A 72089-nucleotide genomic window follows, 5' to 3' on the forward strand; every position below is an offset into this window, starting at 1 on the left:
GGTCTCTGACTATTACATCATTTACTCTACCTATCTCATTGCACAACACGAGATCCAGGAGAGCATTTTCTCTTGTGGGTTCCTTAACATGCTGCTCAAGAAAGCTATTGCGGATGCATTCTATGAAGTCCTCTTTCAGACTCCCATGACCAACTTGATTTTCCCAATCTATGTGGAAGTTAGTCCCCCATGACGACTGCCGTATCATTATTACATGCCTCACTTATCTCTCTGTTTATTTCCTGTGCCACTAAACTATTGTTATATACATATATATATATATAAATATTAGCGGATTAAAAAGGTCTTCCAAAAACAAAGTGTCTGCTAATTCAAAGTCAAGCAGAAGCCATCAAAGCCTTATCATTGTTCAGCTGAAAGCCATAAAACTAGAGGGGTGTTCCATAGAAATACTGCAGACAATGAATGTTTGCTGGAAAAACACTTGTGTAAACATAAAGTCAATTTCTGTGGGTACAAGTCAGAGACCACTATCCCCAGAATGTTCTCTAGACACAACATTTGATTGGCCCAAGTTCACCAGTCCTCATGATTTCCTTCTCATTAAAAATGAAGAAGTGCTCATTGAGGATGTTGCCCACCTCCCTTTGCTCCACATAGTTAACTATGTTGATTCCTGAGGAGTGACATTTTTTCTCTGGTTTCTATTTCTCCCCTATGTACATAAAATCTTGAGATTAGCCTAAATGTTATCTGCCAGAGCTATCTCCACCTTACTTTTTGCCCCACTGATTTCATTTTTTTCCTTGCTCCACAGTTCCCGAAACGCCTCCAGCTATACACTTGAGCCCAGTTGCTTATGCACAGTTTCTTTCAATAAACTGTACTTACAGATAAAACATGATCCATTTATTTTGGATGCTCATCTGCTTGCTGTTGTTTTCAAATTATAGGTGTAATACACTCTCATAATGTAACTCCCTACCATGTTGCTGGACTGTGAAGACCTAAATATAATTTTCAAACGGATTGAGAGAAAGTAATCTGACATAAAAATAATCAGCATGGGATACTGAAACCTCTTTTCATGATCAAAGGAGTTTCAATTATAAGTTAATGAAACAGAAAATTGCAGCATGGTGGCTACTCCACAATGATTACAAGTTATTATTTGGCCCTGTGCCTTAGCTGACATTTTAAGTGGAAAAACTATTCCTGCTTGCTATCTCAAGTCCAGCATTTCATTGAAATTTTAAATATATTTACAATATGAAGTGGATAATTGGATTTTCATTAAAATTCCTTGTCTTGCACAACTCCAGCAGGTGGTATGGTCGCTGTTTTTGAATGACCTTTACAGTCGAAAGATGAAGGAGAATATCCAGAAGTCTACAGTGGGACAAATAAGTACATTTGAGAAGCCCAAATGCTGCAGATGCTGGAATCTTAAGTTACAACATAGACCAGCAGCAATAGAAATTCTCCAAGACATTGGTATCTTCAAAACAATAATGTGTTTAAGATTTTAAAAGGGACAGACAGAGTAAACGTGGATAGGCTTTTTCAATTAAGAAAGGGGGAGATTCAAACTAGAGGACATGGTTTATAAGGGGAACATGAGGGGAAATTTCTTTAGGCAGAGGGTGGTGGGGATGTGGAATGAGCTTCCGGCAGATGTGGTCGAGGCGGGATCATTGGTAACATTTAAGGAAAGACTGGATCGTTACATGGATAGGAGGGGACTAGAGGGGTATGGACCAGGTGCTTGTCAGTGGGACTAGGAGGGTGGGGATTTGCTACAGCATGGACTAGTAGGGCCGAACTGGCCTGTTCTGTGCTGTGTGGTTATATGGTTATATGGTGTGTGTGTGTGTGTGTGTGTGTGAGAGTGTGTGTGTGTATATGAGAGTGTGTGTGTGTGTGTGTGTGTGTGTGTGTGTGAGAGTGTGTGTGTGTATATGAGAGTCTGTGTGTGTGTGGGGGGGGAAGTGGGTAGGGGCAGATTACAGTTTAGGCACAATTTTGAAGAGACAATTCAAATTTATAGTTGTCTTGGATATCTTTTGTGTTAAAACTCAAGAGTCTTTAAACTGCTGTTCAAAAGTTCTCAAACTCACGAATTCTTGAATAATTGCTTTCAGAGAAATATTTCTTCATATAAATGACTTTTTCACAAATTTCCCTCCCATGCTGGAGGATTCACCAACCCAGGCCAGGGTTAAATGAAGTGACCATTACAAATGGACATGCAGAACTGCCCTCACTTATCAAATAGACAGTCAAAATGTCATTTCCTTCTTATTCTGTGTTCCTTTCCTATCAAAGAGAAAACACACAAGAGTACCTCTCTCTTTGAGGATTACTGCATTTCTGACTTCAGATGAATGCAGTTTTTCAAATGTCTTTAATCACATGACTTATTTTGATCATTACTGGCTCTTTTTCTAAAAATGCAACTCGTGAAAGTGGTCTCTGACTTGTACCCACAGAAATTGACTTTATGTTTACACAAGTGTTTTTCCAGCAAACATTCATTGTCTGCAGTATTTCTATGGAACACCCCTCTAGTTTTATGGCTTTTAGCTGAACAATGATAAGCCTTTGATGGCTTCTGCTTGACTTTGAATTAGCAGACACTTTGTTTTTGGAGGACCTTTTTAATCTGATAATATTTATATATATATATCTATATATATAGATATATATATATATCTATATATATATCTATATATAAGCATAAAGATTAATAATGATACATGTCTGTCAACTAGAGTAAACAATGAATTGCTGGAGGAACTCAACAAATTCAACAGGTCAGACTGTATCCATGGATAGAAATGGAAATGCTTGTAACAGCACAGATTTACCACAGCTTACAACAAATAAAGAATACATCACTCATTTCTTTCAGTGCACCATGAAGTCGACTTCCATTATTATTCAATAGACATAAAATTGCATTCTTCAACTCCCCAAACACCACCCAGCCAAACTCCTCTGATCATCTAATAGGCTCACTTGGGTGATCCTGACCTCTCACTCTCCTCCTCCTGCATCTGAGATCCATCATCTATACTGATGCTTAACACAACAGCACATCTGTGCCATTGCTCACGTGTCACATCACTTATGTTATCAGTGGCGGCCAGCACCACTGTCAATAAAGGTAAGTACATGAACTTGTCAGTTCCCCTCCCCTCCCCATAAGCCTCCAAGGAATGCAAGGAGGCAACTGATTGGAAATGGCTTGCTGCATAATGGTCTGGAGGGTCGACAGTTTGGCCCAACTGGCAAGGATGTGACTATTACTCCAACACAGAATGTGGACCATTGATATATGCCGGCTTCAACCTGATGATGGCAACGGTGTCACCTTTTCTATTCCTGTCGATCATAAAAGTCTTTAGGCGGCGTCATTAGACCTGAAAAGGACCATCATAAATGGCCTGAAGTGGTTTATGAACATTAAGCTGGAGGAACCCATGAGTACTGCATTGTAAATCATTTGGCGCATAAATTTCTGCTGACGCATGCTGTGTAGGAGTAGGTTTGAGTAATCTCATGTCTTTCCTGAAGAGGATCAACATAATCAGCCAGATCATAGAGTGTTATGCTTTAAATTGCATTCACAAACTTATCTGGCAAGGCCAACATAGTGCCATATATTAGCTCTGCCGCTGAACAACAAAGATCTGCATTAACAGTGGTACACACTCAATGAAGGATCATGGACAAATGTTGGCTCCACATCACCACCTGCTGTTAATGCTACCTTCAATTCTCGATGGAAATGTTCAACGTGACCATTGGCCTGCAGCTGGTAAGTCATAGAGTTAATATGGGTGGTGCCTATAAGATTAGTGAGAGCTTGGAATAATACCGTCTTGAACTGAGATCCTCGACCTTTGTAATTGTGACCAGTCTCCCTAGATGTCTGAGTATACCGCAACATAGCCGCCTTAAGCACGTCGCATGGGAGATTACCATTCAGATCCACTAAGACATCCTCTACTTGACAGGCAATCTGCTCTGGAAGACACTCCACAAGTAATTTGTCATCTGACTTGTCACACTGAGGGTAGAGAAGCGCGCTTTGATGACCATAAACCATGCTGGTGCATTATTAATAAAAAGGGGGGAGGGGGAATTTTCAGTCTGACCTCCCCAACTACTCCTGTAAAGGGCTTATCCTCACCACTATCCATTTTAAATTAGAAGGTTCTGTCAACTCACAGGGTCACCTCTTATAATGGCACTGATTTCCCACAGCTTACACACAAATAAAAAACATACTCGTTTCTTTCAGAACACCAATTTTCTTTTTTTATTCACTAGACACAACATTGCATTCTTCAGCTCCCCAAACACCACCCAGCTAAACTCCTCTGACATTCTCATTGGCTCACTGTCCTTCAGGTGATCCTGACACTCTCACTCTCCTCCTCCTACATCTGAGATTCATCCCCTGTATACTGATGCCCAACACACCCACATGTGCATTATTACTCCCGCGCGTCACATCACTTAAGTCATTTGCAGTAGCCAACACCTCTCCCGATGAAGGTAAGTACGCGAACATGAGATTGTCAATCAATGTTTTCAAGACTTGATAAAGAATTCATACCCAAAATATTGACTGACCATTTCTACCCATTACTGTCTAACCTGGTGAATTCTTCCAGCAATTCTGGGTGCCTACATTTAGTCAAGGTAACACTGAAACAGTTACCCAGCTACTCAGGTCCATAAATTCTATTGACCTTCCAGAACGGATAACTGGAAACTTGATGCAACACTGACAAAGGGCCAAGGCCTGACATGTTAGTTTACCCTTTACTTTCTTTAGATGCTGCGTCACTGGTGAGTTTTCTCTAATACCATTATACTCGACCCCTGTATCCGCAGACTTTCTTGTTTGACGCTGTGAGACCTGCTGAGTTCCTCCTCCAGCATTTACTTATTATTGAAGCTGGGCAGAAATCCCAGACAATGTTGTTCTGCAATTGAAATAATTGAATCCACATTTCATTCCGCAAAAGATGTAATATGGACAGGATGGGTTGTAATGTTAACAGAAAGCTTTATAGGTGAGTACGTGAAACCTGACAAGCATCTCAGTGGGAAAAGTGGTAAACCATATCAGATGGGAGGTATATTATTTAACCCCTCCATGGAAGCTTGAGAATTTAAATTGTTCAAATTAAATAATCTGGAATTAATAATATGTTCTAGATATTGTGGTGATAAACTACATATTGTTGTAATATCTCACCTTTGTCATTGCTTTCCTTTGGATAGGGAATATCCTGGATATGTCCCACTAGGATGATAAGCAAATTCAGGTCTCAAGTGTTTGACTCTGAATTATCCTTTGAAAGTCAATTGGGCTGGGCAATAGCTACGTCATTTACAACGGTGAATCAATAATATTACCATTGAACTCTGGCTGCAGAACATACTTTCCACAAGATGCATCGCAACAACTCACTAACAACATGCTTGTCTCCTGTTGCCTATATACTGAATGCAATAGGCTGCAGGAACACCATTACCTAAGGACTTGACACCAATTTTCATGTATTTGAGGGTTTGCCATGGTTCTTCTGCTGGAGTTACAAATTAGAGAACTTCAATACTAATTCATCTCTTTGTGGCTTCTCACAACTGTAAACATGTCATTGTGTTTGAGTAAGTTAAAGGAAGGTTAAGCACAACGTATATATTATAAATGACAGCATCTTCCATGTTTAATGCTCTGGGGCACTTCACAGAAACAAGGAAGTTCAAGGTGGACAAGCTCCATCCCTTTCTCCAAGCCCAAGTGAAAAACATGTGGTTGTGGACACACAGATGTTTGCTTCTTAATATTAAAACTGCAGGTACGTGCTATTTCAGAAGCTGTGCACTTTAATTTCATAGATGCATTATCAAACATTAACACCAAGCCACAAGGAAGTTGGATGGAGGGAAGTAATGAAGGAGCAATGGAAGAAAGAAGGAAAGAAGGAGAGGATAGTAGGAAAGGAAAGAGAAGATGATGTTGGTTACATGGAATATACTTAAAAATGTATGAAGTTCTAATTGAATTCTTTGTTTCAGTCTTTGCAGAAGAGGGGAATGGCATAGGGTGGGCAGCCTTTTAATTTTTTAATTTAGACATTGTCAGACTCTGGCTTTACCTTACTCTTAATTTAGTCTATGTGTGGTCTGAGTCCAGCGTGTTCTTTGAATGAAGTGATAGGAGAAGGTATTCGGTTCAACAGTCAATTTATTACACAGCACAAGAATAAAACTTAACAGAGCTCTGGGTCAGTTGTTAGTTCATAGGTCACCTGCACAGTGAGCTATTCCCCAAGACTGACCCCTATTGTCCAGTTGGCTCAGTTCATATAGATCAACCTTATCATACAGAACAAAAGTTGGCTTCCTTTGCTAGATTTCATTATCATACAGAACAAAAGCTGTCTTCCTTTGCTAGATCTTTTTGCATAAGGGTTATCACAAGTCATCTCCTGTTTTGCAGATATCTGGGGTGTAGCATTCCCATCTAATCCTCCAGGCCAGACTATCCTGTTGTGTTGATCAGAAATTAATTCATTCCCAGATATTTCTAATCACCATTCTGTTCCTGTCTGGCCAATTTCTGCTGTTCTCTTTAACACCTCCTCATGCCTTAATCTTCGTCCTAGACTGGTTTTCCATTCCCTTTGTTTCTTGCAGGCCATTCTTTGTTCTGGTCAGGCCTGTGTCTCCTGTGCTACTCACCACCTCCTTCAGTTTGAGCATTCCTCCTAAATCGTTTTATGCATTTCCTCTCCCTGTATTTGGGAGCAGACCATTTTGCTCGGCCAACTTTGCTCCATGCTGTGATTGCCACTTAATCACATTCCTCTTTTTCCCTGAACCATGCAGTAAATATACATTAATTAATCATTTCTTTCATAATGTTTTAACCCCTAGGTTCCAACAACATACAGCACAGAAACAGGCCATTTTGGCCCATTAGTATGTGCTGCCCAATTAACCTACTCATATGTACTCATGGACCTAAATGGCCGGTTACTTTGTTGAATGTATACATTAAACATTAAAAAATTGCTCACCCTTCAGCTAAGTTTAGCAGGCATGTCTGGCAGTTCTTCACAAATGATGGAGTCAAAGGCTTTGCTGAGGTTGATAAAGCCCAGGTATGTATGCTGTTCTCTGATATCCTCTTAGAAATATTGGCAATATGATGACTCCAGATGGAGAGAATCGTCATTGATTTGGGTTAGAGGACCCTGAATCATTGCATGTAACTACTCAAGCATCAGGAGGAATTCATTGAAATGAATTAATAGATTAGAGTGGGTGACAAAGTATTTCACTCAAGAAGCATTTGGAATCTGGAGCTCATCACCTGGAAGTATGTGGAGGTAGAAATCTTAATCAGATTTCCAAATATGAGACTGAACTCTTGAAGAACCATAATTTGGGAAATGGTTAATATGGACTTGATGGGCCAAATAGTCTGGGCATTAGCTGTCAATTTGTTTGATTTTTTAAATTGGAGGACTAGAAGAAAATATCAGTCACCTGTTCCACAATTCAATGAGGTCATATAGCTGGTCTTTCTCTTTTGTGTTATTTTCTTGCAGTAACCCATGTCCCTTGATTTCATTATTACCTAAAAATCTAACTGTTTCTGATAGGTGGAGGGACAGCACTTGAGAAGTTGGGGCCGTGGCAGCTGCAAGTATGGACACCAATGTCATAAGAATTACATTTGTGGATGAATTGTGGTCAGAATAAGAAAGAGGAGAGCAGATATTTTGATGCCTTACTGGACTAAAAAAGCTGACAATAAAAGAAAGATATAGATTAGGCCATGGATGGAACTGAAAACATGGGAGACATTTTGAAAATTGAAATATTGCTTAACCAAAAAAGTACAGGTCAGCAAAGGATGATAAAAATAAGTAAGCTCTTGAGTAAGATAAAATTTTAGTGCTAATTTCTATGAATAAAAAGCCTGTGAAATACTACAACAATAACATTTTTGAAGGATAAAGCACACTGGTTGATATTAAAAGCACATAATCCTTCCTAGATAAGATTTTAAAAAAAATTATGGGAACAATATCTTCAACTTTCATTTTCAAATACTACATGGGATTCTATCTTAAAATTGGTAAATTCATCCTCTTTGTGTGCCTGACATGCACTTGGATAACTTAAGGTCGTACAGCGAGCTTACTTTTCTAAAGTTCAATTGGCTAAATTTTATTCCAACATTTCCTCGAAATGTGACAGGTGTAAGACTGAAGAAGGTACTTTATTAAAGATGTTTTGGTCTTGTTCCTCTCTTTCCACTTTTTGGGAAGATGTCATTCATACCTTATCTTTAGTTCTCAATGTGAATCTGATACCTAATCTTATAATTGCCCTTTATGGATCAACTAAGACAACTGATTTGAATTTAACTATGTCTCAATCCCATGTAGTCTCTTTTGCCACCCTTATTGCTAGACATTCAATACTGATGAGATGGAAAGATGATGTCCTTCCTATTTATACTCAATGGCCATCTGATATGATGGCATGCCTAACTTTGGAAAAAAAATCAGATCTCCTTCTAGGTAACGGATTTACATTTTCTAAGTTTATGGGGTCCTTTTATCAATTATTTTGACAATTTATAAGATCACTTGGATCTTTGTCAGTTTGTGATTTCTTTTAATAGTAGTGAAATTATATGTACTTACCCGATAAATGCAGAAGGGAAAGGATAGAATTTGTAGTATAGTATAATAGTTCTTTTTTTAACTTTTTCTTTTTAAAATATTTTTATTTTGGTACAAAGCCAGAGGTCTCAAAAAACCAGCAACAAAAAAAAAATCACCAAGACAATGGTTTCTTAAACAAAAACATTTTTGATTTTCTTCATAGATAATACTATTAACTTAACCTAACCTAACGTAACCCCCTTATAATTCTAAGCGCAAGTGTATGTAATGTGTATGTGTTCAGGTAAGTTCTTTTTCACTGTCCAATCATTAACTTTTCACTTCTCCAAGTTCACTGATATCAGGTAATCTTCCATACAGTGCACAGAATATAACATTTATGATCTTCACCAGGGTCCCCCCCCTCCTCCAAAGAAAAAAAAAAGCATACTTTTTCCCCTCTATTTGCAAAACCATACGACACCTCTGAGAACAGTAATCTTCGACCAGACCTGGATCACTGGCACCAGCAAAAGATTAATCAGTTTCTGAGCCTGGACATCTGTTCTTTTAATGACAATAGTCCATTCTGATTCCACAACATCAGTCCCATTAACAGCTACTTGTGAAGTCTTCATAGACCCTCTTCAAAGTCACTGTAAGGACACTGGCAGACATGAAGACTCAACCTTAGACATAGCTCTCGCATTTCAAATGAGATATCATTTGTGAAATGATTCAGGGATGTCTGTTTGTGAAGTGTACCTAAGATAACACCTAAACTAAACCTCCCACAATCTATTCATTTTAAAGACATATTTTATTCCATAATTATATTAGCTTACTCAGTAACAACTGATTTTAACATATAATGGATGATAGGATGAATGCCTTTCTTTAGAATAGATGAAGTTTTTGCAGGTATGATGGGATTGTGGATGAACTTCAGAAGTGTCATCTATTCCAAGCAATATTTGCCACGTTCGTGGGAGGTCAGATACCCAGGGGTCTATGGGTTGGTCTGCTGAAGGATGTCAGTGAATCAGGTTGCATCAATGGGAGAAAAAGAATGGTCAACACTTGGGGCTGGAAGTCTTGTGCCTCCATCTTACTATAAATGCTAATGCAATGCTAGCAAGCCTGGGGTTCAAATCCTGCACTGTTTGTAAGGAGCTTGCATGTTCTCCCCATGTCTGTATGGATTTCCTCTGGGCTCCTCCCACCCTCTAAAACATACAACAGAATTAACAATTACATAATAATTCATTTGTAGACAAGTAAGCTTGCACAAATAAAAGCCAATGAGAAAAAGTAGATAAAACTACATCAATAATTGTTTATGATACTTCAGAAACATCCATGTTATATCCATTTGTTGAAATAACTTGTATAAAATAAAGGGGAAAAAAGAAAAAAAACTAAAAACTAAAACTAAATCTAATCTATCCTCTAACTCTAATCAAGATTACCTTATAAATTAATTTAAAAAATGATCAATAATGTGGAACCACAATGGCAACTCCCAGAGAACTAGACTTTTTCAACATTGTAATTGTTTAAGTGTTTTCTAATTTTTTTTCTCTTTGACTTTTATGACATTGAGTTTATAAATAATAGTTTTATTTTTCTTATATCTGTTTTTTTCTGTATATTCCTTTTTATATATTACCTTTGATTAATAGCTTTCACTTATATACTATTTCTGTAAGCTCCAATGGAAATATTGAAAAAGAAAAGCTCCCGATCCACATTAAATTCATATTTAGTGTGTAATTAAATTAAAAGTTCATATTAGGTCATGAGCATTTAGTACATTTGAAGAATCACCAATAACGGTGAAAATATTTTTTGAAATATCTTTCTGAGAGGTTTTGATGAGAGAAAATTGGATGCTAAAAGTAGCAGAAAAAAATTGTTGACATTAATAAATGGAAACAAAACAGCTGTGCAACGAAGAGAATAGAAGCACTCACTGTTGGGATTAAGAAGCAATCAAATGAGGTGAGAAAAGCAAATCTCTCAAAGTTGAAAATGAAAGAAAGAAAGAGAAGGCTAAATGAATGGAATAGAATTGAAAAGCTGTTTGGAAAGCATGCATAAAATGTAACCAAATCAACATACAAGCAATAGCATAACATGGAATTTTTTCCCTCATCTTTCTATTTTGCTTGATATGATAAATCTGTCTCCAGTTCTTTATTGATTGATATATTTCTTGGCTTGGCTTCGCGGACGAAGATTTATGGAGGGGGTAAATGTCCACGTCAGCTGCAGGCTCGTTTGTGGCTGACAAGTCCGATGCGGGACTTAGAAGTTTAAGAAATTGGCATCCTAATAAACTGACAGAACTTTGACAAGTAATATTAACAGCCTGATTAATTAATTATTTTCATTGTGTTCTAAATTATAGAGAATCCTGAAATACATTAAAACCAGCACTCAGTTCTTTGAAAATAGAACCATGAATTTGTTTCAGATACCATTTAGAAAATGGAAATGAAGGAAATACTGTGGAACTTAAGATTTTTTAAGATACTGGAGATGTTGGCAGCTCAGGGAATAACTATGGAGAAAGAAATAGTTAATTTATTATTAGGCTTAATAGGAGACAATGGACACTAACTCCCCAGCTGCAAATAGATAGGTGTAATAAGCATAGTTGTCTACGAGCTGGTGTTGCTGGTAACGTCTATTCTAGAGATTCTGGTACTTCATCATTTGGGTTAACTTTGGTGAATAGCATTCTATACTAATGCTATTTAAGAGTAAATGATTGACACCTGTCACCCACTTTATTGATTTCCCACAAAATATTTAGGAGTTACTTTCAAATGCATCAAGGTAAAATCATTAACAATTTTCAATGTATGTCTCTCAACAAAATAGGTAATGGCGTATGATCTAGTTCCCACAAATCATTGATTTTCCTCATTCTTCTCCAAATATGGTAGATCTATGGATTATGCATAAATGACCTTTTTGCTTGCTTGACATTTAGTGAGTGGCAAATTATTCTTTTGATTCATTTTGAAGTTCTACTACACCACAAGTAATGGATTTATCTCCCAGCATTTCACAACAAATTGTCATTATCCTTCACAATGCTGCTTAATCACCTGAGGTACTCCCACAGCTTGATTTTGCTTGAGAATCTGGCTTCTGCAGTCTCATTTGTCTCCTGCTCTTCTGTATCCTTGTTTCTTAGTGTGTATTCCAATGCACATGTAACACAACTGAACTAATGAACTGAGTATTAATTATTCCAGTTCCATTCTCATTTGCAATTATAGTGCCTCTTCAGATAAAGGAATGAATGAAGGGAAAGAATGAGGATAGAAGGAAGGAGAAAGGAAATAAAGAATGGAAGGGAAAAAGAAGTGATGGAAGGGCATGAATGAGAGTTAGGATGAATGGATGAATGCCTTTCTTTAGAATAGATGAAGCTTTTGCAGGTATGATGGGATTGTGGATGAACTTCAGAAGTGTCATCTATTCCAAGCAATATTTGCCACGTTCGTGGGAGGTCAGATACCCAGGGGTCTATGGGTTGGTCTGCTGAAGGATATCAGTGAATCAGGTTGCATCAGTGGGAGAAAAAGAATGGTCAACACTTGGGGATGGAAGTCTTGTGTCTCCATCTTACTATAAATGCTAATGCAATGCTAGCAAGCCTGGGGTTCAAATCCTGCACTGTCTGCAAGGAGTTTGCATGTTCTCCCCATATCTGTATGGATTTCCTCTGGGTTCCTCCCACCCTCTAAAACATATGGGGGATTATAGGTTAATCCAGTGTATTTGGGGTGACACAAGCTCATGGGCTGGAATGACCTATTACCTTGCATGTCTAAAATTTTCAAAAAAATTAAAAATGTACAATTTAATTAAAAATTTCAAAAAATATTTTCTGTGACTTCCTATAAGTTTCATGCTAATGGAGTGTCTTTAATTTATTGGCTTTATTTATCCAGTGCTCTAGTGCCCTGATAGTAGCATGAGTGCATTAAATGAATTCCATGGTTACTTCCTACTGCTTTCAAATCTTTCTCATGTCAGTTTGTTTTAGTAGAGGATGGTGTTGTTCTGGTCAATTCTTATGATCATGAGATCTACTACTTGTTCAATGCACTGGTACCTTGTCGAATGATTTAAATGCTGTCAGCAGCCGCCATTCAAGGCAGTTGGTAGGGGGGTATGGTTGGCGTAGCGGTTAGAGCAACACCTTTACATCGCCAATGATCAGGACCAGGGTTCTGTAAGGAGTTTGTACGTTCTCCCTGTATCTGCATGGGTTTTCCTGGGTCTCCGGTTTCCTCCCACTGTTTGAAATGTACCAGCGGTTTGGATTAATAGGGTGTAATTGGGCGGCAGAGATTCCTGGGCTAAAATGTCTACATTTTTAAAAAAAGAGAAGCAAAGTGGTGATGAGTTTGTGAGACACTACAAAATATGAGCATTAGGTCAGTGAGTTTCTGCAGGGTTCTACAATAGCCTGTCCTGGAGAAGAACAGTCTACAGAAATCAAAAAATGTCTCTCCTAGGTGACCATCCACCTTTTATAAGACTTCCTGTCACCAGCTCCTGTGGTTAATGCTGGCCGAGGCCTTGCTGCCGCTGGTTTAAACCTTCCGCTGCTTGCACCCATAATGAGGATGAGAAATGTTTCAAAGGTGATATTTTGAAAGGAATATAGTGGTAGCTCGGGCTTCTCATGACCAAACACAAGAGAATGGTCATCAGCCCTGTAATATAATGAAGCTTGTGGCCATGCAGCAGGCAAGGCTATTGGCCATCATACTGTCAACTTTCTACAGGAGCTCTATCGAGAGTATCCTGGCCGGCTGCATTGGATTGGATTGGAGATCAATCCATGAGACCATAAGAGCAGCAGAGAGGATTGATAAGGTCTCTCACCTCCCCTCACTGATGCAATTAACTGTGATCATTGTTTAAAGTGGTTCACAAAATTAGGGAGATCACCCAAACACATCATCTTCATGTACTGCTGTTGGGAAAAAGATACAAAAGTCTCAGAGCCAGAACCATTTGGTTGAGGAACTGCTTCACCCCATGGGTAGTGAGACTGCCGAATGACTGCTTAAACAGCTTTCCATGAATCTACTCTTTATTAATAATATGGATTTTAATATATGTGCACATGTACTGTGTCTCTGGATTGTTTTGTAATGTATATAAGTGTGTTTGGTTCTGTTCTGCACTATGGATCAGAGAGAACCATTTATTTGGGTTGTAGTGGTACAATTGGGTGACAAATGAACTTTAAAAAGTGGAACTATGGTGTGTTTGTGTGCTGGTCTGTCTGCTGCTCATCAACTGAAGCAAATGGCAGGGAAGGGAATGGACTTTGAGTCTGGAGAACAGAGTTGATGATGTGACCTATATCAATGACGAGGATGAAAAAATAGATGGGTGGGTTAATAGGTTTGTAGAAGACACGTGTTGACATATTTCCTCCACTGTATATAGTTCTCATTGCTGGTTGTATGTATGGAGGTGGCCCGCCCAGGGATGACTCACACCCTATGACTCCTCCCTTGTGGTCCTGGGCCATAAAGGTCGAGCCATCTTTCCCTTGCCGCCATTCCTATCCTGGGATCCGGGCCAGCAAGGTTCTTCGGTGTATTAAAACCTATCGTTTCCTCAGCTTGTCTCTGTGGTTACTGGTAGTGCTCTACAACACAAAGATTAGTGGAGTTGTGCTTCAGTGCAGAGGATCATCAAAGAATACAACAGGATTGACCCCATTGCAGGAAGGATCTGAAGAAGAGTTTTATGAAGATATTTCCCAGTTTAGATGGTATGAATTATGGTGAGAGGTCGGACAAACTTGGGTTGCTTCATCATGAGATTAGGAGGCTGAGTTCATAAAACTACAAGAGGCATTGACAGAGTGGAGAATCAGAATCTTTATCCCAGGGTAAAATTGTCACATGCTAAAGGATATGCATTTAAGGTGAAGAGCAAAAAGTTTAAATAAGATGTGCCAACAAATATTTTAGACCAAGATTAGAAGGTTTCTGGATCAGGTTGCCAAGGGAATGGTTGAAACAAATACAACAATTGCATGCAAGAAACTTCTAGATAGACAAATGAATATTCAAGATTGAAAATTCCATTTATTGTTATTCATACAAAATGCATCAAATATTTTCCTTTCTTTTGTCCTGTAAAGGCAGACAAGGTAATACTATTAGTCCAATGCTATTATCAAGACAAGAAAGAGAAGGAAAAGAGAGTCCATCAGAGGTACTGAGTGTCTGAGATTCCCACCATCTCCTAGATCATTGTTCTGCCCCCACCCACACCCCCACCCCCCACCCCCTACCCCCATCCTCCCAAGCCACTGAAACCTCTGGAACTCCATGGCTTCACATTCAGTCATGGGCCTGTACTCGAGGCATTCATCACATCTCATTGACCTCTGCTTCTGAACCTATGAAGTATTTGGAAACCATCAACACCCAAGGCCATTTGGAAGCCTTGCTTGCTGTTGCATCCCCACAGATCCTGGACCCAGCACCTACCTTCCAGATGCTAGCCATGGCCTGGTGTGAGGCTTTCGGCCACCCAGTCCCATGCTGGTGTCTGATCATATGCTGTTCTCACTCCCTATAGGGTGTTCTCCCAGGCTGCTTGTGGGGTGATCTGCACCAATCTACTGCTTCTTCTGACTCCACAACCCTCAGAGTCTAGGCTGATGACTGTGGGCACCACCATCTTGAATCCAGGCTCCATGGATCTTCACCATCAAAAAGCCTTCAATCAGCTCCATTCTACAGGAAACAAACCTGCATAGGGACCATCAGTCCAGATGGACAGGCAATAGGATTCTGTGAAGGAGTGCTGAACTACCATGTCCTCACTCTACACCACTGGCTGGACGGGAATGGATAGATCAGGTGCGAACAGCAGAGTATGAGTTTAATTTAGACCTCATGCATATGCAGATCATGGGTCAAGGGATCTGATTCTGTACTGTTCTGCATTCTATATGTTATGTTATTTTGTTCCAAAGTCATTTACTTCAGTTTATCCCCTAAATGGAAGAAATTTTTGCTCAGTTAGCACTGGATGAAAAAACAAGCCATAATATAAATAGAGATATCAAGGGAATTAAGAGAGATAGCTATGTGGTGGGAAATAAGGGTACCTTTGTGAATAAGAAATGACATGAGGCCAGATGGTGATGTGAGAGTTAGTGCTACTGCCTCAAGGAGTCAGGTTTGATGCAATTCATAGAAATGTTGGACAAAGTTAGCAGATGACAGAGTATCCATAGGAAAGAAAGTACAACAACTGGGTCTTTTATCAAGTATGACCTTGGGTGCGATAAAACATGGAAGTCTGCAGACGCTGTGATTGTGATAAAACACACAAAATAAATCTTGGAGGAATTTAGCCTCTTTGTAACATCCACAGGAGGTAGTGTTATATTATTGACATTTTGGGCCTGAGCCCTTCTTCAAGGTATAAGGAAAGAGCAGGCAGGCATCCGAATAAAACCTGGAAGAGAAAGGACAAAGAATAAAAGGGGGAGGAGTATTTTAGAATTGTTTTGTTTGTGATTGGTTATGTTCAGCATGAAAAGTGCATTCAAGTTTGAAGCTGAATGACATAAGGGAAAGTCATTTCTTCAATTTTAGGAAACAACTCCATGGAGCACATCTGTTATCCATCATGGAGTTTAGTGCAGTCAATCTGTTTACAGATCAATTGGGAGTTGTCTTGTATGTTCAAAGCAATTTCCTATCAATACTCTTCTAAAATTCCCATATGTTCTCAATGCATGAATGCACAACTTGGCTCCTCTGCCATAGAAGAGGTGGGCAGACTGCCATAGTCCTGTTGGCTCTTGACAAAGTTGCACTAGCGATGCATTATTGTTGAGAGCTCTTGCTTTCTCTGTTCTCTAACATTAAGGCTTGAGTTTCAAATAAGAGTTACCTTATGAAATAAGAAAGCATAAACATAAATGTGGGTGTTTACTGTGTTTAGTTTTTTCTTCCTGTTTAAATTATTGCAATTAAGTTCCATATCTGGGTATCCATTAATCTTACATCTTAAGTCCAAACTGATGACATACCACCATTAATCTTTAACAAATCTGACTCATGTCTTCGGTGGACGTGATTGTTGCTTATGTCAACGTAAATTGCTGCCTTTGGTTGGAAAACAAGAAGGGACCACCTCAAATCTCATCCTCTCAGATAATTATTGATCTCAGCAAAACAAAGGTAGGAGGAATCCATTATTAGGGAATGTTTGAATTCTTTTGCTTTCTTGTTGACCCTAAATTTATACAGACTTAGATGTTTGAACTTTCTGTACAGCTGTGTTTCCATTTATTGAGTCCACATACATGAACATATCTGAGACATGTATACATGTGTTTCATCTCTGGCTTGTTGCATGAAGGAAAAACAAGCATGACATTAAGGGTAATAGGAAATTAGAAATACAAAATATTGATCTGGAAGCTGCATTAAAATATAAGCTCTGAATGGGGTATATTATCGAAACATCAACATCATGGCATAATTTTGGAGGGAAATTCTCAAAGTTTCCCATTCAATTGTTAGCTTTTGACTACACAGCCATTTACCACTTTGGGATTTTCATGAGAATTTGGTAGCCAAAGACGTGGTCAACTGTAAGGTAAAGAAGTTCAGCTCTTTAAGCAGCCACACTTTTGATGAAGATCACACCAGAAGAGCCTGTCACAAGTTCTTCACTCATTTCAATGATAGGGAACAACTGACAGAGACTAAGGGGACTATTAACATTCAGATAGATAATTGACCTTTTTTATTTTAGCCTATTTATGTGTTCTTCACTGTTTTGGGTTCAGTCACTTTCAACAGTATGAGACTAAAATGTGCGTGTGTTGTCAACTTTTATAATTATAAAATGCATAACAGTTTATAAAGTTTTCAATAATTTTTAATAGTTTTCAAATTGTCAGTGTTTCTTCTCAAACTTTGGCAACAGGTTAAGACAATGCTGTGGGAAAGGAAATTGGAGGCATGCAAGAGGCCAGAACTGAATTCTGTTAGTTGCAGGGCTGGAGAGGGTTAAATAAATGATGAGGCATGTTTTAAAAGGATTCTAAGAACAGAGAAGGATTTGAACATAAATTAACGCAATTACATTTCTGGAGATGAACAACGCAAGGCATTTGCCAATGGACCATTCGAGAATATTGATATTTAATTCTTGTTCAGCAGCATAATTAAAACCATGCATGCTTTTGGATCATTCAACAACCTTAGGTAGATATGTAAAGGATGAAGTATACTGAGGAGTGACTTCTCCCAATCTTTTGGGGAGGATGAACACTGATCATTCATTGCCAGAAAGAGAGACACATGAACACCTATCTGTCCAAGCAACTTTACAGCACTTGTCAAATTCATAGGTCGATATTATGTGAAATGTATAAAATTACATCATCATCCTTTGGAACATTGACGGGCAAATTAGATCATAGCTTCCTGGAATAAACTACTATTAGGCACTTCCAGGATCAGTAGACCTTTGTATTACAGCCACTACCTGTCACTTCAGTGAACCTACACCACACTAACCAGCCCCCCTGTTCTCTCCCCTCACTCTCAAAGTAAGCCCTGAAAGCCAACACCCACCAATCTCCTTATCCCCCCACCGATCCAATGTATTGATCCACTAAGGCCTTGGGATCCAACTCACCAATTGTGATAGTACAGATTCTATCACCAATGTGTATATGTACATATGTACAGATGGTAGTGTAGGATGACTGTGATTGGCTGAGAGTGTAGCCACACCTACTATAACCATATAACCATATAACCACTTACAGCACAGAACAGGCCAGTTCGGCCCTACTAGTCCATGCCGTAGCAAATCCCCACCCTCCTAGTCCCACTGACCAGCACCCGGTCCATACCCCTCTAGTCCCCTCCTATCCATGTAACGATCCAGTCTTTCCTTAAATGTAACCAATGATCCCGCCTCGACCACGTCTGCCGGAAGATCATTCCACATCCCCACCACCCTCTGCGTAAAGAAATTTCCCCTCATGTTCCCCTTATAATTTTCCCCCTTCAATCTTAAACCATGTCCTCTAGTTTGAATCTCCCCCTTTCTTAATTAATTCTATCACCAATGTACAGATGGTAGTGTAGGATGAGTGTGATTGGCTGAGAGTGTATCCACACCTACTGACAGGTCTTAAAGGATTGCTCCTAGCCAGACTGCTTCATTCTGGATTGGTCAACCTACTTGTGATATGCTCCAGTCTTTTAGTTAATAAAAGCCTTGGTTTGGATCAACAAGTCTTTGGTTCTTTTGACACGCACTACAATTTTATTAACTAAATAAATTTTGAAGGGATGGAGTGTATGCTATGGCTGGAACACCTTGACATCGACCCACAGTCAGCTACAGCCTCAAATGACTTTAAGCACTGGGTGAGATGCTTCAAAACATACTTACAGCTCTCTGATCCTGCCGTGATAGAGGACAGCAGTCGTCTACTAATATTGACGACTATGGGGTTCCCGAGAGTCTACCAAAGTGTCCAGGATGCGACCACTTATGCCACAGCCATGAAGGTGCTGGAAAGTATCTACGAGCAACCAGTGAACAGGGTCTATGCTCATACAAACTTTCTACAAGGAGGCAACAGCCTCCTTGTTAGTCCTGTAAAGCTTATATTCAGACACTAAAGGCAATGGGCAGGGACTGTGCCTGCACAGACAGAACTGCTGCGGAGACCACAGACGATCTCATTCGGGATGCCTATGTGGCTGGGATTCGATCGAATGAGGTGAGGCAGTGACTGCAAGAGCACGGGGGAGAAAACCTAGAGGACGTGCTCCGGATCGCAGAGACAATGGGGGCTGCAGTCTTAAATATGGACATGTACTCTCATGGCTGGACCCCACACTCTGATGTGAGTAGGATGCCTTCCTTCTACCCTCCTACTGCTGCTACGCTGCCCGATGCAACCCCAAAGTGTTATTTCTGCAGGAAGAACAAGCACAGCAGGTCCCAGTGCTTGGCAAGAAAAGCCAGGTGCCAGTAGTGCCTTAAAAACGGCCACTTTGCTGCAGTCTGCTGCTCCAAAATGCCCACTTTCAAACACAGTGTCTCGTGTGAATCCAAATCGACACTCTCCATTTCAAACACTTCTTCCTCAGAGCTCTCGTCCAATGAGAGCGAGGACTCCACCGCACGGCAGAGCTTGACATCACGGGGCAGACGCCAAGTGCGGAAGGTACAACCCACCCTCGCCGCAATGACCGTCACCCTAACATCTGACCAGGTCCCATCCCCGACCTCAATGCCAGCTGCCGCCGCTGACCATGGACCCTCTGCTGCCGACCATGGACCCGCCATCGCTGCCGACCAGGGACCTGCCGTCGCCGACCAGGGATCCGCTGCCACTGCCGACCGGGGACACGCTGATGCTGCGTCCGGGGACCCCCCACCGCTGACTGCCCCACCGCCGACAGCAAGCAACGACCCTCAACACTTACCTTTGGCTGCAGGGAGCAACACCACCTCTCCAACACTGTTTTTTCAGGCCCCACTGTTTGCGTGACATCATCACGCAGGTTCCCACTGTCTACATTACAAGTCTCTGCCTCAATAACCCTTGACCAGGACTTCCCCCAACCCCTCACAAAAGCAATGGAATTGATTAAGGTGCATGGACACTATACCAATTGCTTATTTGACTAGGCATCAATTGACAGTTTTATCCGCCCGGACCTGGCCCACCGTTGCAGACTAGCTATTCTCCCCACTACACAGAGAATTTCATTGGCGACCAGATCGCTCTCGACTGGGGTAAAGGGGTATTGCGTGGCGACCCTGAAAGTCCAGGGCATCACGTTCACAGACTTCAAACTATTAGTCCTTTCCAAATTGTGCGGCCCTGCTCTGCTGGGACTGGATTTTCAGTGCCAGTTTCACACCATTTCCCTGCACTTTGGGGGGCCTCACGCTCCGCTCTCTGTCTGTAACCACTCCACCCCGGGAACCTCCTGCCAGCAGCAGCCCGAGCCACCCACCCCCGCACCCTGGGGCCTCACCTGTAGTCTCTCCACCCTCCGAGTTGCTCCGCCAGCCCTTTTCGCAAATCTTACCCCTGACTGGAAGCCTGTGGCCACCAAAAGCCAGCAATATAGTTTGAAACACAGGAAATTTATCACAAACGAGGTGCGCAGACTGCTGGATGAGGGTATTATTGAACCTAGCTCAAGTCCATGGAGGGCCCAGGTAGTGGTTGTTAAAAACGGGGAGAAGCCGCGGATGGAGGGTGACTATAGCCAGACTATCAACCACTTCACGCTACTGGATGTGTACCCCCTTCCATGGATCACGGATGTGGTGAATCAGATCGCCCAATACCATGTATTTTCCACCATTGACTTACGTTCGGCCTATCATCAGCTCCCGATCCACCGAGAAGACCGACCATTCACGGCTTTCAAAGCAAATGGGTGGCTGTATCAATTCCTCAGGCTACCCTTTGGGGGGTCACAAATGGCATCGCGGTCTTCCAGTGGGAAATGGACCGGATAGTGGACCAGAACGGGCTGACTGCTACTTTCCCATAGGTGGACAACGTCACCATCTGCAGCCATGACACGGAGGATCATGATGCCAGCCTTGAGAAATTTTTTAAGTCTACAACTCAGCTGCACTTGACCTACAATTTCAACAAGTGTGTATTCTTGACCACTCGACTCGCAATTCTGGGTTGTTTGGTGGAGAACGGGGTGGTCATGCGCCCCCTCATGGACTTGCCCCCCCCCCCACCACACCCAGGAGGCACTCAAATGCTGCCTGGGTTTTTTCTCTTACTATGCCCAATGGGCTCCACACTATGCCGACAAGGCACGGTGACTCATCAAGACCACCTCCATCCCCCTGTCCACTGAAACCAGAGCGGCCTTCAATCACATCAAATCAGACATCGCCTCTGCAATGCTGCACGACGAGTCCATTCCATTCCAAGTCAAAAGCGATGAGTCTGACTTTGGACTGGCAGCCACTTTGAACCAGGCTGGCTGGCCGGTAGCCTTCCTCTCCAGAACCCTCCAGGTTCCTGAGAGCCGACACTCCTCTGTCGAGAAGGAGGACCAGGCCATAGTTGAGGCAGTACGTCGTTGGAGACATTACAACATTGGCAGGCGCTTTACGCTGCTTACCGACCAATGCGCGGTCTCCTTCATGTTTAGCAATACCCAGCAAGATAAGATCAAGAATGACAAAATCGGCAGGTGGAGAATCAAGCTCTCCACCTTTAATTATGACATACTGTAACGGCCAGGTAAACTCAACGACCTGCCAGATGTTTTCTCCAGGGGGACTTGCGCCAACATGCAACTGGACGGGCTGCAGAAACTCCACGAGGAGCTCTGTCATCCAGGGGTCACTAGGTTTGCACACTTTGTCAAATCTCGCAACCTGCCCTACACGGTCGAGGAGATTCGCTCCATGACCAGAGCCTGCCCAGTGTGCGATGAGTGCAAGCCCCACTTCTTCCGTCCGGAGAACACCCACATCATCAAAGCCACCCTCGCCTTTGAGCATCTCAGCATAGAATTCAAGGGGCTCCTACCGTCGACCAACCATAACACCTACATCCTTACAGTCATCAACGACTAAACCCGCTTCCCGTTTGCTGTGTCCTGCTCGGACATGACTGCCTCCTCAGTTATAGAGGCCCTGCACAGCATCTTCGCCATCTTCGGGTACCCCAATTACATCCACGGTGACAGGTGGTCCTCGTTTATGAGCGCAGAGCTGCAGCAGTACCTTCTGGAACGTGGTATTGCTTCAAGCAGGACCACCAGTTATAACCCATGCGGTAATAGGCAAGTCTAAAGAGAATGCCACCGTCTGAAAAGTGGTTACGCTTGCCCTCCGGTCCAAAGGTCTCCCCACCTCTCGCTGGCAAGATATGCTCACTAGTGCCCTACACTCCATCCACTCCCTCCTATGCACCACGACCAATGCCACCCCCCATGAAAGGATGTTCTCTTTCCCGAGGAAATCCGAGTCGGGTACAACCATACCGTCATGCCTCACGTTTCCCGGTCCAGTCCTTTTACGACGCCACTTCCGGTACTCTAAGAACGACCCCTTGGTTGACCGAGTGACTCTGCTCCATGCGAACCCGTATTATGCCTACGTTGAGTACCCGGATGGATGGGAGGACACAGTCTCGGTAAGGGACCTAGCCCAAGCCGGATCAGGCGCAGCAGTGCCTTTAACCCAACCTCCCCCTATTCCTTCTCCCCTAAGTCATGTGCTTGAACAGAGGGACCAGCACCATCCCACCAGCTCAGGCCAGACTGTCGACAATGCCGTTGGGGAATTGAGCGAAGCAGTGGCCGCATCGGCGACAAGACTCCGGCGACCTCTATCCTGGTGCCATGGCGGTCACGCCGGATGGTCAGGCCCCCTGACCGGTACAGCCCCTAACCTCCATCCACCCTGGGGTCGGTTCTCAAAGAAGGGGGTGAATGTGATAGCACAGATTCTATCACCAATGTGTATATGTACATATGTACAGATGGTAGTGTAGAATGACTGTGATTAGCTGAGAGTGTAGCCACACCTACTGGCAGGTCTTAAAGGATTGCTCCTAGCTAGACCAGGTCATTCTGGACTAGGTTGACCTACTTGTGATATGCTCCAGTCTTTTAGTAAATAAAAGCCTTGGTTTGGATCAACAATTCTTTGGTTCTTTCGACGCGCATTACACCAATTACTTTGGTTCCTTGGGGAAACTCTGTTTTCCATATAACAACTTTCTCGGCTATCTGGACCTGAACATGCTTACAACTGCTAGCAATCACACCTGGAGTATCGTGTGCCAAATACTGATCGCTGATCCAAAAAAGGGTGCACTTTGTGTAGAGTTCACCAGCCTCATTCCTTCACTGGCAGATGTGTCATTTTAGTAGAGAATAAGTAGTCTAGTTCAGAGTTTTGAAGATTGAAAGATGATTCCACTGAAACAAAGAAAAATATTTGAAGCTCCACAGTATAGGTATGGGGTGATTGGTTCTCCTGTGCAGTCTTGGGCTGGGGAATAGGGGTCACAGTTTGGAAATAAATTATGACGGAGTGATGCAAATTTTCTTAACCCACAGGTTGATAAATCTTTGGAATGTTCTACCCTGTAGGGATGTGGAGGGTCAGTCATCAAGTTCATTCAAAACACGGATCAATATATATTTTTGATATTACAAGATTTATGTCACAAGGGTCAGTGCGGGAAAATGGTGCTGAGATGAAAATTCACCTGGAATATTATCGAATGAGGGAGCAGAGTTAAGGGCTAAATTGCCCATTTCTGCTTGTATGCTCTTATTCCTACTGCCTTGGTCCTGAGTAAAATATTTTTGTGGGTTGTGCCACAGAAATTTCCAGAGACATGACCCCTACCAAACCGTTGCTGCAGCTAATTAGCAAACCCATCAGAATTTCTCAGCACGTTTTCAGTTTTAAATCAATGCATTTCTCACAACATCCTTCACATATTTATATATCATATAAAACTTACCATGTGGTGTGAGCAGTAAAATCAATCAGAAAGAAACAGACCTTTGCTCAAATAAAGCATGAAGTTATTGACACTGAACATTTCACTGTCTCGAAGTAAAAACACAGAAATGCTGGAGGAACACAGCAGGTCTTGCAATGTCCATAGGAGGTAAAATAAAAATATACCTCTTATCACTGTCTCAGCACCCTACAAAGCAGATTGCCAGTTCACATTCAACCTCTCCCATTTTCTATAAAGACTGGGCATTCACTCAGCCAAATTACTCCCCAAGATATTGAGAAATCTTACCTGATAGTGAGGAAAAGCCATTTCAAATGAGTTTATTTTCAAATGAATTGTCTTTCAATTGAAGCAGGTCAGCTAATAATCTTGAGTGGGCTGTACACTTGGAGTTTTAGATTGCTTTTGATAAAATTCATAAAGTGTGTTGATATTGTTAGCAGATGAAGTTGAAGCAAAGTGAAAGAGTTATTATTGGAGGCGGCTCTTGAAAGCATAGCATAAGCTTCGATGATTAATATGGTGCCTTGTTCCTTTCACTATTTTGATAACCCTGGTTGTCAGATCATTGTAATGTTTGCATATTTATTCCAGGAATGTTCTGTATTTATCTCTTGTGTCTTTTAGATGCGATGTCAAACATACTGTTTTCAAAGTTGCATATGAATGAACAGTGATTGAATGTAAAAGAGCCCACTTCACTTTGAAGTGGAGCAGATGAAATACTTTCAACATCTCATCCAAGATTCACCCTTCAATCAACATTATATAATCTGATAATGAGCAAACTAGTGACTGTGGGAACTTACTTTGTGAAAATTGATTGCAACTTCTCTTAAATTGCAGCAAAAATTACACTTCATTAAGTACTTTGATTGCAATATGCTTTCTGTGTCCCTGAAAGTCATTATATAATTGTTAGTCTTTCTTTCATTACTTTCTCATTTAGGAAATAAAACAGTCTACATATCAAGTAATAGTTTGAAAGGAAATATGAACTGCTGGTGAATAAAGCATAGTCCACCTGTTTTTAACAGAGGAGTTGTGGTGCGCTGTTAGACAGAATCAGACACACACAAGATAAAGTCTGAACAACAGGCTTTAATCCACAAAGACTTCCACAGAGCCAGACTGGTTGTGGCAGGAGGCCGGTGCAGGCTTATATCCCGGAGGCTGATTGACACCCGACCGGGTGGTGCTTGATCAATTTAGGCCGACTGATTGGCAGCTGGCTAGGTGTTGTCCTATCCCCTTACACTCCTGCAGGTACAGAGGTTGCCCCCTGCAGTACGCCGGTGGTGTACCACCACAGGAGTAAAGTCGTAGGGTGACAGAAAGCCTGGTGAAATGGTGTCCCACTCACAACCTCTCCCTCAATGTCAGGAAAATGAAGGAGCTGATTATTAATTCCAGGAAACAGGAGAGGAGCACATATCCCAGTATATATTTATTGATGGAGATGGTGGGAGGACTTAGGGTTCGTAGGAGTACATATCACCAACAACCTGTCCCGATCTAATCACATCGATGTTACAAGAAAAACACAACAGGAAGTTTGAAGATATGTGGCACGTTCCCGGGATTCTTAACAATTTTTATAGTTTGACCATAAAAGTATCCTGTTCTGGATGCCTCACCACATGGAGTCGGGAATGCTCTGCCCAAGTCTGCAAGAAACTGCGGAGGGTGGTACACGCAGTTCAGGCCATTACAAAAACCAATGTCCCCTTATTGACTCTGTCTATACCTCTCAATATCTTGGGAAAGATGCTAAAATGCTCAAGGCTAATCGCACCCTACTCATTCTCTTATCCTCCAATCTTTTGGGCAGGTGATACTTTTGTTTCAGTCAACAATCTCCACATTCAAGAACAGTTACTTTCCTACTGTTATAAAACTTTTTGAAGAATCTCACACTGGAAAAAAAATATGCCCTAGCACTGGCTTTTCCAAATATATTTTTCTCTATTGCCTGCACATAGACAGTACAGCATAGGAAGGTCTTCAGTCCATGTGTCTGAACCAAAGAGGATGCTCAAGTTAAATTAAAACTCTGCTGCTTGTATGTGATGCGTATCCCCATTCCGGCATATTCACATGTCTATCTAGAAGCATCTTAAATGTTGCTATTGTATCTGCTTCCACCATTATTCCTGGTAGCAGATCCAGGTGCCTACCACTCCCTATGTGAAACAACTGGCCTCACACATCTCCTTTAAATTTGCCCACCTTCACCTTAAATGCATATACTTCAGTATGTGACTTTTTATTAAACCTTGGGGAAAAAAAATATTTTGTCTATTTACCCTTTCAATGCCTCTCATCGCTATCAGGTCTCCCCTCAGCTTCTACCCATCCAGAGCAAACAACCCAGGTTTGTTTAGCCTCTCCTTCAGGTTCAGATTCTCCATGCATTAGTACTTTTCACCATACCCTGCACTATTTAATAGTAGTTACACTAGTCCCTATACTGCAGTCTTATTTTTTGTCTGTTTGTTGATGTTGCCCTATCTACTGTATGAGTTGAATTGCCTAGATAGCACATCAATTGAAGCTTCTTACTGTGACAATAAAACTATTCAAAAATTATTGCTGTCAAGGGGAACGTTGAATGCCTTTGATTTTATGTTCTCTCTTCCTTGTGCATACCTTTCCATGTGTACTCAGTTAAAGCTATGTCTTAGCTGTTTTAATTCAGATAAAATATACTGCCATATTAAACAAACTGCAGTATAAACACACAGAATTCCTGCAGCATGAATATGTGGAAGATAATCCTAATAGAATATGCTCGCGGGTTTGCTGGAAATAATGTGTACGGATGACTGAAATGAATGCAAAAATGAAAATACTCAGAAGATCATCAGTATCCCTGGAGAGAGAATTGGGTTTCAACCGAACACATAATATATTTTAAGTTGCAGAGAAGGGATGGGGGAATTTGTGAAAACAAAGAAAAATGTCCGTGAAGAAAGGAACAAATGAAGTGCAGCAAGAGGCAGATTAATTGCAATGGGTCTGAAATAGATGAATGGGCAAAGTGAAGATAGAAAGAAAAGCTTGTTGGAAATACAAGGTACAAAACACTGCAAGAAATCTGAAATAAAGGAGAATGGTGGACATGCCCAGCAGGTTAGGCAGCATCTATGGGAAGCGAAAACCTCAATTAATCTTACAGATGATGAGCTTTTATCAGAACTGGAGTTAATTTTGGCACTAACGATAAAAAAATGCTAATCCAAACTTGTAGATTTCAACATTCAGTCGTGAGGGTCCTCATATCATTTCCACAATTTTATTCTTAGATTTGGAACTAAAAGGTCATCCTGCAATGTTTCTCTCTCTGCCGCAGATTTGTAGCTTTTTGCTCTTAGTGTTCCGGGCCCTGTATGCTGGCTGACAACAAGTGACTTCAATGTCAGCCCTATTTCCTCGAGAATTCACTTGAAAAAAAATGCACTGCATTCATTTCTTAACAAAGCTAATATGAATCTCTGGAATACGCACCTTGAATAATTTGAAATCTACAATTATAGAGCGTAAAGAGTTGTTTTTGTCTTTTCTATTGGAATATTCCCAATTTCCAACTGACTTTTAGCTCTGTAAAAAAAATCCTGAAGTTGCAAAAGGATAAATAAAACTGAAAGGAAACAAATTAAAACTGAGCTTTATTTTAGGCTGCCTCAAATTCATTCTTACAGAGAGATCATCATTATATTTCTATCCTGTCTTTTACTACTGCCATGACCCTGAAGAATTTTTCATCTAGTCCGCATGACTCTCGAAGAAGAAGGGAGAAAATATTGGGTTTCTCTTGAAGCTATTCCTTTTGCTGTCATTTTTAACCAAATGAAATTTACAAGATTTTTTAGTCACTCTTCATGAACCATGAATTTAAAATCAGCATGTCTGCAACGTGTGAAAAGTAGTTTGAAGAATGTGATAATAAGTCGTCAGTAATGATTCTGTGGTTATTTAAAGCTCCGTGGTGTGTACTTCCCTGCAATGTGCTAATTTTTTTTCCCTTGCTACTGCTGAGTACAAAGCCAGCTATTAAAAATCCTGAGATCATGAGGGATGAGTGGTTGCCCCTAGGGATACCATGACAGATATAGCAGTGGTTTTCTGAGCAAAAGGGATGATCATAAAAGGAAAGATGACCTGAGGTTTTATACGTGGGGGGAGATGAATAAGCAGAGGGGATGTGACAAGCTCAAAAAGCGCACTGTGGCAGCAGGAGTCCCACGCAAAATCTTTTATTATGTACTTTTACCTAAAGATTTATGATTGTATGGAAGATAAAATGTGCAAACAAATCAAGGAGCTTACAGTTATGGGCAGTCAGGAAGAAGGATCAGAGGCACACATTCTCCCTCACTGTGCATCTAGCATGAAAGGCAGCCTGCTTAGAGACAGTGAGTAATTGAGGATCACACTGTTTGCCGCCATTTTGGTGGAGTCAGTCTCAAAATTTACCGTATGTTGGTGGTCTGCGCTGATATTCACTCCTTTAATAGTTTAGCAGTAGTCGTGGTGGTTATTAGAGCACTCTTTCTTAGTAGCTGCCTTGATCACATCCAGACTTTCTTATATCTCGGACACCAAACCAACCTAGAGGTGGATATCCATTTGTTGTGTCCATTCATGAATATGTTAGTAAGCGCTCTTTCATGGAAATCTGTGGTACGAGAAGATGTTTCAAAGATAACACAGTGTGGCCTGACCTCACATACTGGAGAATATTGAACACGTGAACTATGTTTATTAATTTGTCAATAATAAACATGCCGCTTGCATTAATGACAGAGATGAAAACATTCGATGCAGAAACATGTCAATCATTAGTCACCCATTCACATTAATCCCAACATTCTCATCGACACATTCAAATTCTACCTCTCACCTACAGACTGGAAATAAGTGACAGTGGCCAATTAACCTACCAACTGGCACATCTTTCGAATGTAGGAGGAAGCCAGAGAACCCAGAGGAAACATATGGAGCCAAGGTGAGAATTTCCATATCTGTTGAAAGAGAAGCCACCAATGGTTTGGATCTGTGACTCTTCATCAGAACTGGGAAAGTGAGAGATTCAAATAAGATTTCAGTTGGTGGGGGAAGGAAAGTCTAGAACAAAGGGAATGTCTGTGATAGAATGAGTTGAAATGGGTTACTAACTCGAGTAATACAGCTGTGCTTATAACAGAGATCCCCATCATCCATAATAGTGTCAAGTCTTCAACTTGTGTTATACTTCCTCAGTGATTGTTGTGTGGATCTGTACTGGCTGATTTCAATTTCTGGATCATTGCAAGAATACTTCCTACCTATCTGCTCCCACATTTTACCTGTCAAGAGCGACAAAGGATCTATTATATTTCCTTTGTATTTATAGATAGATGTCATTTCAAACCATTTGACTATGCAAGCTCTCAGAACAATACACTCTTTCTCTGTAACCATATCTCCCTCATGTACTCATCAACTCTGATTCTCCTATGACCAGTTAATTTAACTAATGAACCCACATATAATTTGGTTGGCAGAGGTGCAAGAGCTCTTGGGGATGCCACAGGCAGTCACATGGAAAAAGGGTATGACAGAGCTAAAGAAGCTGGATCGGTGTCGGGTTCAGGTTTGAAGCACGGTCTACCCTAGGGGCTCCTGCAGATAAATCATCAAGATGTGGTTGCGGCTACAGAGCACTCAGTTATGTCGGGAAGTGGTTGTGGCTATGGTGGAGCCTGAAACGATGGTGGTTAAGTCAGGAGGTTGCAGGGCGATCAAAGACAGGCTTCACATTCTGCAACTGAAGGCCTTCCACCAGGCCACAATGCCAACGGCTCTTGACAGTTTCTAGAAATCGGGACCAAGAGTCAAGGTGACGTGATGAAGAGCAGACAACTGATTAGGGGAGGCAGTCCCATTGGGGGAGGTGGTGTAAATCTCGAGCACTTATTCAGTCTGACGATGACTTCCTTTCTTTAGTTTTTGCAAAATTTAAATCGAACATCAAAATGCAGAGCATATCCGAGGTCAGGAGGGAATGCAGCTCACTGGATGTACGACAGAGAACTACTTATATTGCTGTGATGTTAACCCAGTAATAAATGATGAAAAGTACAGAGAGCACTGTCAATCACTGCATTTAACCTTTCTCAAAGGCCTTCATTCACCAAAATGGATCAGGAATATTTTTACCGTTCCTTATGGCTATAGACTGCGTGCAGGTCAGTGGAATTAGGCCAAAACAAAATGGTTTGGCGCAGACTAAAAGGGCCAAAGAGCCCTGTTTCTGTGCTGTAATGTTCTATGGTTTATATCTGCTTCACTCTGGCATGTAGTTCAGAGTCCTAACCAATGTAATGGCCCCAGTGCAGTCTTGATCAAGCATGCACCAGTCATCTTCTCAATCTTCCTCATTGCATTTTGCAACTCCCATCTGACATGTTTCTTACTGGCGTGGAATTAATCTGCATAATGAATGGGAAATTGTTCAACCTTCATCTTCATTCTAGAATCAAGATCATCCAAAACCCAGTCAACAGTGCAAAAATGGCTGCCACGTCTGGGTCCATCTGGATCCTGAACTCTGAAGAAAAAAAAAATGTTCTCTACGAATACTGTCAACTAAAACTTCCAATATTGCCTAAATATCTGGAAAGGAACTGAGCACATGAATCTTTATGATGGGAGTTTGCAGCCACTTGAGTACAATCAATGTTTTACCATTGGAGGATAATAAAGATAACATTTAATTACAGGATTCAAACTCACAAAGCACCCATCCATATATCCCACCTGTGAACAGTATGCTGATCCCATGTATGTATCTCCTTCTATCACGGTATATACATAATTGGACTCGAAGGCAAGGAAGAAGTAGAGGAATTCTATTCCTTCTATCTCTCATTCTCCATAATTATGTCTGCCTCAAGAGCACAGCCATCCATGCTTTTCTAAACTGTTACATTTGTTCTATTATGAACTGTCGCCCACTAGGGATGTTCTGTTATGAGCTCTATCTCTGTTACTTGCCTTTTCAAGCAGCAACATTAAAGAGTCTGCAAAATTTGTAGTGACTACTTCACAGTAATTAATTGGTTGTAAGGAATTTTGTGAACATTTCTAAGTTCCACTTCTAATCCAACTACACTTCAATTATTGGCAGAGATCTTAATAATACTGACCCGTAGTGAAATGGAAAGACTGGTGCAAGACATCATAAGTGGGTTTATAAAGTAGCACAACTATAATTTTATGTCATCGGAATAGGAAATAATTTTGCACTGATTGGGACAGGGTCAGTGCAAAGATTTGTGGGCATGAACCCCCCCAGAATGAGGTGTTGTGCTCTCCCACTCCCCCACCCACTCTCAACCATCACATGCTATCAGCCCCACCCACGGCTGCATCACTAGCATCTAGGTTGACATATGCTATCGCATCTCCACTCTCCCTCCGGCTGCGTCCGTCAGCACTGGTGGGTCCCACGCATCAGACAACACCCTCATAGTGCCACCCAAATTGGTACATTTTCAGTCGACAGCAGCACCACCTCCCCTGCTGAGTGAGTTCTCGAGCACTATAATGTGCCCACCTCTAATTTTCCAATGACCCCCGCCCCCACCCTTCTAATGTTCAATCTGACACTAATCCTGGCTTACATCTTCAGCCATTGCATCAGGGCCTCAAAAAAACTGCATTAATTCTTTTCGATTTCAATAAAAACAGAGATTTACAATCACGTCAACTGTCTATTCACGTCTGAGAACACCTGAGGTGTGAAACTAACCTTTAGTGTGAGTGTCGCTGTTCATGACTTGCGTTTATCGAGTTTCCATGGTAACAGAAAAGTAATCAAATAAGAGAAAAGCACAGATGTTGAAAATCTGAAATTAAAAAAAGCAGAAAAATCTGTAAATACTCAGCAAGATCAACATCCATGGAGAGAGGAGTTATATTTCAAGATGATTACTTTTATCCAAACCAAGAAAAACTTGAATTCATGTACGCTTCAAATTGCATAGAAGGCAAAGAAGAATACAAAAGGGAATATTTGTGATGGAGAAAGAGAGACTAAATGTCACAAATGGTGATGGTGTTGGCTAAAAGAACACACTAAAGGTGAGTGACACACAGGAGACTGCAAATACTGGTGTCCAGAACAATAAATAATCTTTTGGAGCTACACAGCAGGTTGAGCAGCTCCACTCACTGTTGCTTCACCAGATTGTTTATTGTACAGGTACACAATCCTTTATCCAGAACCCTTGGGGGACCGTGTGTTCCGAATTTCGGATTTTTCCAGATTTTGGAAAGCCAGATTTAAGCCCACGTAAATTGTGCTGCTGATCTCCCCCTCTCGCCCGCCCGACTCATGCTGCCGGTCTACCCTCCTCGCCCGCCTGACTCGCGCAGCTGGTCTCTCCCCCCACCTGGCCGACTCACGCTGCCAGTCTCTTCCCCCACCTTCCCGAGTCGTGCTGCCGGTCTCTCACCCACCCAAGTCACGCTGCCCGTCTCTCTCCCTCCTCCCCCGATTCGCGCTGCCGGTCTCTCCCCCTCGGCCCCCCCCCCAACTCGGACTGCTGTCTCTCTCCCCACTTGCCGGATTTTGGAGCTTTCCAGATTTTAGATGTCTAGATAAAGGATAGTGTACCTGTACTAAAAGCTAGTTGATCACAGATTATTTTGGACATAGTACAGTACAGGCCCTTTAGGCCATAGTGTGGTGCTGACCTAACATCCTACTTTAACAACTGCCAAGAATTTTCCTTGTTATACGTTGGTGATCTCTGGACAGAACTGGCCAGTGCTAAGGCAAGCAAGCCCTGGTTATCTGAAAGTGGTAAAATTAGCCTTGAGAGAAAGGTGCTGTTTATCAAAATAAAATTGTTTTCTTGGATGAAAGAGGGTAAATAAAGAAAGATCAAAGTTGGAGTGAGGTGGAGAATTAGAGTGACAGAACTAGAAATGGGTTCATCCTCATGGATTAAACGGTGTCCTGGACAACATTTGGATTCTCTAAAACAGAGAGGAACAGACTGCGAATGCTGTATACTAAAATGAAGGAAGACGAGTGAACTGTAACTAACCTCAAAGTTGGGCCATTGGGAAGAGATGAGGGAAAAGGGCAAACTTTTCATTTCCTGCAATGTAGGGAAATGCCATAAAAATGATAGGATTTATTGCTGGAAATGAAAGAGTGAAACTGAGAACTTGCCATTTTAGTGCGGAGAGAAGGGGAAGATGTGGTTATAAAAAAGAGATGACAAAAAGTGGAGGCTGTGTGGAGGCTGAGGTCATGGGAACCCTTATCCTCGTGTGGGTGAGAGGGAATAAGAATAGAAGAAATGAACATGTACTGTACAATGGAGTTGTAAACTGAGAAAATGAAATTGAGTTTGGGTTAGAATTACTGGAAGCAGCTAACCTTTATCCTCAGATAGAAACAGATCTGTCAAAACAATCTCACCCGCCACCACCTAAAACATACAAAATGTCCTCTACAATGCAACATTTTTACCCTGTGAAAAAGACTAACTGTCTATCCTATAAACACCTCTCATTATTTAATCAACTTTTATCATGTCTCCCACAGCCTCTGACACTCCAGAGAAAACAACCCAAGTCAGTCCAACAAGCTCATAAAAAATACTGGAGGAATTCAGCAGGTCACACAGTGTCTAGAGGAGGTAAAGATATGTCGCCAATGTTTTGGGCCTCCTGTGGATGCTGCTTGATCTGTTGAGTAGCATTGTGACAGACCCTTCTGGTCCACGAGCCCATGCCACCCAAGTACCCCAATAAACTTACAACCCCTGCATGTTTTGAAAGTTCCTCCAGCATTTTTGTTTTTTTATCCTGGTAAACCTCTTCTGTACCCTTTCTGTACACTTAACAAATTCTCCATATCCTTCCTGTAATGTTTAATATAAGTGCAACACGAATTCCTTACTTTTATACTCAGTTAGGGATTGTGAATGTGTTATTATGCATGTAAATAAGAACAATGTTTCCTAGCATGCAATGTGCATAGTTTGGCAAAAACTGGAAGTGCTGTATATGATGGGAGTCATGAGCATTGTCAGTTATTGTCAGATGAAGACAATTGGAAGTTGTTGGAGGTACTGGAAGCAACACAAGGAAAATAAAATTGGTTAACTGATAAACCATGTGAAGTTGTTCTTCATGAAAGTGTCTGAATGAGTAAGAGAAGACAATAGTTCATGACCATGGATAAGTTCAGTCCTTCTACACTAATGCAGTTTATCAGCAATCTAGCCGATCATTGAAAATGCTTCAAACATTGATTCAATGTTTATTTAGAGGCTAGTGGAGCGGGAGAGACCGATGGAAAACGGAAAGCGTCTATATTTTGGCACGTGATGGCTGAAAATTCCTTGGACATCTATAACAGTTTTCAAATTGATGAGACAGCTTTCACGTTGGACACTCTGATGACAAGATTTGAGGAGTATTTGGTCCCAAGTAAAAGCGTCACGTATGAGAAATTCAAGTTTTTCTCCTGTGACCAGAAACAAGGTATGAACTTTGATTAATACTTAGCTGAGCTTCACACATCGAGTAAATTCTGTGAGTTAGGAGATTTGAAAAATTCACTCATTAAAGACAGAATAGTTTGCAGAATCCCTGATAATACACTTAGAGAAAGACTGTGAAAAAGATTTGACACTGGAAAAAGGTGTGAATGTGTGTAGGGCAGCAGAGACCACATGAGCACAAGTTGAGGAGCTGCACAGGATAGACACAGCAGCGCATGTGATGAAGGCATATAGGCAGAGCACCAGGAGTTTCCCAAAGCAACAACAAAGCAAAGTGATTAGCTCAAATAGCAAATGCGGCAGGTGCAGAGGTAGACATATTCCAAAGATGTGTCCTGCCTATGGAAAGTTGAACAATAAATGTGGGGAAAAAAATCACTTTGCAAAGTGCTGCAAGACAGGGGATACCAAGAGAAAGGTATACACAATAGAGGATGAAATGGAGGAATTCCTCATTGATTCACTACACACTGCTGCAGCCAGAAGATGGAGATGGAATCTTTATTTTGACCTTCTTCCAAAGAATCACTTTTCTCATCAACATCAAAGGAGTCACTTGTGCGAACTGCTTCAAGGGAGACACTTAATCAAATTGACACTGATGTTCCAACCTCTGGTCCCATCTTTGATCCATCTTCATAAATAGAAAGTGTGACAGAAGATTCTTCAGGGACTGTTGTGAGCCTTAAATGGGATCCCAATTTTGTAGGATTGGAGGATTACATGAGGAGTTGGCCAATATAACTGATTCTGCTTCTCGAAATAATGATGATCTTTGGCAAAACAAGAAAATAATGAGTACCACAGGCCAGTCCAGACACTGACCTATGATATTGATATATTGAAGGGAACAAATGATTCCCTTGAGTGCCAGATATGGAAGACAGGTATAATATGGAGGCCACTAATGCCCAGGACACCATTTCTCAGCTTAAGGTTGAAACCGGTCATTTGAAAGATGAGATGGCTCACCATTTGCACGAATATCAGAAGAAAGACCTGTAAATGCTGGAGCATGTGAAAATATCCAAAGAAATAGGTTGAGAGACTCTTATCAATGTTACCAGGAAATTATTATGCACAAAGCTCCACAATAAATTGGCAACTGTCTTGGCAGAGGCTGTGGTCAATGCAGTTCTGACAGTGAATAAACCAAATGAGTCAATGGATCTCTTCATGGTTGAAATTATGGAGATTAAACACAAGTTAAAAACAGAGTGACACATTGTGAAGGGAATAGTTCTGGATCATGGTGTTCGGCCCTCAAACAGGAAAAGGATGGAAGATACTTACGCACTCACCTGCTGCATTTCACTGAAGTATGAAAAGGTGGATATAAATTCTGGACTCTTCAATAAAAGTGCTGAGGGAAAAAAATTGTGCAAGCACCGAGAAAGTTCATTGAAGACAGTTAACAAAATTATAGCACTGAAAAGTAAAGTTTGTGGAGATTTAAAAACAAAGATTTGTAGTAATTAACCAAAAGACTTTCGATCCATTGTTATTGGATGCATTTGCAAAAGGAGGTATTGTGGCCTTGAGAAGAGCAAAGCTTGCTTGTGGAGGAATTGCTATGAATTTTGTGGAGAACCTCACCCCAGAATTCTTGGGCCATGCTGGACTTGTACATGAGCATGCTTTGGGTGAAGAAAAGTTCACCTTTTTTGAGCAAAGCAATGCTCAGTCAGTTACATTGCTTCTCAAGGGTCCAAGTAAACACACTTTAACACCAATCAAAGATGCAATTGTGTGATGGTCTGTGTGCAGTGAAGAATGCAATTGAGGATGGATGAGTGGCAGACGTTTTGATCAAACACAAGGCCAACATAAAGGGCAGAGCAGAGTTGTGAGTGCAGAATTTTGCAGATGCTCTGTTGATTATTCCCAAGGTACTTGCACAAAACGTAGGATATGACCCTGAAGAGACATGCATAAATTCAGTCAGAATACTCTTAAAAACAGTCAATTTGCTGGAGTAGACTTGAACTATCCAGTGAACAGGGCAGAAAACAACCTGCATCTTCTGAGCAAGAAGATTGACCACAGGCACGCGAAACAGATTAATGAAGGGCAAGTTCTGCTGCAACATTTGTATTGTTCAGTGTTTGTGTGACTTGCTGACATTTTGCTGGTATGAAATTCATCCCAGTCGAACCTCAAAAAGAAAAGTTGTACCACTTTAAGAAAGGCCTTGCCTGTTAAATGAATATATCATTTGTGATTCTTGCAAAACCAATGCAGATGGTCAATAGCTGTCTAGTCTACTGTATCTTGCACATAATCTGTAAATATGCTTGCTATGTAAATGTAGTATTGTGTTTTTGTTATGTAACAGGGAAAGATGTATTATTATGTGCATATTAAGATCTACATTTCCTGCATGCAATGTGCGTGGTTGGTGGAAACGGAAGTGATGTATATGAGGGGAGTTATTGTTGAAGACAGTTGGAAGTTGTTGGAGGCAATGGAACCAACGCAAGGAAAATAAAATCAGTTAACTGATAAACCCACGTAATGTTGTTCTTCTTGAAAGAACAAGCATAACAAGCTTGGCCTTCTGCTCACAAATCCACGCTAACTATCCCTTAGAAGAATGTGCTTCTGTAAATGTTCATAATTCCTGTTCTTAAGAGTCTTCTCCAATAATTTGCCCACCACTGATCTAAAGCACATTGGTCTATAATTCCCTGAATTCTCCCTATTACCTTTTTTGCAATTCTCCAGCACCTCCCCTGTAGAAAAGTATAAGACAATAAACACATTATCATTAAGATCAAGCCTCAAAGTCTCTACACCACACACATCCTGACTCCACATCTTCTCCAAAATCATCAAGCAGAGATTTTCTTTTAAGACGTACAGCACGGTAACAGGCCATTACAGACCATGAGCCCATGCCACCCAATTTGCACCCAATAAACCTACGAACCCCTGGTATATTTCGAATGGTGGAAAAAACCCACGCAGACACGGGGAGAACATATAAATTCCTTACAGACAGCGCAGAATTCAAGCCCCAGTCCTCATCACTGGCGCTAGAAGAGTGTTGTGTTAACCGCTATGCTAGCTGTGCCACTTTCTGTAGCTGTGAGCCACATATTGCAAAACCATCCAAAACCAGTTTACAGCTGATGCTAAAATTTTCATGATTCTATTTTGTTGATGCTGTATTGATTTGTTTATTTGGCAAATTGACAACTGAGCAATGTGTACACAGACACGGAGTCAAAGAAGTTGATAAATAGAAATGATGGTAACAGGAAACAATTACAAGTTGAATGCACACCCGGAATCAGCTGATTAAAGGAAATAAATCAAGAATTGCCACTGAGATCCTCAATTATGATTTGATTTGCTGATTCAATAAAGTGTCGTGTTCCATGTATATTCTCAGCTTTTAAAATTATTGAAACTACCCTTTTTATTCATTTTTTTAGTTAGGGGACATAGTTGCAGCTATTAATTTTCTATATTCATTTAAAGATATAGCACAATGACAGCTCCTTCTAGCCAACAAGCATGTGCCACGAAAGTACATCCATGTGAACAATTAAACTACTCATCCCATAAATCTTTGTTATGTGGGAGGAAATCTGAGCACCCGGAGGAATCCATTGCAGACATGGGGAGAACGTACAGCCTCCTTGCAGACCGCGTCAGAATCAAAAACAGGTCACTGGCACAGTAATAGTATTGGACTAATCACTATGCTAACAGCTTTTATGTGTATTGTGACAGATTGTGTTGTGTCTGTATTGTATATAGGTATGTTTTTGGGAGATAAATTGGGGCAGGTTTTCTTAGAGTAGGCCACATAAAAACACTTCAAAACTGATCTCATTTAAAACACAGGAGCTCTGTTCAAGCCACTCAGGGTGGCTCCTGGGGCCTTTGCAAAAACTATGGGGAGTGCCCAAGGGACTTCACTATTGAGTTATTGTTTTGAAAAGCTACAGATGAAGAGATCAGAGGAATAGTTTGGAGCAACAGGCTGTCTGGAGTGCAGCTTGCTGTTCTAATAGGGTCCTGTTGTCTTGCAAGCAGAGAGAGTAAATCAGGCTTTTTCTCTGTGAGAGAGATTTAGAGATCTGTTCTGCAGTGCTACAGGACTGGAACAGGACAAGCTGGAAAGCTTGTGGAAAACCCATTTGGAAGACAGGTTGTGAGTGCTTAGTTCAGCCTGGTCAAAGGTCTTGTGGTTCATGCAAGAGGCGAGGACTGGCTGTGTGATGCGCTGTTGAGCAGAAAGCAGACCATAAAACATAAAGTATGTTCAACAGGCTTTATTCTACATAAACTTCCACAGAGGTGGCTGTAAGAGTGCTGTGCAAAGCTCTGAGACTGACCTCAAGGGGCCAGATCTCACTTGTATCCCATAGGGTGATTGGCAGTTGAATAGGTGTGGCTTGGTCCATTCAGGTTGGCTGATTGACAGCCAGTCAGGTGTTGCCTTGTCTTCCAGTGCTCTTCTGCAGGTACACAGGTTGCCCCCTGCAGTGGGCTTGAAATATGGGAAACAAAAAGAAACACTGTGGTGACCTGAAAGAAAGAGGTTATCATCTGGAAAATCCTGGTTGGGCAAGTTTCTTCGGCAAGACACTGAAGTGGTTGATCGGAAGGAATCAGTTTGTGTGTGCAATGAGCAACAAATTTCTCGCTGAAAACCGACAAGAATCTTCCTGAGCAGTAACCATTTACCTTTCAAGCCTGGTGAACTTCATAAATGTTCAATTTGATGCACAGTATAAGAATTGCCTGCAACCAGCAAACTTGGAGGAATGATAAGTGAGATTGGACTGTGAATCAAAGAACTTTTTAAAACTTACACACACATTGCATACACGTGTGCTTACAATTAGAAGGGGGTTAAGTTAGGTTAGTTAAGTTAATAGTGATAAGTTAAAGTGTGATTCTATTTTCATGTTTAAAGATCATTTAAAGCAACTTTTGTTTAAGTAACTATTTGTCTTGGTGAATATCTATTGCTGCTGGGTTTTAGGGTCTTCTGGGCTCGTAACAGTATGCCTTCACAAGATGGATCACAGCAGTTAAAGAAAATAATTCACCACCTACTTCTCGAGGGCAAGTATTGATGTACAATAAATGTTTGCCACACCAGGGATAATATTTATATCCTGTTAACAATAAATATGATAGCTGTGTAAAATTCTAAAGCATTGGTTAAATTGCCACATATAAATCAGTACAAAACAAAGGACACATACTATGAATTATTGCATGGCCAATAATATTGTTCCCATACTTAACATTTCCATATTATTAAAAGGTGAAATTGCCAATTTTCCCAGGAAAACAAAAGAGCATATTATCTAAATTAAGGAATACAGCAGACTTCTGAACTAGATATTCTAGTCCCTGATCAAAAGGACTATTAGGCAGGTATTAGGCAACCTAATATTATTGTTTATTGCCAGAAGAACTGAATATAAAATTAGGAAAATTATCTTTCAGATATATATGGCCTTCATCTGAAATGCCTTGTTTTGTATTGGACTCCTTATTTGTAGAAAGATGTTAATGTATTCATCAACAGTTTACTTGAAAAATACCTGGAATGGGGAATTGTATTTTGAAGAAATGATGGCTTGGCATGTGTTGGCTGGAGTTTAGAATGGGGATGTGACTGGAATGTATAAGAAACTGGGAAAATCTTATCAGACCACCTAGACCAAGGGTCACTGTTTCAAAGCCATCCATTTAAGTTAAAAATCAAGAGCTCTGGAGTTCTAGAAATAAGATTAAAAAAAAAACAATTTCAGAGAGTTGTGACATTTTAAAAAATATCTTTCTTAAAGGGCAGTGCTTTGGAATCCATGTCCTGGTTTTCCGGGACTAGTTTTATATCCAACCACCAGCTGATTTATACTGATAGTCATATGGTAAACAAAGGTTTACTCATCAATCCAGACACAAGGTCACAAGAAAAAAAAACTGAAGCAGGCCAGTTGGCCCATCGAGTCTGTTCCGAAGTATATATTATGAAAGGTTAAAAATAGCCAGAGTCCAAAGGGCAGAGGCTGACTTCTTAATAATCTGGGGTGGTGAAAGGAACAACAAGTGAAACAAAACATAATTACAGTTCTTTGCTAACAAAAATGTAGCAATAAATAAAGCATATATAGGGATAAAAGAATAAAATATAGACAAATAATAATATAGGGATAACATTTATATTGATTGGATTTAGAATTGTCATGCCTGCAGAAAGCAGAGCATAGTAGGGTATAGAATATATTCTGCCTGGAGGTCAGTGACTACTTAAGTTCCACTGGGATCTGTTGTGGGGCCCCTGCTCTTTGTGATTTTTATAAATTACCTGGACGACAAATTAGACGGGTGGGTCAGTAAGTTTGCAAATGAGATAAAGGTTGGAGAAGTTGTGTATAGTGTTGAAGGTTACAACAGGGTGCAGATTTGGGTGGAAATGTGGCAGATGGAGTTCAATCGAGATGTGTGAAGTGATGCATTTTGGAAGGTCAAACTTGAAAGCAGAGTGCATGGTTAATGGCACAGTGGGGAAGATCAGAGGGACCCTGGGGTCCAAATCTATAGTTCTCTCAAGGTTACTGTGCAGGTTGATAGGACATTTCAGAAGGTCTATTTTATGCTGCACTTATTTGTTGAGGAATTGAGTTCTTTGTGAAAGGTTCTAGATACAGAGGAGTGTTTATCTTGGTTTTATGCGGTTAACATAGCTGTAAAATAAATTTATGCCATTTTTGAAATTAGAATTGATATAAAACATAAACTTCAGTCGAAAATATGTAGCTCTCTGTGATGATCCTTCTCTTCTGATGCTCTTTGTTGAACTGGCTTTTGTGTCCAGAATACAAATAGAGTTTCACAGCAGATTAATACGGGCTGTTAGGAACAGTAATCCTGGACAAGATACATTGGTCTCTTCTTGGACTTAATCAGAACTCTTCTAACCTTTCTGAAAGCAGGGCCTGTGTGGACTTTGATACAAATTTTCTTATCAAAGAATTGTTTGGAGTCAACTACTTTCTCAAAGAAACACTTCAGTTCTTTATTAAAATGTTGAAAGCATTTACAACACCAGTGATTTGGGTTCGAATCCAGGGGTGTCTGTAAGGAGTTCGTATGTTCTCCCCGGATCTGCATGGGCTTCTTCCAGGTTTCTGGTTTCTTCTTATCCTCCAGAAACATATGGAAATTTGTGGGTTAATTGCTGTGTTTGGGCAGCGCAGGCTGAAGGCCCAGAAAGACCTGTCTCTAAATTAAAAATATTAAAACTTAAGTTTTCTAATATTTGCTCAGGGTTAAATTTTCTAAGGCCAAAGGTGACATCAGGATTTTTTTTTCTATATGGTCAAAGATTGAAATTCTGGATCTAGGGAAAGAAGGAACAGATATCAGCTACAGAAAAAAATGAGATCACAGAAGAAGTTTTCATACTGGCAGCCACGCTGACCTTCTCAACGGAGTGTAATGGACCAGGTCTTACTCTTGAATGAGGAGTGAAGGATGATGAGACTGCCCAGGACCAGGGATACCATGGACCCTCATAAAGGTGAGTGGAATTGGATGACAATAGTGAAATCATGGGACAAATGTAAGTGGTAATTTCTAATGAGACTGAATCAACAGTAACTAGAACAGTAAATTATCCTAACCTTAACTCTACTCACCTGCTGTATTGGAACTAATTGCCATTGGACCAAAACTGGTGTGTAATGGCCATCCCAGTTACAAAATGTTCACATGTTGATATCTTATTGGGTGGACAAAAGAAGTACCAGTGGCAGCAGAGGCTGGAATAACAAGGTCATGCTGCCTACCAGGAGGCAGGACAGTTAAGGTGGCCAGAGAGCCTGCTTTTACAGGAAAATTTTGCTTTGCTTTTATGTTAAATGCTAGAAACCCAGGTTTAAACATTGCCATATGTAGTGCATCGAATGACTCAAAGACTTGTTGACTCAAACCAAGGCTTTTATTAGCAAAAGAATGGAGCGTATTACATCGAGGTCGACCAGTCCAGACTGACCTGGGTCTGGTTAGGAGCGGCCCTTTATCTCCTGCCAGTAGGAGTGGCTATGGCTCTCAGCCAATTACTACTACAATATGTAAATATATACAAATATATACATTGATGATAGTATTCTGTACTATCACATTCACCCCTTCTTTAGGAAAATACCCCGGAGTGAGTAAAAGGGAAAGAAAGAGAAGAAGAGACCGAAAGAGAAAAAAAATAGGGGGGTAGCATGCAGTGTTCATGGGCTGTAACGGTCGGGAGGCCTGATTGTCCGACATGACCGCAGTGACACCAGAATAGGGGTATCTGGCAGAGTATCATCGCTGGGGTCCCCAAGAGTGGGCGCAGTTTCGCCTAGTCCGCAGGCATCGTTGGCCGTGGGCTGGTCCAATCTGCTGCCGTTGTCATCTGCAAGGTGCTGCTGGTCCTGCTGCCACGGCATGTAACCAAGGAGAGGATTGGATGGAGGTTGGGGTTGGAATGTGACAACGTTAGACCGGGCTTGGGCCAGATCCCTTACTGAAATGGCGTCCTCCTGCCTGTCCGGGTACTCGATATAGGCATAGTGTGGGTTCGCATGTAACAGCGTTACCCGGTTGACTAGGGGGTCGTTTTTTGAGTAGCAGACATGACGTCTCAGAAGGACAGGTCCTGGAGCTGTTAGCCAAGCCAGTGTGGTTGTTCCTGATTCCAACTTCCGTAGAAACGAGAACATACATTCGTGTGGGGTAGCGTTGGTGGCAGTGCATAACAGGGACTTACCTGATAGAGTGTAGAGCATTTAGGAGAACGTCCTGCCAGGGAGCAGTGGGGAGGCTTTTGGACCGGACAGTGGCATTCTCCCTTTTGACCTGCCCGTTACCACGCGGGTTGTAGCTAGTGCTCCTGCTTGAACCAATGCCATGTTCCATAAGATTCTGCCTCGGTTCTGCACTCATATACAAGGACCCCCCTTGTCACTGTGGATACCCAAAAATGGTGAAGAAGGCGCGTAGTGTGTCTATGACTGATGAGGAGGTCATGCCTGAACAGGGGATAGCGAACAGGAAGTGGGAGTACTCGTTGATCACTGTGAGAATGTAGGTATTACAGTTCGCCGACGGTAGAGGTCCCTTGAAGTCCACACTGAAGGGCCGGGTGGTTTTTTTTATTTTTTTAATTTTTTATTTTTCACACCATAAACCACATTAACCATGATACATACTTTTTCCTTTTCAAATATATATAGTGCCATTTTCTCCCCCCCCCCCTCCCTCCTCCCTACCTCCCCCCTCTCGTCCATTTAAAGTACAAAATCTAGGATACATTAAACCAGTCAAACAATGTTGTCATTCAATAAAAATAAACAAGAAGTTCCAGTGAGTCAATTCTTTTCATTTCCTTCTCCTTTCATTAATTTAGGTAGTGAATATCCCCGGTAGGTTTTCGTTATTGTGTTTCATGTAAGGCTCCAATATTTGTTCAGATATTTCAATATTATTTCTTAAACTATATGTTATTTTTTCTAATGGAATACATTTATTCATTTCTACATACCATTGTTGTATTTTCAAATTATCTTCCGATTTCCAGGTTGACATAATACATTTTTTTGCTACGGCTAGAGCTATCTTAACAAATCTTTTTTGTGCATCCTCCAAGTCAATTCCAAATTCTTTGTTTTTTATGTTACTTAGGAGGAAGATCTCTGGATTCTTTGATATATTGTTTTCTGTTATTTTATTTAATATTTGGTTTAGATCTTCCCAAAATTTTTCTACTTTCTCACATGTCCAGATTGCATGAATTGTTGTTCCCATTTCTTTTTTACATCAAAAACATCTATCAGATACTGTTGGGTCCCATTTATTTAACTTTTGAGGTGTAATGTATAGCCTGTGTATCCAGTTATATTGTATCATACGTAACCTCGTATTTATTGTATTTCTCATCGTTCCAGAACATAACTTCTCCCATGTTTCCTTTTTTATCTTTATATTTAAATCTTGTTCCCATTTTTGTTTAGTTTTACCATTTGTTTCCTCATTCTCCTTTTCTTGCAGTTTAATATACATATTTGTTATAAATCTTTTGATTATCATTGTGTCTGTAATCACATATTCAAAGTTACTTCCCTCTGATAAACTCAGACTGCTTCCTAATTTGTCCTTCAAGTAGGATGGGCCGGGTAGTTTTGATGACTTGGGTCTTATCGGGCTGGAAGAAATTGGGTTTGCACTCAGCGCATACTGGGCCTCAACTGTGTAGGGCAGGCTGTGGGCCTTTTCAAAGTGGGCAAACCTGGTGACCCCCAGATGACAAAGTTCCTTGTGGAGTATCTGAAGCCTGTCCAGTTGTACACTGATGCATGTCCCAAGGAAAGGGTGTCGGGCGGGTCATTGAGTTTGCCAGTCTTGTACAGGATATCATAGTTGAAGGTGGAGAGTTTGATCTTACCCTGCTGGTTGCCACTAAACATAAATGAGACCGGGCGTTGGTGAGTCAGTAGTGTAAATCACCTGCCAGCAAGGTAATGTCTCCAATGACATACATCCTATACGATGGCCTGGGCCTCCTTCTCAACAGAGGAGTGTCGACTTTCAGGGCCCTGGAGGGTCCTAGAAAAGAAAGCAACAGGCCGACCGGCCTAGTTTAAAGGTGGCTGCCAATGCAAAGTCGGACGCTTCACTCTCCACCTGGAAGGGTATGGATTCATTGACAGCGTGCAGAGTGGCCGCGGCGATGTCCGACTTTATGTGTTTGAAGGCCGCTCTGGGTTCTGCTGACAAGGGGAAGGAAATGGACTTGATGAGTGGCTGAGCCTTGTCAGCGTACTGTGGGACCCATTGGATGTAGTAGGAAAAAAACCCAGTCAGTATTTGAGTGTCTTCTGGGTTTGGGGCAGTGAAAGGTCCATAAGAGGGCGCATGCAGTCGGGGTCCAGCTTTACCACCTCGTTTTCCATCATGCAACTTAGAATAGTGAGGCAAGTGGTCCAGAAGACACACTTTTCGAAATTGTAGGTCAGATTCAGCCGTTTCACCATTTGGAAACATTTCTCAAGTTTGGCGTCGTGGTCCTGCGGGTCGTGGCCACAGATGGTGATATTGTCCAGATATGGGAATGTAGCTGTTAGGCCATTCTAGTCTACTATCTGGTCCATCACTCGCTGAAAGACCGTGATGCCATTTGTGACATCAAAGGGAACCCAGGGGAATTGATATAAATGCCCGTTCGCTTTGAAGGCCATGAAAGGGTGGTCTTCTGTGTGGACCGGGAGCTGCTGGTAGGCTGATCGGAGCTCATTGGAGGAAAACACATGGTATTGGGCGATCTGATTCATCATATCCGTGATTCGTGGAAGAGGGTAAGCATCCAAGAGCGTGAAGCGGTTGACTGTTTGGCTGTAGTAAACCACCATCTGCAGCTTCTCGCTGTTCTTCACTACTACCACCTGCACCCTGCGGGGACTTGCACTGGACTCAATTATGCCCTCATCTCGCAGTCTGCGCACCTCACTTTTAATAATTTTCCTGTCGCCGAAGCTGTACTGCTGACTTTTTGTGGCAATCAGTTTCCAGCCAGGGGTGAGGTTGGCGAAGAGTGCTGGAGGAGCGACCTGGAGGGTGGAGAGGCTGCAAGTGGACCATCAGGGTGCAGGGACTGGCGTGGGCTGTCACTGGCAGGAGGTCTCCAGGGAAGAGTGGTGGCAGAGAGAGAGTGGAGAGTGGGGAGCCCCCCTAATGCAGTGATGTTTAAAATGACATTGGAAATCCAACTCCAACAACACAGATGCACATAACTGAGATAGAACTAGCAACTTAAACCCTGTAAATTTGATGCCCTAAACTTTAAAGGTCATGACACAACACCCCCTGATGCCCATCAAGTGGGCTCTTGAGGCCAGCGAGATCTTCTGGTTGGTCTGGTGTACTGCTAGCGTGCATCATTGGACCAGGTCTGGATGAATGAAGCTCTCCATTGAACCTGAAACCAACAGAGAGTTAGTGTATTGATTGTTCACCTTAATCTTTTCCATAGCCTTAGCTAGGGCGTGTGGTTGGTCCTGGTCTAATGTTACTGATGCAGCAACCGATACAGGGAGTGATGCTGTTGCTTGTAGTGTTGACTGTCGGGGCTGGCGTGATGATGTCACTTGTCACTGGGTGGGCTGTCCGGTAGATCCTCACATCGCTGGAGTAGGGGCGGAGCATCTTGGGGACTCAACGTGGTGCATGCTACTCTTGTGTGGTGATGTCATCAGCGTGGGCGGGCCGTCGGTGGTGAGTGGCAGAGGCGGCAGCATTCAGCCAGAGTCAGTGGTAAGCTGTGGAGGCTGCGATTCTTGCAGTGCAGGTGGGTCAGCAGGGCCTTCTGGTGCTGGGGTCGATCATAGTTGTCGGCGGCGGCAGGCTATGGAAGCAGTGACCATTGCTGTGCAGACAGTCCCTTGGGGCCTGCTGGCTCACAAGTCCCATTGGTCGGGGAGGGGCACATGTCGGGGATCAGCATCACAGCGGCGAGGGTGGAGATTTGCCTCATAGTGGCGAGGGTGGAGCATTGCGAAGGCGGCACCTTCCGCCGTGGTGTTTGCGTCGTGATGTCAAGTGTTGCTGCCCGATCAATTCCTTGCTCTTATTGAATGAGAGGTCTGAGGACGAATGATTTTAACTTGGAGAGTTAAGGCACTGAGGCACTGTCTTTGACGGCGGCCATTTTGGACTGGCCAACGGTGGCAAAGTGGCCGTTCTTCCCTCACTTCTGGCATCGGGCCTTCCTCGCAGGGCACAGTGACCAGCTGTGCTTCTCCTTCCCACAGAAGTAGCACTTCAGGGCCGCATCATGTAGCGTGGCAGCAGCGGCGAGGCCATTGGCGGGATGTGGGGAGACTGTGTTAAATGTAGGCATTCTACTCACATTGTAATGGGGGCTCCAGCCCTGTGTATAGGTGTCCATGTTTAGGGCTACAGCCTCCAACGTTTCATCAATTTGAATGGTCTCTGTCAGGCTATCTCCCCCATGCTCCAGCAATCATTGCCTCACTTCATTGGAACGGACCACTGCCACATAAGTGTCCCAGATCAGATCGCCATTTTCTCAGTACATGCACAAGCTCTATCCAATAACCTCAGTGACTGGAGGTAGGCTTTGCAGGACTCACCGGGCTGCTGCCTCCTGGTCGCTAGCATGTGCCTGGCTTAAACCTTATTCACTGGCTGCTCGTAGAATCCCCTCAGCACATTCATGGCAGCGGTGTAGGAGGTCGCATCCTGAATGTTTTCATAGACCCTCATGGACACCATGGACATCAGGACTAGTAACTTATCCATGCCTTCCTCCATGATTAGGTCTGATCGCTGCAGGTATGCCTCGAAGCCCTTCACCCAGTGCCTGAAGTCACTCTGAGCAGTAGCTGACTGCAGGTCGATGCTGATGCATTCCGGTCACAGCATTCGCTCCATTCGTTGAAATTTTTGCTAATAAAATTGTAGCGTGTCGAATGACTCAAAGACTTGTTGACTCAAACCAAGGCTTTTATTAGCAAAAGACTGGAGTGTAGTACATCGAGGTCAACCAGTCCAGACTGACCTGGGTCTGGTTAGGAGCATCCCTTTATGACCTACCAGTAGGCGAGGCTACGGCTCTCAGCCAATCACTACTGCTATATGTAAATATATACAAATATCTACATTGGTGATCCTGTACTCTCACACCATGACTAATCATTTTTCCTGTTGATTGTTTATTCATGTGGTTTACTGTAAATTTTAAAATTCAAAATAGTGCCAGAGAGTGGCATCTTTTTTTGCAGGTTGCCTAGAAATCTAAGCTTCCCACAGTATGTGATAATAAATTTAACTATTTTGAAAGTATGCCATCCTCATTCTTATTTCCAAGTTATCCTATTAAATTTATTCATGATTTTGAAAACCTCTATGAAGTTTAACTTTTTGCAATATCTCAAACGAACTGATAATCCTCAGCCTCTTTTTCTACTGCAAATTGCAAAATAAGCAAAGCTGATGTCAAGTTGATTTTCAACTCCACAACACCTCCTCCCATCCAACTGTTCTCCACAAGTCCCCACTACTATATTGAAAGCCAAACAATTTTAAACTGATTGTATACTCAATTGTAATGACTGAAAATTTGTGTTGTTGTTTTCTCCCTGCTGTTCAATTGTAAAACCTCAAAAATAAAAAAAATCGCTCAGATTTTTAGCATCAAATTCTATATATTTCTCTCAATTGTTTCTCTTGTATATGCACATTAGAACTACAGGAGAGAGACTGAAAACATCATGAACACAATATTGTTGGAAATCATTACCGTAAAGTGCTCTTCTTATTGATGTAGGCAACTGCTTTTTTATTTTAAAACAAATAAAATAGTAAGAATGAAGAAATAAATAATTTTAACACTACCTGACAGGATGAATAATATATTTTAGATTTTGACATGTTTTTTTCAATATTACCCAGTGATTTTTTTTTAATTTCAGTGTATGTATTGGTTATATTTCCATTAGTTGCAAGGATAGGGAGGTGGTGATCAATGGAAAAAGATTCTCACTCTCAATAGTTGATATGAAGTGTGATCTTTTATGAATTACCACAATGTGCTCTAAGACTCCACCAGACAGCAATAAGAAAATTAATTTACAGGTTTGAATGGTGTGCCCTATTTGTTTCTTGGCCATAACTAGAACTAAGAAATGTCTGGGATTGGTGTCCTACCTCATTTCTGTCAGCTCTTTGTGGGAGCATTGCAACAGAAATTGACTATCCCTGCAGTAAACTCTGTTTTAATTTTGTTCAGATAAACCCATTTTACAATCTTCTGAAATTTCACAAGATTAATGAAAGCTTTCTGACATTAATATTAAGCTGATCATGCTCCCCTCAAAATGCTTTAGATTAGAATATTCTTTATTCTACATTTCTCTTTCATCAGTGTGATCCATCAGTCCATCAGTGTGATCAACATATCAAAATTCAAGATTCAAGATTATTTTATGGTCATTGGTTCAAAATACATTTGTTTTTGTTTGCTTCCCCTGAAAATTCACTCTCAGGGGCACCACTAGCCCAGGGTCACTCTAAAAACAAGAAAGAGAAGCAAAGGAGACACCCTTTAGAGGCATCAAGCATGTGTGTGTATCTAGGCACTTACTTCTGCTTTTCCCGGTCCACAGCAGTGGCTTTGTTGCCATTCTTTGGCTTGGCTTCGCGGACGAAGATTTATGGAGGAGGTAAAAGTCCACGTCAGCTGCAGGCTCATTTGTGGCTGACAAGTCCGATGCGGGACAGGCAGACACGGTTGCAGTGGCTGCAGGGGAAAATTGGTTGGTTGGGGTTGGGTGTTGGGTTTTTCCTCCTTTGCCTTTTGTCAGTGAGGTGGGCTCTGCGGTCTTCTTCAAAGGAGGTTGCTGCCCACCAAACTGTGAGGCGCCAAGATGCCCGGTTGGAGGCGATATTAGCCCACTGGCGGTGGTCAATGTGGCAGGCACCAAGAGATTTCTTTAGGCAGTCCTTGTACCTCTTCTTTGGTGCACCTCTGTCACGGTGGCCAGTGGAGAGCTTGCCATATAACACGATCTTGGGAAGGCGATGGTCCTCCATTCTGGAGACGTGACCCACCCAGCGCAGCTGGTTCTTCAGCAGCGTGGACTCGATGCTGTCGGCCTCTGCCATCTCAAGTACTTCGACGTTAGGGATGAAGTCACTCCAATGGATGTTGAGGATGGAGCGGAGACAACGCTGGTGGAAGCGTTCTAGGAGCCGTAGGTGATGCCGGTAGAGGACCCATGATTCGGAGCCGAACAGGAGTGTGGGTATGACAACGGCTCTGTATACGCTTATCTTTGTGAGGTTTTTCAGTTGGTTGTTTTTCCAGACTCTTTTGTGTGGTCTTCCTAAGGCGCTATTTGCCTTGGCGAGTCTGTTGTCTATCTCGTTGTCGATCCTTGCATCTGATGAAATGGTGCAGCCAAGATAGGTAAACTGGTTTTGTTGCCATTACTGCATCTCGATCGAACCTGACCAGATGGCTAAATTGATCAATGCATTGTTCCTTAATCCCTTCTCATTTGATATCCTGTTTCTATTTGCTTATGGTGAACATCTGTTATTCATCCTCCTGCAGTGTTACATTCCCTCGTTGATGATCTTAGTTTGAATTCTTCCAAAGCTACTTATAATATTTCATTTTGCATACATTACATGTAATTGAAAATACTGAGCCTGCAACCCATCTGTAATAACCAGTTGTGCCATTCATTGTACAAATAAGCAAACTGTGCTGCTTACATCCTTTGAAAGGCATTTCCAGTGATTTCAAAACAAGCATTAAAGAAAATGTCAAACCAAGAGAAGGCATCATTCAGAAGCAGTAATACAATCAGCAAAATAAAAATAAATCAAGTGATGGATCTGTGTGGAGGTAAGTCAATAAACAGCAGTTTTGCACTTGCTCCAAATTCATATTAATATTCACAGAAATGAGAGCATGAGTTATCTGCCACTCTCCTATGCTTCAGTGCAGCACAATAGGAAGTTGTCCTCACCTAAACAGGTATTAAGGATTTCATTGACTGGAACACCCTTCCAGGAATCAGGACCTGAACTTACCATCCATGTGCATTGTATCCCACCACATTCCAGGAACCTAGTAGGCAAAACATGACTAGCCGAGGGCTAAAAGCCTAATATTTGTGTTGTACCTTGTACAGTCTCAGGATGCCTTCAATCATTTTGAATCCAATTAACTACTTTTGAAGTATTGTCATCTGTTGTAACATCAGAAATGCAGCAACTCGTTTATACTTCCAGAAACAGCCCGGGAAAATGAATAGATACCTAAATGTTAATCAAAGGCTAAATAATGGCCAAAGAATTCTATTCTTCATACCAAGAAAGAAGATTTTAAAATATAATAAATGTTGTAAGTTTCTTTCTTATTAACATATATTTTATTAATTTTCAGTAATAATAAGTTAGTACAGTACAATTATGGAATGTGCTACAGAAAAAAATGATAAAGAAAAGCACTGCAATTATAGCTCTGTTCCCAAAACAGAGCTATAATTATAAAGAATGGATATAATAAATTTAAAATTTAAAAGCCCTGACCCTCAACAAGGTTGAAAGTTAACATTGATGAAACAAAGTAGCTCACTCTGAAGTGAGACAACACGGCCAAAATTCTGTTTTAACACTGATTGTGGAGATTATGGTAATAGTCCATGACATTCAGAATCTAATATTTGAATCATTAATTGGGTATCTAATTTTTTCCACATTTAAACTGGACAATATGTCCCTTAACCATTGTGCAAGAGTAGGTGGGGTATTATTGTTCCACTTAATCAAAATTACACATCGGGCCAGCACGAAGTAAAAGGTAAAATGTGACATTTAATTGGAGTTAGTAAACAGAGCAACTAAGGGATTTGAGGATCTCTGATAATGTTTGAAAAACCTTCCAATATTTTTCCAAATTGGGGCATGTTCAGAACATATCCATTAAAGAAGCATCATCTATTTTACATCTATCAGAGTGAGTGCAGAGATATTTCAGGGATCAACAGGAAGGGAACTGAACATAAAGTTTCCCTTTATGCAGATGACCTTTTGCTTTTCATATCAAACCCTGATACTTCTTTACCTTCCCTAACTATCCTACTTCCCAGTTTAGTCGGTTTTCAGGGTATAAGTTAAATTTATTTAAGAATGAAGTTTTCCCTTCAAACTCTCCTGTCGTAATGTATTCTAATTTTCCTTTTAAGATTATGAAGGATCAATTTACTTATCTTTCCATTACAATTACGAAGTATCATAAGGCATCTTTTTCGGGAACAATTTCTCTACTTATGCATGTGAAACTGTCTTTAATGAAATTATCTTCTTTATTCATCTCTTCGATGTGGTCGTAGTAATTCTATTAAAATGAACATTCAATGTAAATTTTTGTATCTCTTTCGGTCTCTACCAATTTTTATTCCTAAATTGTTTTTTGACAATCGATTTGCTTATATTGTCTTAAATATGACAAGCACCCCTGTTTAAATAAAATTCATCTCCAAAAGTCTAAAGGTGGTTTAGCGCTTCCTAATTTCATATTTTATTATTGGGCAGTTAATATGCGTAAACTTATGTTCTTGTTACAGTTTCATTACTGGAGCTGACCATCCTGCATGGGTAGAAATGGAATTAAAAATTCAGCAAAAATCTTTCTATCTTAGCATTTTCTTGTGACCCTTTCCTTTTGTTTCATATAAACTAACGGACAGTCTGGTTGTATAATACAGTTTGAGAATATGGGTGCAGTTTAGAAGATATTTTGGATTTCAGGGCTTTTCTCTTGTAAGCCCCATTATGACCCTTTTCAGCCTTCCTTGCAGGATTCTGCTATTAATATAGGTATAGATTAGGTATTAAATGTCTTAAAGACCTTTTCATTGATAACAGTTTTGCATCTTTTGAACAATTCGTTGGAAAATTCTATTTACCAAATGCTCTTTTTTTTTCCAGATATTTAGATATCAGGCATTTTATTCAATCTCAGTTCCCCAATTTTCCTAGAGCTCCTGAGATGAATATTCTTGATACTTCTTTTTTGGATTACAACCTTTCGACAAAGGGTTATCTATGAGGTTAACTGGTCTAAGACATGGCCATTTAAGAATGACATGGGAGCAGGGTTTGAACCTTTCACTGTCCAATGAGGTTTGAGGCTCTATTTTCAAACTAATTAACACTACATCTCTCTGTGCTCATTAGTTCTCTTCTGTAGTTCAAAGTGGTATAGAAGGTCCACATGTGTAAACTCAAATTATCTCATTTTTACTCAGGTATAAATATTGTAAGGTTCAAATGTGGAAGGGTAGGGAAGAGAAGGGAAGGGAAAGTGTTGCTTTGTGGGCTTCGTTTCTTTCTACATCACTGATAAAGAGCTCCTTGCTTTGTTCGATGGTTCAGATGGAATACATAACCTAAATTCCATATGCTATCTCTAAAAAGTCAAATCACTCTTTTTTTTCCAATTGCCAAATATTTTCTAGCTACAGCTGATGCCAGTCTCAAAAAAGCAATTTGGAATGAATTTAATCTTAATTCTAAACACAACCTCTTAATATTACCCAACAAAAATACTAAAGGATCTAATGAAAATTTCACTTTCAAAATAGTTTCTAAATGTTCCTTAAGTCTATTCCAAAAAGGTTTTACTGTTTTACATAGCCAAGTAGAATGCAAAAAAGAACATACATCCTTATGATAGCTAAAACATAAATCCGAAGAAATGAAATTATATCTCCTTAATTTTTCTGGAGTTAAATATAATTGATGAATAAAATTATAATGAACTAATCGATACCTTACCTTTATAATTTTAGGCATTCTATCCCTACATAAATTCATCCAATCATCTAAATCTTTCTACCATTTCAATTTAGATTTATGTGAATCCAACTTAGGCATTTTATTCTGTAATAAAGCATACATCTCAGAGATAAATCCTTTCTTACCACCCTCAGTAAGTAAAATATCGAACTTAGACCATCTAGGTAACCATAAAGTACGTCTAAAATTATGCAACATTAAAGCTTTAATTTAATAATAAGAAAAGAGAGTATTTGAAGAGATATCACATTTCTCTTTCATTCTTTGAAAATAAATAAAATATTCTGCTTCATAACAAACTTGCACAAATTTAATACTCTTTTGATCCCATAACTTCAAAAGCTGATTATTAAGTATAAAGGGGAAAAGCTTATTTTGATACAAAGGAGTTTTGCCTGAAATCTTACCTTGAACACCTGTATCTTCATTTTTTTATACCATAAGTTCATTGAGTGTTTCAAAACAGGTAAGTTATAACTATTCAATAACTTAGAGTTTCATCTATAAATAAACTGATCCATCCTCTTTTCATCAATTTGAGATAATTCAATATTAGCACATATCAAAGGTCTGTCCATTTCAAACATCATATTAATAGATTTTAATTGTGCTGCATCATAATAATTTTGAAAATTAGGGAGCTGCAAACCTCCTAATTCATATTTACGTTAATTTTCATAAAGATACCCTTACCATTTTATCCTTTCATAAAAATTTACTTACCGAAGCATTTAAGTCCTTAAATTGTTTTTGAGGTATCTTACAAGGAATAGATTGAAATAAATACTGAATTTGAGGGAAAATATCCATTTTAATACAATTAACTCTTCCTATTAATGTAATTTGTAAATCTTTCAATTGATTCAATTCATGTTTAATTTTAGACAGTAATGGTAAATAATTTAATTCATATAAGTAACTATACTTACTACCTACCTTAAAACCTAAGTACTTAATCTGATCCGACCATTTAAATTTCACAATATGCTTACAAGAAGAATAATCCATTTCAGCTAATGACATAATCTCACTTTTTTCCCAATTAATTTTATAACCTGGTATCTCACCATATTGTCAAATCTGTTATGTAAATACTTCAAAGAATTCTGAGGTTCTGTTAGATATATCAAAACAACATCTGCAAGTAAATTAATTTTAAATACATCAGATTTCACCTTAATACCTTTAATATTACTATCTTGTCTAATCATCTGAGCCAAAGGTTCAATAATGCAAATAGAGCTGGTGACAAAAGACAGCCTTGTCTCGTCGATCTAGTCAATGTAAAAGGTAAAGATAGCTGTCCATTTGTCACAACTCTAGCAGTAGAACTTCTATATAAAGCCTTAATCCAACCAATAAAAATTTGGCCAATTTAAATTTCTCTAAAACTTTAAATAAAAAAAAACTCCACTCTACTCTATCAAAGGCCTTTTCTGCATCTAATGAAATAACCATTGGTAGGTTGGATCCCTCCTGAGAAGTGTTAATCAAAGAAATCAACTTCAATATTATCTGCTGAATAACAATTTTTAATAAAACCCAAAAGTGAATTAAATGAATTAAATCTTGTAAATATTTAGCAAACCTATTAGCTAAAATCTTCATTACAGCTTTATAATCAACATTCAATAATGAAATTGGTCTATAAGATTCAGCTTTCAATTGGTCCCTATCTTTCTTAAGAATAATTGTAATAATTGGTTGAGAAAAAGAATCCGGAAAAGAAAAAACCTCCGTCGTATGTTTCAGTTCTTCCATCAATAATTTCAATATCTTGAAATTTTTTATAAAATTCTGAAGTAAGACCATCATCCGCTGGAGACTTCCCATTTGGCATGGATTGGAGTGTGTCTATTACTTCTTTAGCAGTAAAAGGAGCATCCAAATCTTTAATATCCATACCACTTAAAAAGGGTAAATCCAGATAAGACAAGAAATGTTCAATTTAACCTCATCCTCCACTACTTTGGATGTATATAATTTTTCATCATTAATCTCCTGAGATTATATGTAATCATTGAATCATCCCTAATATCATTTAATGTTCTTGAGACTTGTTCCGCTTTTAACTACCAAGCTAAAACTTTATGAGCTCTTTCCCCAATTCATAATATCTTTGCCTAGATCTCTGTAATAACTTCTCAACTTATAAGTTTGTAATGAATTATATTGTAATTTCATATTTTCTTAACTGTTGAATTCTGTTGTATACCTTTTTATAAAATCTCTATCTCCTTCTCTACAGCAGTTACATGTTGTTTCTTAATTTTAGCAGTAAAACTAATAATTTATCCCCTCAAATATGCTTTTTAAGCATTAACTAAGCCCATATTTATTTTCAAAAGCAACTGTATTTGATCTCTTATAAAATTTCAAAATTCTACATTTTTCAAAAACAATGAATTATATCTCCATCGATATATATTATCAATTCTCTCTAAACAGGTACATGTTATTAATAACAAAGAATGATCAGACAAAGTTCTGCTCTTATATTCAGCCTTCAATACATGACCTTGCATTTGTGGTGATAGCAAAAACAAATCTATTCTAGAATAGGGATCGTGTCAAAATGTATAAAACAAAAAAATATTTTTCTTTAGGATTTAATCTCCTCCAAATATCTACTAAATTCATATCTTTCATTAATGGCACCTTCCAATAGCTAGGTGGACAGAAATCCACACAATACTCTAAGTGCAGACTCATCAATATCTTGGAACCAATATAACATTTCACCTCTTGCACTAAATGCCCCGATTAATGAAGGCAAATGTAACAAACATCTTCACCACTCTGTCAAGCCATGTCACCTCTTTAAGGAAATTGTACTTGTTTCCATAGGCCTCTCAGTTCTACAACACTCTCCAATTCTTTGCCACTCACCATGTATACCTTCCCAGGTTTAATTTAACAAAATGCATAACTTTGCACTTGCCTGAGTTAAGTTTCATGTGAAATTACCTTAACCAATATTCCCACTTAATCTGGAATCTAGATCCTGCTGTAATTTTAGATAATGTTCTTCATTGTCCACTACACCATCAATGTTAGTGTTATCCACAAATTTACTAACAATGCCAACTACATTCTCATCCAAATTGTTAATATCTTTGGCTTGGCTTCGCGGACGAAGATTTATGGAGGGGTAATGTCCACGTCAGCTGCAGGCTTGTTTGTGGCTGACAAGTCCGATGCGGGACAGGCAGATACAGTTGCAGCGGTTGCAAGGGAAAATTGGTTGGTTGGGGTTGGGTGTTGGGTTTTTCCTCCTTTGTCTTTTGTCAGTGAGGTGGGCTCTGTGGTCTTCTTCAAAGGAGGTTGCTGCCCGCCGAACTGTGAGGCGCCAAGATGCACGGTTTGAGGCGATATTAGCCCACTAGCGGTGGTCAATGTGGCAGGCACCAAGAGCTTTCTTTAGGCAGTCCTTGTACCTCTTCTTTGGTGCACCTCTGTCTCGGTGGCCAGTGGAGAGCTCACCATATAACATGATCTTGGGAAGGCGATGGTCCTCCATTCTGGAGACGTGACCCACCCAGCACAGTTGGATCTTCAGCAACGTGGATTCGATGCTGTCAGCCTCTGCCATCTCAAGTACTTCGATGTTAGGGATGAAGTCGCTCCAATGAATGTTGAGGATGGAGCGGAGACAATGCTGGTGGAAGTGTTCTAGGAGCCGTAATGAAAAGTGGTTCTAGCTGCAGTACACCACAGTTCACAGAGTGCCATTCTGAAAATCAACCTCCATTACCAATCTCTGTCTACACCCATGAAGCTCATTTTATATCCAATTGGCTAGTTCATTTTGGATCCTGTGTGATTTTACCTTCCAGACCAGGCTAGCATGTGAGACTTTGCCCAAGGATTTGCAAAAGTCAATTTTAACAAGGTTCCACCCTTTCCTTGCCAATCCTCTAGGTGGCCTCTTCAAAAAAACCTCAATCTCATTTGTGAGACATGATTTTCTCCACAAAAAGCCATGCTGACTGTCCCTAATTCATCCTTGCCCTTCCAAACTAATGTAGATCCCATTTTTTCAGAATTCCCTCCAATAATAACCACCAGAGATATTGGGTTCAAATGGTCAGAATTCTCATGCTTTTCCTTGCAACCTTTCCTAAATAAAGCCACACTCCAGTCTTTCGGTTCCTCATTCATGACTAATTATGAAACAAATACTTTTGCCGGGGCCTCAGCAATTTATTTCCAATCTTCCCACAATGATCTAGGATACAGTAGCTCATATCCTGGTAATTGATTCACAGTTCGGCGGGCAGCAACCTCCTTTGAAGAAGACTGCAGAGCCCACCTCACCGACAAAAGACAAAGGAGGAAAAACCCAACACCCAACCCCAACCAACAAATTTTCCCCTGCAACCGCTGCAACCGTGTCTGCCTGTCCCGCATCGGTCTTGTCAGCCACAAACGAGCCTGCAGCTGACGTGGACATTTACCCCTCCATAAATCTTCATCCGCGAAGCCAAGCCAAAGAAAAGGGAAAGATGAATGCCAGCACCTCTTCTTTTTGTAATGTGGGTATTTAGCAAGATATCACTGTTCTATTCCCTGAATTATCTAGCTTTCATCATTTTATAAGGATGAAAAATATTCTATTAGGATCACATCTATCTTCTGCAGCTCCACACATAGACAATGTCATTAATTTTTAATAAGTCAAGTGAAACATACTGTCAAATGATTGTACAAGTACAAGCCCAAAGAAACAGCGTTCTCCAGACCTTGGTGCAAAACACGCAGACACACAGCCAGACATAACACACATACCGGCAAATAATACATATGCAAGTATTTTAGCTATAAAATAAATAAATCAATGGATAAAAATTCTTTTGTACAAATGAGAGTCTCAGATGGTTTAATGTGAGCAGTTCCTTTGGTCGTTCAACATTCTCACCGACGTGGGAAGAAGCTGTTGCTCAGCCTGGTGGTGCTGGGTCTGATCCTCCTGTATCTCTTCCCCAACAGGAGCAGCTGAAAGATTCTGTGCGCAGGGTGGGAGGAGTCCTCAATGATTTTGTGCACACTCTTCAGGCAACTAATAGACCCTAATCCTTCCCTAGTTACAACTTTGCTATTAATAATATAATAGGCTCCTTTAGGACCTTACCTTGTTTACCAAAGCTGGAGGAGATGTCTCATAAGGTTTTTTGTGCTCTTCTTTGTCCTTTTGTGCATCAATTTTAGTCTACAATCTGGGATCGTAGATGCATGTCTGCACAAGTGCACTGGGAGCTGTTGAATTTGATCTCACAATCCTGCCTCAACATGGCTATTGCACTGCTTTTAACAGAACTTTTCTTTATAAAGCAACACTTTGCACTTCTGTTTTAATTTTGATTCAAGATTCAAGATTATTTTACTGTCATGTAATAAAACATAAAATGTGATGTGACACAAAATTTCCTTTAGTCTACATGAGGCAGACAAAGATTCACTATCAGCAGAAATTATCCAGTGTCCCTGACAGTAGAGCAAAAGAAGCAAAAGAGAGTCTACCCAGAGTCTCCATCCATGGATTTGCCTCCAGTACTCACACAGCCTCTGCAGCCACACAGCCTTCAATCCAAACCACTAGTAACCCGAGCTCTAGATACAAACTTCTGAGCCAATCAGGAACTCTCTCATGTCCCAGTTCTGATACCTGCTACCCCTTCAACCAGTCTACAGCAGTCAGCAGCCTGGTATGAGTCACTTGACTTCAGTATTCAACAGCCCCCAGTCTGCGTGGGTTCCTCGCCTTGAGTTACCAACAGTTGGATTAGTTGGATGGATCTCGCGGGGGGAGCGCTGCCTCTTCAATCCCCTGCTCTCCCTATGTTCACATCAGTGCCAGCACTTCTTTTACAGCAACTCCGGCAGTGCTGCCATCTTCCACATGTCAATCTGCACTTGATCAGTACAGATACTACCTGTTCTGTTGATGTGCAGATGAACTTGTCTGAACATCTCACAAAGTTTTTTTTACAGTATCTCAGTACATGACAATAAAGAAACAATCTTTAAAAATACCAGGCAATGAATTGTGGCTGTTTTCATCAGTATTCTTTTACATATGTGGTGCTCACCCTTGGCAATTATAAGCTTGAAAGGTAAGGATAGACCTTCCATGGATGAGAAGGGAAGAAGAAGCAGGATAAGGGAACAAAGCTTCACAGGTACTTGCTAAGCCAAAATGCATGAGGGCGTGAAAGTTCTGTTGCATAGTCCTCCAAAACTGACATGAAAGAAAACAAATGAGCATTGACCAAGAAGCACTAGCTCTATTTAAATTTCTAATAAAACATGATTCATTTCATTTACTTACCTTGAAGTACGTAAATACCCTTTGTCTTCTCATCAATGTAAAATTATGACTGACTAGTATTATTGGATGGAATCATCCCCAAGGATTTGCACAAATGTTGAGACAAAATACAATATGTGTGCATGAAATTATTGGGAACTTACAAATGTCTGTCATCTTTTTCTTTCTTTTTTCTTTTGGATTGGCTTTGCGGATGAAGATTTATGGAGGGGTAATGTCCACGTCAGCTGCAGGCTCATTTGTGGCTGACAAGTCCGATGTGGGACAGGCAGACATGGTTGCAGCGGTTGCAAGGGAAAATTGGTTGGTTGGGGTTGGGTGTTGGGTTTTTCTTCCTTTGTCTTTTGACAGTGAGGTGGGCTCTGCGGTCTTCTTCAAAGGAGGTTGCTGCCCACTGAACTGTGAGGCGCCAAGATGCACGGTTTGAGGCGATATCAGCCCACTGGCGATGGTCAATGTGGCAGGCACCAAGAGCTTTCTTTAGGCAGTCCTTGTACCTCTTCTTTGGTGCACCTCTGCCTCAGTGGCCAGTGGAGAGCTCGCCATATCACACGATCTTGGGAAGGTAATGGTCCTCCATTCTGGAGACGTGACCTACCCAGCGCAGTTGGATATTCAGCAGCGTGGATTCGATGCTGTCGGCCTCTGCCATCTCGAGTACTTCGATGTTGGAGATGAAGTCGCTCCAATGAATGTTGAGGTTGGAGCAGAGACAGCGCTGATGGAAGCGTTCTTGGAGCCGTAGGTGATGCCGGTAAAAGACCCATGATTCGGAGCCGAACATGAGTGTGGGTATGACAACGGCTCTGTATACGCTAATCTTTGTGAGGTTTTTCAGTTGGTTGTTTTTCCAGACTCTTTTGTGTAGTCTTCCAAAGGCGGTATCTGCCTTGGCGAGTCTGTTGTCTATCTCGTTGTCGATCCTTGTATCCGATGAAATGGTGCAGCCGAGATAGGTAAACTGGTTGACCGTTTTGAGTTTTGTGTGCCCGATGGAGATGTGGGGGTGCTGGTAGTCATGGTGGGGAGATGGCTGATGGAGGACCTCAGTTTTCTTCAGGCTGATTTCCAGGCCAAACATTTTGGCAGTTTCCGCAAAACAAGACATCTAGCGCTGAAGAGCTGGCTCTGAATGGGCAACTAAAGCGGCATCATCTGCAAAGAGTAGTTCACGGACAAGTTTCTCTTGTGTCTTGGTGTGAGCTTGCAGGCACCTCAGATTGAAGAGACTGCCATCCGTGCGGTACCGGATGTAAGCAGCGTCTTCATTGTTGAGGTCTTTCGTGGCTAGTTTCAGCATCATGCTGAAGAAGATTGAAAAGAGGGTTGGTGCGAGAACGCAGCCTTGCTTCACGCCATTGTTAATGGAGAAGGGTTCAGAGAGCTCATTGCTGTATCTGACCCGACTTTGTTGGTTTTCGTGCAGTTGGATAACCATGTTGAGGAACTTGGGGGGGCATCCGAGGCACTCTAGTATTTGCCAAAGCCCTTTTCTACTCACGGTGTCGAAGGCTTTGGTGAGGTCAACAAAGGTGATGTAGAGTCCTTTGTTTTGTTCTCTGCACTTTTCTTGGAGCTGTCTGTATCATACTTGTATCACAAACAGCCCATTATCGAAGGTCAGAGCTACTTCAGCCATTATTATCCAAGGCCCACTCATTCTGCTTTCAAACAAAATTATGTTGTCTTTATGCTCCTCTGCTTTCTGTTTCAGAATATCTATTGGTTTAAAGTTATAAGGAAGGTCAAAGTGATATTCTTCAAAAAGAAGGATACTTTGTCATAAATAATAGATTTCAAACATTCATTGTTCTGAAATATTTGATGTTATCTTTATCAGAGTGATGCTATGAAAAATGCAACAAGAATCCATGGGGTATCATGATTTGCTGATGAGGCATTCAGCTCCCTGGACAAAGAGATATTCTGCATTGAGAACATTGTTTCTTCTCTCCTGTGGATTCAGAATGGGCTCCAGAAGAGAGTTTAGTCAAAATAATAAGGTGATGATTTTTGCTGCATTAGAAGAAGCAGGTGAGGCCTCTTAACAATGCAAAGCAGCCTCCAAACCTCGGTCCATCCAGACCACAATGCAACAAAGGAGAGTGGAGCTGAACTGGGAGTGTGGTCAATCATTGTTATGTATAATTGTCTGGTCAGGTGCACCTATTTCCCCCTCCCCAAAGACCCCCGTAAAACTGGCCCCTGCAGTTCAGTCCAGGACAACAGAACAGTATGGATGTGCTTGTGTTCTTAAGTGAGCAATAGTCTATCGAAAGATTGATGGGGGGCATCAATTTTATTCACTTGAAGTTTTCTACAATGGAGCAGATCCTGAAGCCAGAAAAGCTGGAAATCGACCCTCAATTGCCTGAAGCATCTACCAGTTTTGAACTCGGGCTGTGCTGCTTTGAAGCATTCCCGCAGGCCTCCTCTACCATTGTGCAATTGGAGGCTGACAGATTGCAAGTGCTGCACTCCCGGGTGGGCACCACGGTGTACTCCATGATCATAGGTGCTACAACATACCAGGAAGCCATGGATATTCACAAACGGCAGAACCTAAGTAACATCAATGTTGTCTATGCCAGACATCTCCTTGTGACTTGAAACAATGACCGGTGAGTCCAATACCGAATATCTTCGGGCCCTGTGAGCACTCGGCAGGGCCTGTGAATGCAAGGCCATGTCCGCCACAGAGTACACAGAGGACCTGATCTGGGATACAGAAGTCATGGAGATCAGGTCAAACAAGATCCAACAGAGATTCCTGAAGCAAGAGGAGCTCAGTCTGTGGAGAGCAGTTGAGCTGGCAGATATACTGGAGGTATTTTCTTGAACTTGAAGGCCTACTCATTCAATAATATGGCTGTCTTGTGGTTACCCTGGACGGCTCCTTCTTGGGACACACCCTCACTCCGCTAACAACTCAACCACATCTGCAGTGCTCCTCAACCACCTCCCACAGCATTTGTCCGGCTCTGGTGGCGACCCAACAACAGCCGCGGTGCTAAGAGAGCACCCAAAATGTAACTTCTGCAGCATTGGCAAGAATCAGAGGAAATGTTGCCCAGTGAAGGATTCAACTTTCTCCATTGTGTAAGTCCGTTCGGATTGTGAGGGCCACCATCCCAGACACCATCATTATCCGGAGTCAGCAGCGCTATGTGTGATCCATGGAGGCCGCCATCTTGGGTGATTGGGCGCCATCTTTAGGACCCAGCAGCACCATGTGCGGGCAACTGAGCCCATCATCTTGGGTGCAATCTTCGGGACCTAGCAGTGCCACTTGTGGGCCCTGGGGACTGCCATTTAGGGCATAATTTCCACCCAAAACAGCAATGTGCTGCGACTTGACACTGGGCTCCATCACACTCAACCAGGACAGTCCACATCAACTGACTAGGTCGATGATGGATATTCAGGTAAACGGCCACATGATGAGTTGCTTATTTAATAGTGGAACCATGGAGAGCTTCATCCACCCAGACACAGTATGGCGTTTTTCTCTCTCAGTTCTTCCAGATCACACAGAGCAGATGTCCAGGACTTCTGCCTAGTTACACTAATGCTGCAGGTACTGAATATAAATACTTTAGAGTAATGGTAATGTTGCAGCTCTGTGCTGCTGTACTGTTAGGACTAGATTTTCGGTGTCACCGTAAAAGAGTGACGATGGAGATCGATGGGCCTCATCCACCCCTTACTATATGTAATTGACAGTTTTTGAACCAGCAGCCCCACTATTTACCACTCATGACCTGCGGGCTCTCCACACTCAAAATTGCCCTGTCGTTGCTATTAGCCGACTTCGCTCCTGACTGTAAACCTGTCACCACCAAAGGCGGTATAGTGCTGGGAATAGGGCCTTCATCCAGACAGAGGCACAGTGCTTACTCATGGAGGGGGTCATTGAAGCAAGTACCAGCGCTTGGAGCGTGCAAATAGTGATAGTTTGGAATGGGGAAAAGAATAGGATGGTCATTGACTGTAGACAGATCATCAACAGATACACATAATTGGATGCATACCCCCTTCTACGCATCACTGACAAGGTCAACCTAATTGCCCAGTATCGGATCTTTTTGTCCATTGACCTGAAATTGGCCTATCATCAAATCCCCATCCACTCAGAGGACTGCCAGTATATGACGTTCGAAGCAGATGGCTGCGTCTACCACTTCCTGCAGGTCCCCTTTAGTGTCATGAACAGCGTGCTAGTCTTCCAGTGGGAATTGGACCATGTGGTGGATCAGTACTACCTTCCCATACCTTGATAACTTCACTATTTGCAGCCATGACCTGCAGGATCATGACACAAATCCCCAGAAATTTCTCAAAACAACCATGCTCCTTAACCCTACATATAACAAGGTCAAGTGCATGTTTCACACAACCCATCTGGCCATCCTTGACTCTGTTGTGGAGAATGGAGTCAACCGCCCGACCCTGACCACATGCTGCCGCTCCTGGAGCTTCCCCTCCCAACAGCCTCAAGGTTCTGAAGAGGTGCCTTGGGTTCTTTTCTTATTATGTTCAGGTAGTCCACAATTATACGGACAAGGTCCGCACTCTCATCAGATGCACATCCTTCTCCATGGCATCAGAAGCCCAAGCTGCCTTCAATCACATTAAGGCAGATATCGCTAAGGCCACAATGCATGCTGTGAATGAATCCACCCCATTTCAGGTGGTAAGCGATGCATCAGACTTCACCCTAGCAGCAACCCTTAATCAGGCAGGCAAGCCAGTAGCCTTCCTTTCATGTACCCTGCAGGAGCCCGAGATTCGGCATTCCTCGATCAAGAAAGAGGCCCAGGCTAACGTCGAGGCAGTGTGGCCCTGGCGCCATTACCTGGCAGGTAAGAGATTCACCTTGCTGACTGATTGACATGTTTAACACTCAGCAGTGGGTCAAAATTTAAAATTACAAAATACTGAGGTGGAGAATTGAACTGTCCACCTACAATTATAATATTCTGTACTGGCCAGGGAAACTTAATGAGCCAGCAGATGCCCTGTCCCATGGAACCTGTGCCAGCACACAGATCAACCGGCTGTAAACCCTCCACGATCTCTGCCACCCTGGAGTTACCAGGTTTTTTCACTCTGTCAAAACACGCAACCTGCTGTACTCCATTGATGAGATCAAATCCATGACGAAGAACTGCCAGGTCTGTGCTGAGTGCAAGCCACACTTCTATTGGCCCGACAGGGCACAATTAATTAAAGCCACCCGCCTCTTTCAGTGACTAAGTTTCAATTTAAAAGGACCCCTGCCCTCCTCTGACCACAATGTGTATTTTCTGATCATCGTTGATGAATACTCCCGTTTTCCATTTACCATCCCCTGCTCGGACATGACCACTGCTAATCATCAAGGCCCTGCACAGCCTCTTCACTCTCTTCACTCTTCCCCAGTTATATCCATAGTGACCAGGGGCCATCTTTTATGCGTGATGAGCTGCGCCTGAACATATTGGCCCGAGACATTGCCATGAGCAGGACCATGAGTTAAAGCCCCCCAGGCTAACGGGCAAGTGGAGAGGGAGAATGCTACAGTTTGGAAGGCAGTCGTTCTAGCATTACAGTCTAAGGGCCACTCAATCTCCTGCTGTCAAGAAGTCCTCCCAGAGGCACTCCACTCCATCAGGTCCCTGCTATGTATGGCCACTAATCCCACACCACATGAACGTTTGTTTTCCGTTCCCAGGAAATCTGAGACTGGGACCACACTACTGGTGTGACTGACGACCCCAGGGCCCATTCTACTCTGGAAGCATGTGAGGAATCATAAGTCTGATCCCCGGTCGAAAAGGTCCACCTCCTCCATGCCAACCCCCAATATGCCCATATGACATACCCAGACGGACACAAAGACACTGTTTCTGTCATGGGCTTGGCTCCTGCAGGGCCCTGGAGGCCATAGCTGTTCCCCCCCACACTCCCATCACCATGAAACACACACACATGTCCCCTGCTACCCTACATCTGTCCCAAGGGAGGTTACACCAGACATATTGGTGCCCACCCATCAGCAGAACACTGATGAGTACATACAGGTGCCTGAGACCATCCAGGACCCTGTCATAGAAACATAGAAACATAGAAGATAGGAGCAGGAGTAGGTAATTCGACCCTTCGAGCCTGCTCCGCCATTCAACGAGATCATGGCTGAACTTAAAGTTCAGTACCCCATCCCCGCCTTCTCTCTGTAACCTTTAATACCCTTATACTGAAGAAATATATCTAATTCCCTCTTAAATATATTTAATGAACCTGACTCTACTGCCCTCTGTGGCAATGAATTCCACAGATTCATCACCCTCTGGGTAAAGAAATTCCTCCTCATCTCGGTCCTAAATGGTTTGCCTATTAAGCTCAAACCATGGCCCCGGGTTCTGGATTTTCCCATCCTTGGAAACATCCCATCTGCATCCATTCTGTCCAGACCTGCCAGAATTTTATATGTCTCTATGAAATCCCCTCTCAATATTCTAAACCCCAGTGAGTACAATCCCAATTTGCGCAATCTTTCCTTATAAGTCATTCCTTCCATTCCAGGTATCAGCCTGGTGAATCGCCTCTGCACTCCCTCCATTGCAAGAACATCCTTCCTTAGATAAGGTGACCAAAACTGTACACAATACTCCAGGTGGGGTCTCACCAAGGCCATGTACAGCTGCAGTAAGGTATCCTTGTTCTTATACTCAAACCCTCTTGATATGAAGGCCAACATACCATTTGCCTTTTTTAACCGCCTGCTGTACCTGCATGCTCGCCTTCAGAGACTGGTGAACAAGTACCCCTAGGTCTCTCTGCACTTCCCCATCTCTTAATCTATTGCCATTCAAATAGTAATCTGCCCTCCAGTTTGTATTACCAAAGTGGATAACCTCACATTTATCCACATTATAGTGCATTCGCCATGTATCTGCCCCGTCCCTCAATTTATCCAAATCACACTGGAGCTTCCTGACCGCCTCTTCTGTGCACACAACCCCTCCTAGCTTAGTGTCATCTGCAAATTTGGAGATATTACATCCAATCCCCTCATCCAGATCATTAATGTAAATTGTGAACAGCTGGGGTCCCAGTACAGATCCCTGCCACTCAGAAAATGAGCCATTTATCCCAACTCTCTGTCTTCTACCTGCCAGCCAGTTCTCAATCCACATCAATACTTTGCCCCCAATCCCATGAGCCTTGATTTTGGAAGCCAGTCATTTATGCGGGACCTTATCGAAAGCCTTTTGGAAATCCAGGTACACCACATCCACTGGCTCTCCCCCATCTATTTTACCTGTCACCATCTCAAAGAATTCCAATAGATTTGTCAAGCACGATTTACCTTTTGTAAATCCATGTTGACTCCATCCGATCCCTTCTCCGCTAGTCATATGCTCCACTATTACATCCTTAATAATGGATTCCATCATTTTGCCCACTATCATGTCGGCTCACCGACCTATAATTCCCTGTTTTTTCTCTACCCCCCTTTTTAAATAGTGGGGTACCATTAGCTACCCTCCAATCCATGGGTACTGATCCTGAGTCTATCGAGTTCTGGAAAATAATTCTTAAAGCATCTTAAAGCATCTGTCGTGGAACTGCAGCCACAACCAGTGCTAAAACACTCCCAGCTAATGACCAAACCACCTGAAAGACTGAACTTGTGACTTTGAATTGTAACCTTGTAAGTTCCACTTCACCCCTCTAAACTATTTTTTTTAAAACAAGGGATGAATGTGGTAAGCCATCGTTATGTATAATTGTCTGGTCAGTCACACCTATTGGCCGGTTGTACCTGTGGCACCTCCCCACAGGCTCCTGCATAAAAGTGACTGTTCCACACAGCATCTTCCGGCTGTTCCCTTCAGCCAGCTCCACCTGGCTGAGGAACAGCTTCTTCCCATGGGCAGTGAAAATGCTGAACAACCAAAGGAACTGTTCACACTGATCATCTGAGACTCTCATATGTACAGAACAAGATTTATTTATTTGTATGGATTAAATACTTGTCCTGCATAAGTATTGGTTGTCGTTATGGGTGTTTTATCTGGTTGTATGCCTATGTGCTTTGCACTGAGGACTAGAGAAAGCTGTTTCATCGCAGTCTACCTGTATAATCAGATGACAATAGACTTGAGTATTGGCAAAGTTTAACTCATGGCAGGGGATGGGAAGGAACAGTAGTAGTGTGGCATTAAATGGTTGAGGCAAATGCAGAAATAGAAGGTTCTGAAAACAGGTCAGAAAACAACCAAAATCTGACAGATTAAACTGCACTTATATTAATATAAGAAGACTGACAGATAAAGTCTATGACCTCAGGGCATGGATACATGGAAGTGGAATATTATGCAAATGCAGAAACATGACTGAGGAATGGGCAGAAATGACAGCTCAATATTCTGTGGTACAGATGCCATAGACATGATAGAGGTGGAGATAAGAGAGGAAGGGGAATTGCATTTCTGATAAGGGAGAATGTCACTGAGTACTTTGAGAGGATGTTCCTGGGAAATCATCCAGTGAGGATACGTGGGTGGAACATAGATATAAGTAGGGACTAATTATTTTGCTATAATTGTGCTGCAGGCCTTCCAAAAGTCAGTGGTGTTCTTTACTACCAGATCTCCATCTTCACTAAATTTGCACCAATGCCTTTCCATGTCAGAGGTGCCTCTGACATGTCTTTCTTCCTCCTGAGTCAGGGCTTTCTATTGTTAGCAAAGGTCTTGATCATCAATGTGGTGCACCTCTGCTCTTATCCACTCTCCTCTGGGACAGATCAAGGATGGAGTTCCCTGGCCCTCCCCTTCATACCCACCAACCTAATATTCAACAGTTCATTCACCTCACTTTCAAAGAAATCCCATCTCTAGACACACCCTCTCCTTTCAGCATTTTGCAGGGACTATTCATTTTGCGAATTCCTGGTGCACACTTCTAACCCCACCAACCACTCCCCTTCATACTGGATTTTCTCTTGCATCCACAGGCAATGCACCATGTGCACTTTCATCTCTTCCCTTCCCACCATTCAAAGACTCAAACAGTCTTTCCAGGTAAAGCAGTGATTCACTTGATCTTCTTTCACTCTATTGAACTACATTTAGTGTTCACAATGCGGTCCCCTCTACATTGGAGAAACCAAACGTAGATTGGGAGAGCACCTGCATTTAGTTTGCAGTGGTGACCCTGACCTTCCATTGTGTACCAGTTTAATCTCCGCAGTCTGCTTGGTCCACCTCCTCCTACACTGTTATAACGAGCCCAATGTGAACAAAGAACCTCACCTCATCTTCTGTCTGGGTACATTGCACATTTCTGACCTTAATACAGAATTTTACAAATTCAAGTAATTTGATTTATCTGGGCTGTATCAGTTGCTGCCTGTTTTATTGGCTCAAATTGTTCTTCCTTTTTCTTCTGTTTTTTTTTCACCTTTGGAAATGAAGACATGCCTGGCCTGACCTGCCAGCTATGTTTTTCTTCTCTGCATTTTGCAATTGTTGTGTTCATTGGTCTATGTTTGTTGACCTCTGTTCTCACTCCTCAATTCTTCCCATTCACTCACTGACCAGATAGCAATTTTAAGGCTTATTCCCATGGCCAGCACAGATTTACCTTGAGATGCACCCTCCCCCAAGCTCGCTGCAGCTTTACAAGCTTCTTTTGTCTCCTTCCCAGGTCTGACAAAGGGGCTTTGACCTGAAACATCAGCTCTGTTCTCTTCCCACAGATGCAGCCCAAGGTGCTGAGTATTGTCAACATTTTCATATTTTATGTTCAATGCCTGGCAAAGTCTAACTTTTAAATTTTGCTGGGTGTTATAGTAACAGCCCTTTTTGTGCCATCCAATTGCACTCAGTTGATCTACAGCCCTGATTCGTTTTGAATGGTGGGAGGAAACTGGAACATCCAAAGGAAGCCCACACAGTCACTGGGAGAAGGTACAAACTCATTACATACAGCACTGGTTGAGAACCCCAGTCACTGGCTGTTGCACTAATCACTACGTTAACCGTGGTGCCCTATTCACCTTTAGTAAAATAAAACATTCTCTGAGATTTATATAAGTACCTAATTAAATCACAGTTCAAAATATATGATGGTAAGATAAGGATTTGCTAACTATTTGTTATATTTTTAATCAGATTCACTACTATTAATGAAACAATCTCTTCCTCTGCACAGCACATACTGAGTGCAAAATACTTGGCTGCAGGTTCAAAAGAGCATTAAGCAAGTTCATATTTTGGATCTGGATTTCCCAGCATTTGCATCTGCTTTGATTTTGACACAAAGGCTATCAAAATCTTGTTTGGCATCTTTTCTTTTTAACCCACATTACCAAATAAAGCAGTGGAACAAATAACAAATATCTGTTCAGATTTATCATTAATTCTGTGCAATTTTGGTTATTCTAGAATTAAAGTTCAATTTTATGTTCAAGTTTATATTCCTTACTGCAAAACATGCAGGTACACAACCAAGCATAACACACATGCAGACAACAAAACATGTGCAGGATTTAAATTTAAATGTACAAATACATAAATGTGGATGGGCTTTTTCCCACTGAGAGTGGGGGAGGGCTTGGATTGAGAGTAAAAGGGTAAAAGTTTAAGGGAAGCATAAAGGGGAATTTCTTCATGCAGAGGGTGGTGGGAGTATGGAATGAACTTCTGGCAGCGGTGGTAGGAGCGAGATCTATATTAATATTCAAGGAAAAGTTGGATAGGTATATGGATGGGAGAGGTGTGGAGGGTTATGGGCCAAATTTGGGTCAGTGGGACTAGGTGGGAGAAGATGTTTGGCATGGACTTGTAGGGCCAAACTGGCCTGTTTCTGTGCGGTAAATAGTTATATGGCTATATGGTTGTATGTAATCTCAAAATAAATCTGAAATCTGAAAGCTGCTATGTGCAGTCTGGTAGGGATCCTCAACAATTCTGCACACCCTTCTCAGACAACAAACCTGGTAGGACACATCAATGGGGGAAATTCTCTTTGTCTTAAGATCCTGTGGATTGACCTCTGATCCAATTCTCTACAGCAAATACACTGTGGTTCAACCGGCCATGATGCTCTCTCTCTCATTCTCTCTCGAGAGAGCTCCTGTAGAAGGGTGACATGATGGTGGCCAGTAGCCTTGCCCACTTCAGTCTTCTCAGGATATGTAGTCAATCTTCATCATGGTAAGAAGGGCTCAGGCACAAAACTTTAACATATAACAATAAAACCATATAACAATTTACAGTATGGAAACAGGCTGTATCAGCCCTTCTAGTCCACACTGATTTACGTAAAACTCCACTAGTTCAACCTACCCACCCCCTTGCCCATAACCCTCCAACCCTCTCACATCCATGTACTCATCTAACCGCTGCTTAAATGACAGAATTGACCCTGCTGCAACTACTTTCAGTAGATCATTCCACTCAGCCACCACTCTCTGAGTGAAGAAGCATCCTCTTATATTACTCCTAAAGTTTTGCCCCCTAACCCATAACTTATGACCCCTTTTTCCAATC

The 72089-nt window shown here is 41.5% G+C and overlaps 1 long non-coding RNA gene and 1 pseudogene across 2 annotated transcripts; one reads left to right on the forward strand and one right to left on the reverse strand.

Annotated features, from left to right (window-relative positions):
• Nucleotides 1-28549: 28549 nt before the first annotated feature.
• LOC138742283 (uncharacterized) lies at nt 28550-59487 on the reverse strand. 2 transcript variants are annotated; one of them, XR_011344034.1, is made up of 3 exons: nt 59350-59487; nt 32048-32144; nt 28550-28930 (listed from the first exon to the last, which is right to left on the reverse strand). It is a non-coding gene; the product is annotated as an uncharacterized lncRNA (long non-coding RNA). The 2 variants fall into 2 exon arrangements; XR_011344046.1 differs by lacking the exon at nt 59350-59487 and adding an exon at nt 32231-32315.
• On the forward strand, nt 35826-36799 carry LOC138753982 (T-complex protein 1 subunit zeta pseudogene; annotated as a pseudogene).
• Nucleotides 59488-72089: the final 12602 nt, after the last annotated feature.

This window comes from Narcine bancroftii, chromosome 1, assembly GCF_036971445.1.
Source record: "Narcine bancroftii isolate sNarBan1 chromosome 1, sNarBan1.hap1, whole genome shotgun sequence".
Classification (NCBI taxonomy): Eukaryota; Metazoa; Chordata; class Chondrichthyes; order Torpediniformes; family Narcinidae; genus Narcine; species Narcine bancroftii.